Source organism: Camelus ferus, chromosome 19 (genome assembly GCF_009834535.1).
Source record: "Camelus ferus isolate YT-003-E chromosome 19, BCGSAC_Cfer_1.0, whole genome shotgun sequence".
NCBI classification, from domain to species: domain Eukaryota; kingdom Metazoa; phylum Chordata; class Mammalia; order Artiodactyla; family Camelidae; genus Camelus; species Camelus ferus.
In genome coordinates, this window is record NC_045714.1 from 35,101,990 (window position 1) to 35,174,078 (window position 72,089).

At 37.2% G+C, this 72,089-nt stretch overlaps 5 protein-coding genes and 1 pseudogene across 5 annotated transcripts; 2 read left to right on the plus strand and 4 right to left on the minus strand.

The window, feature by feature from the left end:
* Positions 1-2,639: 2,639 nt before the first annotated feature.
* Positions 2,640-4,810, minus strand: DEFB129 (defensin beta 129). The gene is made up of 2 exons (XM_006195693.3): positions 4,753-4,810; positions 2,640-3,095 (listed from the first exon to the last, which is right to left on the minus strand). The coding sequence occupies exons 1-2, from the start codon at positions 4,808-4,810 to the stop codon at positions 2,650-2,652; spliced, it is 504 nt and encodes a 167-aa protein (XP_006195755.2). The 3' UTR covers positions 2,640-2,649.
* A 7,473-nt stretch (positions 4,811-12,283) lies between these two features.
* Positions 12,284-13,609, plus strand: LOC102514609 (annotated as a pseudogene).
* Positions 13,610-15,933: 2,324 nt separating this feature from the next.
* Positions 15,934-17,593, plus strand: DEFB128 (defensin beta 128). The gene is made up of 2 exons (XM_032462048.1): positions 15,934-15,982; positions 17,341-17,593. The coding sequence occupies exons 1-2, from the start codon at positions 15,934-15,936 to the stop codon at positions 17,574-17,576; spliced, it is 285 nt and encodes a 94-aa protein (XP_032317939.1). The 3' UTR covers positions 17,577-17,593.
* Positions 17,594-19,992: 2,399 nt separating this feature from the next.
* On the minus strand, positions 19,993-21,846 carry DEFB127 (defensin beta 127). Its single transcript, XM_006192545.1, has 2 exons — positions 21,798-21,846; positions 19,993-20,246 (listed from the first exon to the last, which is right to left on the minus strand). The coding sequence occupies exons 1-2, from the start codon at positions 21,844-21,846 to the stop codon at positions 19,993-19,995; spliced, it is 303 nt and encodes a 100-aa protein (XP_006192607.1).
* Positions 21,847-35,646: 13,800 nt separating this feature from the next.
* On the minus strand, positions 35,647-39,352 carry DEFB126 (defensin beta 126). Its single transcript, XM_032461188.1, has 2 exons — positions 39,295-39,352; positions 35,647-35,939 (listed from the first exon to the last, which is right to left on the minus strand). Exons 1-2 carry the CDS (start codon positions 39,350-39,352, stop codon positions 35,647-35,649), a joined length of 351 nt encoding a protein of 116 aa, XP_032317079.1.
* Positions 39,353-63,036: 23,684 nt separating this feature from the next.
* DEFB115 (defensin beta 115) lies at positions 63,037-65,072 on the minus strand. Its single transcript, XM_032461189.1, has 2 exons — positions 64,979-65,072; positions 63,037-63,278 (listed from the first exon to the last, which is right to left on the minus strand). The coding sequence occupies exons 1-2, from the start codon at positions 65,070-65,072 to the stop codon at positions 63,037-63,039; spliced, it is 336 nt and encodes a 111-aa protein (XP_032317080.1).
* Positions 65,073-72,089: the final 7,017 nt, after the last annotated feature.

Below are 72,089 nucleotides of genomic sequence, written 5' to 3' on the forward strand. Positions count from 1 at the left end.
CAATAGCAATAATGCTGTAGCTAACAACTTAGTACATGTCCTCTTAGGACCTGGGTAAGACTATCTTTGGGGTATCTTGAGGACTAGAATTCTTAGGTCATAAGATAAATGTGTAATGAATTTGAATAAGTAGTAGCAGATTGTGCTCTAAAAAGAGGGCCTGGCCATACTTCTAAAGGCAGTAGTATTTGAGGATTCCCCTATTCCTACATCTTCTCTGACTATGCCTTTATCCAGTTTTCTAATTTTACCAATACTGTTATCACAATTTTGAGAATAATTTATCATTTTGTGTAGAATTAACCTGCTACTGGCAAAAGTAGGAAAGATTCAGCTTCATACATAGTTTGGGGGTAGGGTAGCAGTATATTGATGGATTGATTGCTTGACTGATGGCTCACTGTGCAGTGCTAGTATAGAAGCAGTGCTAGTTAGTGGAGTGTTCATGGGCTTCTAATCTAATCAGTCTGGGTTTGAATAGTGTCTCTAAGAAGTTAAAAAATGCAGAGTCACACAGCCCTTGAATGGTAGGGTTTGGGGGCAGCATTAGATGAGGCAGGGTGACTCCTAATCTCATGGAGTGGCAGAGTCTGGGGAGTGTACTAGGATGTGCTGTGAATCCCAAGGGAGAACTTGCGGTCACCATGGGGCTCCCAAAGCTTAAAAAAGGCCCTTCTTTGCCTTTAAAATAGAAAACAAGATGTTTTCACCAAGAATATTAACAAATTGCAAGGGTGACTAGTTCTGGCTTCTCTGCATTAAAGAATGGCCAATTTGTCTGGGAACTGTAGCCTGTACTATGGCTGGCCTTGGGTCAAGCTGATTAGGAAGGTTCTATTACTATAATCAAAGGGAAGAACAGATATTAGAAATACCATATTCATTACAGTGCATGTGGGATTTCTCTAAGGAAAAGGATTTTCCCCAGTATCATTCATCCTGAGAAGAGATGGGTGAGTTCTATGATAGGAAGTGAGAACTCAAAAGAAAGTCTTAAACTTAGGCAAGAAGTTTTCTCTTCTTTCTGTGGGTGGAGAATGAAGAGGGGACACCAAATGTGGGAAGATAAGCTGGACTTTCAGAATTTGGCAAATAGCTGTAGCAGGGAGGGAATCTAACACTATAAGATATACTTGGGATTCTTCCAGGAACACATATTTAGCAGGAGTTCAAATTATTCTTTCTGAGGCAGCTCTTCTCTGTTGTATAAACACTTTGGCCATATCTTAAAAAGTTGCACTCTAGTATTACGGTGGGGCATTGTGGGAAAATCCTTGTCTTCCTTAGAGTGACACTGTAGTAAAGAACCAGTAGGTTAAAAAAAGGTGGTCTATATATTGAAGGAGATGATATGTAGTAGAGAGGGACATATTAAAAAATTGGACTCTGGGTCTATGTTATTGTAATTTGAGCAATATAAGTGAAGTGTGACCTGGGATATACGAAAGTGCATTCTGGAATATAATATAATGTTTACATCTCCATTTTATGCATGAATAAATGAGTGCTCATATGTGAATAAGTGATTTGTTTAAGGCCATAGAGCTAAAAAGTGCCGGAACAAGAATGCTACCCCAGGAGCAATGGACCTGAATCTCTATACTCTTAATTTCTGTACCACAGCCCTCAGAAATATGGCTGTCTTCTTCAGATTAGCACACCCCCATTGCCTAATAGTCCTACAGCTACTTGTGCCCTCAGAACTCTAACCAGGTGCCATTCAATATGGTAGCCACTAGCCACATAGGACTATTGGGCACTTGTAATATGGCTAGTATAAATTAAAATGTGCTGTCACAGTAATGTACATGAGATTGCAAAGACTTAGTACCAAAAAGAAATGCAAAATATCTCAAATAATTTTAACATTGATTGCATATTGAAATGATGTTTTGTATTTACTGCATTACATAAAATGTATTGTTAATATCCACTTCACTTACTTACTTTTACCTTTTTTAATGAGGCCACCAGAAAATTAAAAATTACCTATATGGTTTGCATTTGTGGCCTGTATCCTGATTCTATTGGAAGCACTGCTCTACCTATTACCTGTTTTCCTGTTGGGAGTCTTGTTGAAGATGCCTTGACTCAGAGATAGAAGTCATATATCTTTACCCACTTCTTCCTCCCCTCATCCCCCCATATTTTTATCTTAAGTAGCTCCATGAATTTAGGTTATGTTTTTCTGTGGAGAAGGCAGACTTGCTCCTCCCCACATTCTGTTTTTCCTATGGGAAAAATCTATGAAAAAAGAAAATATTCCTACTGTTTTGATTCCTATTGCCCCAAGAAAAGCAACAATATGAGAACCATAAGTCCTTATTACAGAGGCTTACTTTGGGTCATCCATTGGCCAAATTCAATGTTGTAGTCAGCATTCCTATTCCTTGCTTTCTCCTGGGCAGGTAAACTAAAATTCTATCACTTTGTAGCCCTGTCTCCTTTGTGAGACTCCTGTGAGAATGATAACATCATGTAAACTGTGGGTGCTTAAATAGTGTTTATTGAATGACTGATGACAGAGAAAATAGTTCGACGTCTCATTTTATAGATAGCAAAGATAAAGAGGAACTTGGTGTTTTAAGGGAAAGACCCACATCCCTGCTCATCTGCTTCCTCCAGCTCCAGTCATGCTGTTGGCAGTGTCTATGGTGGTGGTGCTAGTGGCAGGGAGTCAGTGGCTGAATCTCTTCTTTCCTTGGTGTCACTCTTAGTAGAAGTAGAAGTGTGTGTAGTCTTTCTTGAGATCATGGGGTTGGCGGTGGCAGAGTCCCCAGCGGTGCCATTTGGGATGATGATGGTGTTGATGTTGGCAAAAGGGTTGGAACTTTTGATTTTGGGGAGAAGAGAGAAAATATGATACTTTGTTTGCATCATTAAGCTAGAATTCTTGGTAGTTTTTAGCAGTTTCTGGGAGTCTTCTTCAAGTCCGTGGAGCATTTCATTCTGCAGGTAGCTTTTTATTAATTGAACCACTTTTGGTCCAATACAACATTTTTTCTTTCTGCATTTCTCTACCTCTTTTTCATCCATGGCACAGTGGTCTTTGCATCTCCCAAAACCCATCACACATCTTCCCAAGCCAAAGTATTCTGCACAAAGGAAAGAGAAAACCAATAAGCTGCAGTTAATAACTAGATCTGATGTTAAAATTGCTTGAGCAGGAAGAATAAAGTTAGAGGGAGTTTGTTAATGCTAAATTTTAAGTACAGTGGTTAGACTGTTGATGGAGGCAACTGGCAGGCCAAGAAAGTCTTTGTACACCTCTGAAATCTCAAATAAATCTTTAGTCTCCCCTCAATGAGTAATTTAAAAAATCTAGGGCACATAGAGGAAAGAAAAAAAGGGAACTCAATTATTTGCTTCAGGATAAGATTTTAGACCTCCAGTATAACCACTTAGACGCTTGTAGGATATCACTCTCTCCCCGTGATCCTAGAAAATACTGACAAGAGTAAAATCTGTCATAAAACTAATCCAAGAAAGAATGTCCAAAGAGAATCAATAGGACTTTCAACAGTTCTGGCTTCTTGCCAAATCCAGTGGTCCATTACCTCATCTTGTTTGTGGTTCCAGGGGTCGCGTTCTATCATTTTGGGCCTCCCTGGACACTATGTCCTTCAGATGTTTTATCATAGCCTTAACCTCATCTCTGTGACGATAACTCCCACATTGTTATCTGCATCTCTAAATTCCCTTCTTAGTTTAGTACCTCATCTTCATCTGCAGGATGATTTTTCCATCCCAATGTTTCATCATTTTTTTTTTCCAAATCAAGAAACTTCTCTCTCACTCATCTTAGTTCAACTGATTTTCCAAAAATCACAAGAAATTTATGTAGTGCCTGATGTTGACGTACCTTTCACTATTGTTTCTCACCAAAGACAACACAGTAAAATTCTTGTATTCCAAGCAGCTACATTGATTAACCCTACTTTCTCATGTGGAATTTGTGGTTCAAGGTAGCTGACTGACTTTACCCAAGATGACACAGCCATACTTGCTTATATTATAGCCCTTCTCTTAGGGCCCCAAGATTAAAAAAATTACACTTTGACTCTTTTGTTCTCTCTTCCTTGACCCATTTCCCAGTTATTCCAAATATTCGGGTGATTCTTATATTCTGAAACAAGTCTCAATGCTTCTGTCTTTTTTTCAAAAAACAGTGACCAGTCCTCTAATTCAGCCTTTTGCCACGATGTGTTTCTAGATGCAGATATGGGTACTTTGGGGATTTCCGAGAAGACAAAGGCTGAGGGAAGGAATGAATCTCTGTAAAATTCTGTAAAATTTGAGATGGAGACCTGTTTACTGGATCCTAAGAGGAAACTGTTTATGAGCATAAGGGTAAGAACTTCCTCCTTATTACACCAGGGTACAAACGGATAGGAACCTTTACTTCAAGAGATGGTTTAAATTAGAAATAGAGCAAAATGTCATCTTGGGCTGAGTCCCAGATGATAGCTATGTAAAGGGCAGGAAGGCAGTTTTCTATGTTTGATCGTTTCTGAGTACACAAATAATACCCTGCTTTCTCCATAGCTCCCTGTGTGTGCCCATCAGACAGTCTGGGACAGAAGCCTATGGGGATACCTGGGGGATGGTGCATAACTGATGCAGTAGGTTAACTTTTCAGCTGTATCTTTGGGCACCTCATCTTTCAGTATCTCTCTGGGCTCTCATTGTCATGGACAGCCAAATCCCTGCTTTCTCACACCAGCCCCTCTTAAACCCAGGATTCCACATTACCTGTGTTCACCTGGTACTGTAGCATGAGACTGGCAAAGATAGGAAAAAGGAGCTTCATGCCTGTGTGCCAGAAAGGAAGCCTTGTATCTGGCTGGTTCTTGAGCTCCAGCCTTTATTGGCTTCTTCCTGGCCTTAGGCCATGAGCAGTGAAGTACAGCGAAAGCTCACAGCAATTGTGTTTTCTGTGATTCAGTTTGAGAACAGCTCTTCCTGCACATTTCATGTAACAGATTTCCTGTTCTTGGTCCTGGCAGGAAATATAAGACACATGAAATGCGAAGGAAAATACAAGCCCTTTGCATCTCTCCTTCTTAAGGCTTTTTCAGGACAAGAATAATGTATTTGCTTCCCTATTTGAGCCTAATTATGTGTAAGGCACTTAGTGTGTGAGATTCAGAAGAGCAGAACTTGCTATAACCATGGATCCTGGAGGATAGAGACTCTGTCTTTTTTGTACTCTTGTCTCCAATGGCCAGCATGGGTACTGAATCAACATAAGAACTCAGTACATGTTTGTTGAATGAGTTTGTGGGAGGCAGCTCTTGGCATAACTTTAACTTCATTAAAAAAAATTGATATATAATTGACATATAACATCATATTAGTTTCAGGTGTACCTCATAATGATTCAATATTTGTATATGTCCTCAGAAGTAGAATTGCTGGATTATATGGTAGTTCTATTTTTAATTTTTTGAGAAGCTTCCATATTATTTCCATAGTGACTGAACGAATTTACATTCCTACCAACGGTGTACATAGGTTCCCTTTTCTCCTCATCATTTGCATTCTTGCCAGCACCTATCTCGTCTTCTTAATGATAGACATTCTAACAGGTGTGAAGTGATGTCTCATCATGGTTTTGATTTGCGTTTTCCTGATGGTTAGTGATATTGAATATCTTTTTATATATCTTTTTGGCCATCTGTATGTCTTCTTTGGAACAATATCTATTCAGATTCTCTGCCCATTTTTAAAATCAATTTCTTTTGCTACTGAATTGAGTTCTTTATATAATTTGGATATTAACCCCTTATCAGATATATGATTTACAAATATTTTCTCCCATTTGGTAGATTGCCCTTTCATTTTGTTGATGATATTCTCTGCTATACAGAAGCTTTTTAATTTGTTGTACTCCCCTCTTGTTTATTTTTGATTTTGTTAACCTTTGCTTTTGGTGTCAGATCCAAAAAATCACCACCAAGACTGATATCACGGAGCTTATGTTTTCTTACAAGAGTTTTATGATTTTAGTCTTTTCAAGTCTTTGAAAACATTTTGAGTTAATGTTTGTGTATGATGTAAGATAGTGGTCCAGTTTCATTCTTTTGCATGTGGCTGTCCAGTTTTCTCAACACCGTCAGTTGAAGAGACTGTCTTTTCTCTGTTGTATATTCTTGGCTCATTTGTTGTAAGTTAATTGACCCCATATGTGTGGTTTTATTTAAGGTCTCTCTTCTTTCTGTTCCACTGTTTATATGTCTGTTTTTATGCCAGTACCATACTTCTTTGATTACTATAGCTTTGTAATATAGTTTGAAATCAGGGAGTGTGATACATCCAGCTTTGTTCTTTGTCACTATTGCTTTTCTGTTTGGGGGTCTTCTGTGGTTCCATAAAGGTTTTAGGATTGTTTGGTTTAGTTATATGGAAAAAAAAAACCATTGGAATTTTGATATAGATTGCATTAAATCTATAGATTGCTATGGGTAGTATGGACATTTTAATAATATTAATTCCTCCTATTCATGAGCATGGCATATCTTTCTATTTATTTATGTCTTTTTCAGTTTCTTTCATCAATGTCTTCATGTTTCAGTGTTTTCAGTGTACAGATTATTTTACCTCCTTGGTTAAATTTATTCCTAAGTATTTTACTTTTTGATGCAATTGTAAATGGGGTTGTTTTCTTAATTTCTGTTTCTAATAGTTCATTATTAGCGTATAGAAATAACAGATTTTTGTTTATTGATTTTGTATTCTGAAATTTTACTGAATTTGTTTGTCAGTTCTACTAGTATTTTTGGTGGAGCCTTTAGAGTTTATAAAAATATATAATATTAGTTCATATGCAAATAGTGACAGTTTTACTTCTTCCTTTCTGATATGGATGTTTTTTATCTCTTTTTCTTGTCTAATTTCATGGCTTTAACTTCCAATATTATGTTGAATAAAAGTGACAAGAGTGGGAATTCTTGTCTTGTTCCTGATCTTACAGAAAGAAATTTCAACTTTTCATCATTGAGTATAATGTTAGGTGTGGGCTTGTCATATATGGCCTTTATTACATTGAGACATGTTACATACTTTGTTAAGAGTTTATATCTTAGGTGAATGTTGAATTTTGTCAAATGCTTTTTCTACAGCTATTGAGGTGATCATATGATTTTTATCCTTCATTTTGTTGATGTGATGTATCATGTTGATTGATTTGTGGGTGTTGAACCATCCTTGCATCTCTGGAATAAATCTCACTTGATCATAGTTTGTGATTCTTTAAATGTATTGTTGAATTTGGTTTGATAATATTTTATTGGGGATTTTTGCCTCTATGTTCATCAGTTATATTGGTCTGTAATTTTCTTTTCTCATGGTTTCCTTGTCTAGTTTTGGTATTTGGGTAATGTTGGTCTCATAAAACGAGTTTGGAGGTGATTCCTCTCTTCTATTGTTTTGGAAGAGTTTGAGAAGGATTGATACTAATTTTTCTTTCAATGTTCGATAGAATTTACTGGTGAAGCCACCTGGTCTTGGATTTTTGTTTGTTGTGAAGTTTTTGATTACTGACTCAATCTGCTTACTAATTCATCTGCTCAGATTTTTAATTTCAACATGATTCAGAATTGGTAGGTTGTATGTTTCTATGAGTATATACTTTTTTTGCATTGTCCAATTTATTGGTGTATAACTGTTCACAGCAGTCTCTTATGATCCTTTGTATGTCTGTGGTATCAGTTATAATGTCTCCTTTTCTTTTTCTGACTTTATTTACTGTATTTGACTCTACACTCGTAATTTCCTGGTGAGTCTAGCTAAAGTTTTGCCTATTTTATCTTTTTTTTTTTAAATTGAAGTACAGTCAATTACAATGTGTCAGTTTCTGGTGTACAGCACAGTGTCCCAGTCTTGCATATACATATATATATATTCATTTCATATTTTTTCCATTAAAGGTTATTACAAGATATTGAGCATAGTTCCCTGTGCTATACAAAAGAAACTTTTTAAAAAATCTATTTTTATTGCCTATTTTATCTTAAAAAGTCCAGCTCTTAGTTTCATTGATCTTTTCTATTGTCTTTTTAGTCTTTAATTTTAAACAGTTAGAGTGCCAGATGTGGAATTCAAACACTTCACTCTTTAGGGAGAAGCTTAGGGTTGTGAGTTCCTGCCCAAATGTAGGTTGCTGCACTGAGGGTGAGGTTTACGGCAAGATCGTGTCTTAGCTTCCCCCACCTGCTTTGATGCTTTCTTGTTTGCCCCATGTATAGGAGTTGCTCAGCTAGTTTTTTCTGAGAGGAAACTGTTCTGTACGTAGCTATAGATTTGATGTGTCCATGGGAGTGGGTGAGTTCCGGATCCTCCGGTGTCACCATCATGAACCAGACCTTCTTGTTTTTCTTTTGATTGATTGAATATTTTCCTTAAGTTTTTTCCCATCCATTGGTCAGAAAGTACACACTCTATTTTCATTCATTTAATCGTTAACTTAGAAATTTTATTATACATACTCAACTATCAAAATCTTAAGTTAATTAGTATCTTTCTCCTCCCTGCAAAGACTAAAAACATAGTAACTCCACCTCTCCTGATTTATTCATAATGGATTTTGTGTATTTTAGTTGCATCATTTTAAACCCAAAGCACTAATATTATTGTTATTTTATAAATCAATTTTTTCTCCTGGTAATATTCCATGATCTGAAATGAAGTCAACTTTGATATTAATTATAGCCACTCCAGCTTTCTTCTGATTGGTGTTTGTATGGTATATTTTTTCCACCCTTTTATTTAGAGTCTACTTATATTACCATGTAAAATGCATATATATATTTGTAAATAGCACATAGTTAAAAAAATCCATTCATGCTTAACGTCATTTATTGTTAGGGAAATGCAAATCAAAACCCCAGTGAGATACCACTTCACAGCCACTGAGATAGCTACTATTAAAAAAAAAAAAAAGGCAGGGGGAAGGGTGTAGCTCAGTGGTAGAGCACATGCTTAGCATGCACGAGGTCCTGGGTTCAATCCCCAGTACCTCCATTAAAATAAATAAATAAATAAACCTAATTACTCCCCCAAATAAAAATAAAAAATAAAGTAAACAACAACAACAACAACAACAAAGGAAATAGCAAGAGTTGCTGAGGATGTGGAAAACTGGAACCCTCGTGCTCTGTTGGTAGGAATGTCAAACAGTACAGCCACTATGGAAAATAGTATGGCAGTTGCTCTAAAAATAGAACTACTGTATGATCCAGCAATTCTACTGGGTATATACCCAACCAAAATAATTGAAAGCAGGATCTAGAAGAGATATTTACACACTTATATTCACAGCAGCATTATTCGTAGTAGTCAAAAAGTAAAAGCAATATGATATATACATATGATGGAATGTCATGCATATTTTAAAATGAAGGACATTCTGACATGTGCTGTATGATATATGCATATGATGGAATGTCATGATATACACATATGATGGAATGTCATGCATATTTTAAAATGAAGGGCATTCTGACATGTGCTGTACCATGGATAAACCTTGAGGACATTATACTACATGAAATAAGCTGAATTTCACAATTAAGACAAATACTGTGTGATTCTACTTATATGAGGAACCTTACAACCATCAAGTTCATACAGACAGAAAGTTGATGAGAGGAGGGGAAAATGAGGAGTTGTTTAATGGATAAAGAGTTTCAAATACGCAAGATAAGAAGTACTCTGGGAATTGGTTGCACAATAGTGCGAACTTAACATTAGTACTTAGTGTTTGCCATCTTAACTATTTTTAAATATATAACTCGGTAGTGTTAACACTAGTTAAGATGGCAAATTTAATGTTGTTAATAAAAAGAAATGAATTATCAATAAATATATGCCACAACATGGATGAATCTAAAAATAATTATGAGTTAGAGAAATCATACTGAAAAAGAATTACACCATACAATTCTATTTATATAAACTTCTAGAAAATGCAAACAATCTATAATGACAGAGCAGATCAGTGGTTGACTGGATGGGAGATAAGAAAGGTCAGGAGAGAGGAATTACAAAAGGGCAGAGAGAAACTTTTTAGGGTGATGGGTATGTTCATTACTTTGATGGTGGTGATGGTTTCACAGATGTATACATATGTCTTACATATAAATTTGTGCATTTTAAGTAAGTGCAGTTTATTGTATGTCAGTTAAACAAGGCTCCCTTTTCTTCTTTTTTTTTTTTTACAAAAAGACAGACCACCACCGTTACCAGCAGAAAAAAACAGAACTTAGTGCATGAAGATTTTCCTGAGAGGCATCTTCAATATCTGTTTTCTCAAAGACTTTACCTTATTGTGCAGTCATTTCAGCTTTCTCCTGAACTTTGTTTCTTTTTATTATCTTTCCCTTAATCAGTTCTTTTAGAGTATATTCTTTTTGTTGTTGTTAATTTTGAGCTTCTTTGTTTATTTGATCTCAGATATGTTTTTCTTATCTTCAATAAAATGTCTCTGAAATATTGCTTGTGGTATATACATGGTGCCCAGTAAATATTTCATTATTTATAACACTTCTAGGACTATAATATGTAAGATTTCAGTAAAAGAATAACGTTCTTAATAAGGGATGGCCCAGTATTTCAAAAAATGTTCAGCTGTTTGAAATAGTTTCTTTTCTTTTTCCCTTCATTTTGGAACTTGCCCCATTATTTTTTGCTGAAATATTTCAAGGTAAATTACAAACATCATGATATTCCATGTCTGTATATCCTAGTAAACATTTTTGAAAAGTAAGAGTTATTTTCCAACATAACCAACATAATAGTATCATCATACTTAGCAAAATTAATAAAATTTCCTTAGTAGTAAACACTACTTAGTCCATTTTCAAATACCTCCAACTGGTATGTTCAAGCTAAAATTCACTCCAGGACCAGTCAATTTAGAGCTTTCTCTTAACATAGCATTTGCTTGACACAGGTGTTCTAGGAGTGTGGTTGGGACAATTTGCCTGTCCATTGAAGTGATTTTTTTCTTAATTTTAGAAGATACCGTGTACCTAAATATTTTGAGAGTTGTCTACACAGGTTATTTTTACTATTAAGTTTTTTAATATATTAAAATTTTTACTATTAAGTTTTTACTATAGACTATTACTATAATAGCCTCTAATTTCTTCTGAAGTTTTAAAAGTGTCCCTTGATATTAGAGAATTCTTTTGTTAACATTTTGAAGTCTCTAGATGTGCATGGACCATGCAGAACAATTATCGAAGTGGGATGCTCATCGTTTCCTGAGAGCTGTCCTGACGTTTTGGAATTTTGAATGTTTGGACAGCTAGTAAAAAGATTTGCTTTGTCCACTAGGTGGTACTTGAAACCCAGAATACCTAAATTTGACACTTGAATGGAAGACAGTGAAAACCAAGACTAGCTATTTACAGGGTTTATGACAGAAGAAAAGGGGAAAGATGCATGGCTGTAATGGGTTTTTCAAGGGCTGCAGGAATCTTGAATGGAGTATATCAACTGGGAAAAATAGGCCTAATATCTTCTGTTGCCTCTTGGTCTGATATGATCAAAGTAGGTCATGTACACAACTGTGACTAACCTGCAAGTTTACCCATAATTTTTGAGGCAAATCTATTTTATTGCTCCAAACATTTTATAATTATCTGTAACTATTGTTTAACACCTAAAATAATCAAGAGTAACTCTCCATAAGGTAAGTATTTTATTGAGCCTTTACCTAAATACATAGTTCTCTCAATAGATGCATTTTCAGAATAACATTTTACACTAAAATTATTTTGGTAGAATAATTTTTCTTCACTTTTCTGGACATCTGAAGTCATATGTGGTCCTTCTGGTTTCCTCACAAGGTTTCCTCACTTGATTACTGGCTGTAATTTAGCCTAGAGATAATGCTGATCTCTCTGGAGTTTTATCAAAAAAGGAAATGTATCTCTGGTTTAGATTTTAAAACTTTGGGAAACTCCCAGGGAAAAATCCCTGAAACTGAGTTATCAAAGGGTTTATTTTCTGGGCTAGAAGATACAAATTATCCTATGTGAATAGTCTCATTTCAGGTTTGGAAGCTGGTTGACAAAGTGTGTCCTTTCTGACAGTACATTTTTTTTTTAACAGTCACTTGGCCAAGTCATGAAATTATTCTAGATCATTGTAAGGCGTGCTGACATCTTGATGTGAGATTAACTATTGTTACTAGTTTTCTATTGGTGCTGTTACAAATTACAAAAAGTTGAGTGGCTTAAAGCAACACAAAGTTACCATCTTACAGTTCTGAAGGTTATAAATCCAAAATAGGTCTCACTGGATTTAAAGGCAAGATGGGCACGCTGCTGACATTGTCTTCTTCGGGCCACCCTTAAAGCCATGTCGAGAACTTTCTCTCCCCTGTGCACAATGGCAACTCTTAAGGAAAAACTGATTGCACCAGTTGCAGAAGAAGAAGCAATGGTCCCCAACAATAAGATCACTGTAGAGGGTGTTGGACAAGTTGGTATGGCATGTTCCATCAGCATTCTGGGAAAGTCTCTGGCTGACAAGCTTGCTCTTGTGGATGTTTTGAAAGATAAACTCAAAGGCGAAATGGTGGATCTGCAGCATGGAAGTTTGTTTCTTCAGACACCCAAAATTGTGGCAGATAAAATTACTCTGTGACCACCAATTCCAAGATTGTGGTGGTGACTGCAGGAGTTCGCCAGTAAGAGGAGAAGAATCACCTCAGTCTGGTGCAGAGGAACCTTAATGTCTTTAAGTTCATCATTCCTCAGATAGTCAAGTATAGTCCTGATTGTATCATAATTGTGGTTTCTAACCCAGTGGATATTTTCACATGTTACCTGGAAACTAAGTGGATTACCCAAGCACCATGTGATTGGAAGTGGGTGTAATCTGGATTCTGCTAGATTCCACTATCTAATGGTGGAAAAACTTGGTATTCATCCCAGCAGCTGCCACAGATGGATTTTGGGAGAACATGGTGATTCAAGCGTGGCTTTGTGGAGTGGGGTGAATGTGGCAGGTCTTTCTCTCCAGGAACTGAATCCAGAAGTGGGAATAGACAATGACAGTGAAAATTGTAAGGAAGTGCATACGTTGGTGGTAGAGAGTGCCTATGAAATCATCAAGCTGAAGGGACACACCAACTGGGCTGTTGGACTAAGTGTGGCTGATCTCATTGAATCCGTGTTGAAAAATCTCTCCAGGATTTACCCAGTATCAACGATGGTGAAGGGGATGTATGGCATTGAGAATGAGGTCTTCCTGAGCCTTCCGTGTATCCTGAATGCTCGGGGATTAACCAGTGTTATCAACCAGAAGTTGAAAGATGAGGAGGTCACCCAACTCAAGAAAAGTGCAGACACCCTGTGGGACATCCAGAAGGATCTAAAGGACCTGTGACTACTGGCTTCTAGTTCTAGGCTGTAGAATCTTTAAAACTACAGTGTGATTAACCATGAGCCTTTAGTTTTCATCCATGTACATGGGGCACAGTTTGCTTTTATCTCCCTAAATCTGTGAATCTGGGTTCACAGAATCAAAGCCTGTGCTTGATTTAATGCTTGCAATATGAGTCCTTAAACAAATACAATTAACGATCGTAGTGTGAAAAGAATAAAATAAAATAAAGGCAAGATGTCAGCTTTCTCCAAAGAAGTTATACAGATGGTCAACAGGCACATGAAAAGATGTTCATCACTAGTTATTCGAGAAATGCAAATCAAAACTACAATGAGGTATCATCTCACAGTGGTCAGAATGGCCATCATCAAAACAATAAATGCTGGAGAGGTGTGGAGAAAAAGGAACCCTCCTACAGAGTTGGGAATGTAAACTGGTGCAGCCACTATGGAGAATAGTATGGAGATGCCTTAAAAAATGAAAAATATAGTTACATATGATCCAACAATCCCACTCCTGGGCATGAATCCAGAGAAAACCCTATTCTGAAAAGACACATGTACCCCAATGTTTATAGCAGCACTATTTACAGTAGCCAAGACCAAACACCAGAGTGTTCACAGAGAGGTGAGATTATGAGTTATTTCTGTTTTCTCCCTTTTGTTTACCTGTGTGTCTAATTTTTCTAGCATGAAATGTTAATTAAACCTCCTCTCATCCCTAAATAAAGAACAATGGAAGAATCTTGCCTGACTCCCTCAGTCTTTGTAAGGGGGAATTAGTAATCCTGTTTCTTGCCTGGATTCAGCCTGTCCAACAGTTTGGAAAGACATCTTAAGTAGAATTCAGAGAATATGTCTAAGAAATGAGACACTTTTAAAGTTAATTTATAAGTAAGATATTAAAAGCAGTCTGTACTGCTATGGGTCACAGTGGGAAGTGCAGTAACAAATGTTGATAGGTGATTTTTAAACACTGATCATGACTAAAAAGCAACATTTCATTACCCATTCCATCCTACTCAAAGGGAAAATCTATTATGTGGCCACAAAGGGCTTTGAAAGTGAGAAGTCTGTGGGCTTCTTGTGCCTAGCCAAGATTGCATAAAGGCTCCCTGATATTAAAGAGTTGATACAGATGAACAGACAAACAGACTGTCTGTTGAAGTAGGCAAGCAGTGTTACTTCAGGAAATAGTAATGTCATCTGTGGAAATCATAAATGTGAATTCTCTCAATACAGGCTTTTCTCCAGGTGCTGTCACAGAAAGATATTTGGATGGGCCCTAATTACTATAAATTCAAGGTTCTAGTGCCCACAAATTATAAAACAAGGTAAACAGAATTCTTTAGGAAATGTCTTAATTAACTTCACTACTGTCTTGAATGTATTTTATTTAGCAATAATTTATTCAGTACTTTGAAATCATTCCATAATTATATATTGAGAATATAACACGAGTTTTCTGGTGTGCATTAAGAACTCCAAATTGAGTTGGACCAGTGGCCTGCCTTTGAGGGACTCACAGATTATTGCAAATGATTGGAACATGACATGGTGTGACCACCAACAAAAGATACAACAAAGATACCAACAAAAGATACATACAAGGTACAATGGTGACACAAAGAAGGGAGTCTACAGCTCTGTTAAGTTGAGTTAGGGAAGCTTTCACAGATGTGGAGATGATTGAACTTGGATTGAAGGAAAATTAGGAGCTCAACAGGGCTGATTAGGTAGTTGGGATAGGGGAGTATAATATAATTGGTAAAGAGGGATTTAAATGTGCAAAAAGACCATTATGGAAATAATAATTTGGGTAGGGGTGCTCACACTAATTTGGCAGAAATATAAGTGGCTCCATAAAATAACCCAGTGGAGGTGAGTGGGGACCAGTTCATAACAAATTGAACACTGTTCTAAAGATATTTGATCCTTTGAAAGATTTTTAGTTGTGAAATTGAGCTTTACTGGGTGGGTAAAACTTTATGGGAAACTCTGAAATAATATCAATGTATCTAGTCAAACCTAAAAGCAATCTTATTCTTAGAGAATTTTTTGGGAAGTTTCACACATTAAAAAAATTATTATTGGATATTCTTATGTGTCTACCTTGATTAGCTAATGATTCAGTTAATCTTCCAAATGGATTACCTTTGTGAGTGAAAGGTGGCAATAGCTGAGTGGGACATTGGACTAGGACTGTCCCATACAAACCAGAACATGTGACCAAGCCTGACCCAAGTGGGCTGATGGCCCAGGTGGAGGAATGATTGTTCCTGCTCTCTGAGAGCTCATATCTTGAGGAAAGAGGAGTAAGTAGGAGGTGGTGGAACATTCTGTGACCATGAAGTCCATATTTGGGAATGAAAGTGGGGTGGACTTGGATATCCTGTCTTTCCACATGGGTTAAAATGAGAGCTCAGAGCTCTGATAGCTCTCAAAACTCTGTCTCATCTTCAAAGACCGTGTGACTTTGACACAGATCACTGGACAAAGAATCCTGCTGCCTGTTTGTCTTGGGAAGTCAGTAAACATGAAGCTGTTTCTGGTTCTCATTATTCTGCTATTTGAGGTATCCAAAGGTAACTTGTCCAAATGTACCATGAAATTCTAGAAAATATTACTCTTCATAGGGGTGGGGTCAGGGCTTTCAAAATTGTTAATATCTTGCCAGCATCATCAAAATTCCCTACTGTTTGGGTGCCTGACTTGAGTCTCTGTCTTAGAAGACAGCATGGAGGGAGGTGAGAAATCAGGGCTTTGTACTCAGAGTCCTCTCCCAAGGTAGGAGTGAACCCATCATCTAGTTTTATATTTATAATGTTGAATATAGTTTTCACCCAGGAACCTGGCCATCTCTTTTTCCATTTAAATTCATTTTTCAGCCTATATTACAACAGTAATGAGAACAGTACAAGCTTTGGAGGCATGTAGATGTTAGGTTAAAATATGACTTCATCACTGGCTAGTCATATGGAATGAGTTAAGTATGCCCTTTGAAAATCAGTTTTCTCATCTGTCAAGTGAATATAATAACTCAATTTCTTAATGATTGTATTTCATGTGAGGATGACATGAGTTTACAAAAGTGAAGCACCAAGTTCATAGTAGTAGCTCTGTCAGTGAGAGTTCCCTTCTTCCTTGCTACTATAGAAGGCATGTTGTCTTTTTGTGGCCCTAAAAATATCTTTTAACCTTCAGAGATGCTCCTTGGTTCTGGAATTTACAATAGGGAGAACCGTGTCTTTGTTCTTCATCTTTATTCTGTAGGTTTGTCCACATTTGTGTACAAGGGCAACTAAAGAATTGGAAACAGGAGATTGAGGACCTTAATGCAGTACTCTGAAAAGGCAACAGTTTGGATCTCTGGAAGACAGATATGCATGGAATTGAGTTTGTTCCCAGATAGCACATTTATCCGAGATCAAAAGGAGGAGAGAGGGAGGGAGGGAGAGGGAGAGAGAGTCGGGGGAGGAATAGGCGGAGCTAGGTTATGAAGAAGTCACAGAGGCTGAATGAGCAAAGGAGTTTTCAACAGCAATAAATGATGAGACCCATGAGGTATTGGCAAAGGGAGAGCTCTGCTGACCTTGTCAGTGAGTGTGAAACGCAATTACACTGTTCACTTAAAAAGTTTTATCTGTGATGTTCTTTAAAAAGTTAATTTGGCTCTGAATTGTGCCATGATGACAAGTTGGTACTCTCTGAGGACACTGGACTGGGGTAGGCTGATGGAATGCTGACTTTGATATTGACTGGGAACCTGGGGTTTTGGAAGTCCTGCATTTGGGATGATTTTCAGGGAGGAGGCTTTGAATTTTCTCCTATCAGCATAAGATTCACTTTGGGACAATAGGAGGCCATAGCTTGTGGGGAACCATGTGACCCTTCTGCTCTGCCTCAGGAACTAATCTGGTGCATTGCTGTTTCCTGCGCACAGATGCAGCACGACCCAGAAAATGCTTTAATAATGTAGCAGGCTACTGCAAGAAGAAATGCGATCTGGGGGAAGTATTTGAAGTAGCATGTTCACATAGAAAATTATGTTGTGTTTACGAAGCGGACAACAGAAAAGCCCAAGAAGCCGCAAAGTTACCTGAACCTCCTTTGAAGCCTGATTTGAAGTTGGACTATATCATTTTACCCACTGTCACACTTGATACAGTTACACCGTAAACCAAGTGCTTGGTCTACCGGTCTCCGCTCTTCCTAAATCAAAAGTGCCACCTAATCCAACAGGCAGGGGCAAGAGATTTATCTACTACTTTTGTGAACTAGATTCCCCATATAATAAAGTCTTATGCTTTCCCCTGGATTTACTTATTAATGTATTCACTTATTATTTTGAACACTTCAAACATAAATGAATAGTTACCATGTTCCAGGCATTATCCTAGCAACATGGATGATGCAAAGATGAAGTGAACATTTGGTAGAGGTAGACGTTAGCCCCTCCATTTTCTATGTGAGGTAGTATTTCATAGCATTTCAGGTATTACTCCTCTTTTTAATGAAGTTTCTTAGGTTTAAGCAGATCTGAATGTTCCAACTTTGTGGGTGTGGGAATGGATACAGATGATTTTGCTAAACAACTGAGAATTGATTAGAAGAAGACAAGACATTTGAATATTTTCATACATTTATTGGGGCAAATCTAATGGGCGGTCATGACAGCTAGTGATAATTCCAATACATCCTTTAAAGCTCATTTAATGTGCATGCTCCATTTCCTTTTTTTAGTAGCAATTTGAGCATCCACTTGACACTATTAGACAAGCATTACTTTTAGAATTCTTAAACGCATTGCATAGTCTGTTTGTTTTAATAGTGTGAAATTTACAAACTTTTAGCTATTCAGATAAATAAGGTCTAGGGATCTAATGTTAAAAATACGGTGACTATAGTTGACAACACTGGATTGTATAACCGAAGTTTGCTGAGAGTAGAACTTAAGTGTTCTCACAAAACAGACAGACAAACAAACTTGTGGTAATGGATGTGTTAATTAACAAATGGAGAGGCTTCTTTTCATAATGTATACATCTATTAAATTACCACGATGCACACTTTATTTTTTTCCACATATAAGTGAGATCATATGGTATTTTTCTTTCTCTTTCTGGCTTACTTCACTTATAATGACAATCTCCAGGCCCATCCATGCTGCTGAAAATGGCATTATTTTATTCTTTTTTTATGTCTGTGTAGTATTCTGCTGTATATATATACCACAACTTCTTTATCCAGTTTTCTGTTGATGGACATTTAGGTTGCCTCCATGTTTTGGCTGTTGTAAATAGTGCTGCTGTGAACATTGAGATGTATGTGTTTTTTCAAATTGTATTTTTCTCTGTATATATGCCCAGGAGTAGGATTGCTGGGTCATATGTTAAGCTTATTTTTAGTTTTTTAGAGAAACTCCATACTGTCCTCCATAGTGGCTGCACTAATTTATATTCCCATTAACAATGTGGGAGAGTTCCTTTTTCTCCACACCCTCTCCAGCATTTATCATTTGTGGACTTTTAAATCATGGCCATTCTGACTGGTGTGAGGTGATATCTCATTGTAATTTTTTTTTCGATTTGGAAGTTAATCTTTTTCATTGTAATTTTGATTTGCATTTCTCTAACAATTAGTGATGTTGAGCATCTTTTCATATGCTTGTTGGCCATCTGGATGTCTTCTTTGGAGAGATGTCTATTTAGGTTTTCTGCCCATTTTTTTATTGGGTTGCTTGTTGTTTGACATTAAGCTGTACGAGCTGTTTGTATATTTTGGAAATTAGTCCCTTGTCAGTTGCATCATTTGCAAATATTTTCTCCCATTCTATAGGTTTTCTGTTCATTTTGTTGCTGGTATCCTTAGCTGTGCAAAAGCTTTTAATAGGTCCATTTGTTTATTTTTGCTTTTATTTCCATTACTCTAGGAGCTGGTTCAAAAAATATTGCTGTGATTTATGTCAAAGAGTGTTCTGCCTGAGTTTTCCTCTAGGAGTTTTATAGTATCTGGTCTTACATTTAGAACTAAAGAAATTAGACTTCCCCATAGTTCAACTTTGGGTACTCTATTCTTACACCAAACAAAGTACATCTATAGTCTCCTAAAATGTCCTATCTTTTCTAATTTCCTTCCATTTGTTGATTTTATTCTGTTCACTCAAATTGCCTTCTCTGCTAACACCTGTTGAAATCCTACACATTTCACAAGGCACCACTTTAATCCTAGATTCACTCACAAATTTTTCTGAATACACAGCTTCATCTTTCCCTCTCCTGAATTACATGTCTACTTTCCTGAGTTTCTTCATCCAGTCTTCCATGTTGTAATTTTTTTTTTCAGGGTACTAGTTATATCTTCTTTTCAAGGGGGAGGTTCTGAATTGTCCTTATCAATTCATCATTTGATATATTGAGTGTTCAATCTCTGATTAAAGAACAAATGAATCAGAAAACTGTCAATGAGCTTTATTGGAATCCCCTTTAAGGTCATTCTGGGGATCTAGGAACCAGAAGGGAGAAGATGTGGACTTCTTCACTTTAGTTTATCAGAATAGGTTGAGAAATAGACTAACAGAAAGTTGTGCTTGATTTTATGTAGACTTTTTCTTGGGGTTTGCATAATTGTGTTCATCTCCATAATAATCTTGAGGTAAAGTGACTGCATATGTCATTGGCTTTGGACGAGTTGGTTTCATAACTTTTTTACGTTCTTCTAGTTTCATGATATCGAGGCAACAATATCTCCCATTTTCACATAGCACTTCACGTATTTCTGTTGTTTTGCATATTTTCCTGCAGTATCCTTGTATATATTGACCCCAGCATTTCTTAAGTTGGTCAGTTACTGTGCACATAAAGAACAATAGGTCAAGGTCAGTGTTTGAGACTGAAAGGCAACTTTGGTCATGGGGAAGGCAGAGGACGTTTGTAGGGAGATTCGCAAAGCATATATCAGTAATATCGCACAGAAAATTCTCCAGGAGGGTAAACCTCAGTGTTTATGTTTAACTGATCACTCATATTTTGTTCCTCTAAGTATTCGGGCTTCCATCCAACATCTGGTGGACTTCACCAAGAGCACAGATCTTATTTGGGAAAATAAAGGCGCTGAATCCTGGATTTCAGGCTATGGAACTACGTTCCATCTGAGAACCTCAATAAATCTGCATCTGTTTAAATGCTTCCAGGGTACTACTTTCTTAACTACTGCCCAGAAAGCAATAATTTGTTACTATGTGTTTATGTCTGAATGGAACTCTGCTCTTGGGTTCATACTTGCTACCATGGTCAAGGATGACTTTTTTTTTGATCCAGTTGATATTTTTCCCCCCCTCAACATTCTTCCTCTCATATTACTTCTCACTATTGTACATTTTTGCCAATGAATATCTTCCTTTAGCTGCTATGTCATCATAATAATCTTGGACTTGTTTTGTCCTCTATGACTCCTCATTCTCTTTCTACCTCCAGAGGCAAGAATTCCTCCAGACCTCTTTTCACCTTGATATATATTCTTTCCTTCAGTGATCCTAAATATTTTCAACGATCTAAGAGCTAGGATGTTCAAATTTTGGCTTCAGGGCTTGTACCATCCTCTGGAGTAAACCCCAGAGGATGAAGACTGGGAACAAAGATGCTGCCTCCAACACCAGGTTCTAGACACTTTTTTGATTCTTAGGACTTTAAGGAGTTAGGGAAAAACTGTCATTATTCCTATAACAAGGGATAAATATAAGAGATCTGGTTTTGAAAGAGAAAAGAAAGCTAATTTTTCAGTTCCTTTGTATGTTGCAAAGCCCTATGTTAGATGTTTCACAAGTGTTCTATCATTTAATAACCCCCTGCCCCCATGAGCTAGGTGTCATTATCTCCACAAACGAGGAAACTGAGGCTCAAGGAGTCTTCACCTTTTATCCAAAGTTGACAAACTAATACACACTGAAGGCATGCTTCTCAAACCTGGATCCAAAGTTTGTTCTTCTTCCACTATTCACACAGTGTAGTATAATAGATTAAAAAATATATATATACATATATATAATATATGTATTACATATATATAATATCGGAGTGGAAGAAAATATGGCTTGATGCCAGAGTAAAAACTATATCCAAAGAAATAAGGGCATTCCCAGATATCTGGCTCATGTCTTTCTGTCATGCGTCCTTCCCAGAGGAAATTATGACCTCTTTTCAGCTTTATGAGCACTCCTTTTTAAGAATAGTACCATGGTAGAAGGCTTCAGGAAGAGAGAATTTCTGATGATATTGGATAGACTTCAGCTATTCCTAGGATCCTATCTCTTCCTACTGTGAATTATAAAATTCCCTTGGGTTCTTGAAAATATCCATCCCCTTGTTGATTTGAGTGAGCCCCAGGAAATCTCTGTATTACCTGTGAACTTCTGGAACAGCAGAATTGCAATGATCAGGAGAAGCCTCATGGCCAGGCTTTCCAGAGGATGTGGCAGGCAAACCTTTTGTCAAGTGAATTGCACACTATGTCACCTTCTTCAGAGACTTGGATTCTTATGCACTGAACCAGAACAGATGGTATGATACAAAGTGTGCCCCCCAAATTCTGAACTGTGGACTTTGTATCATGTGGGCAGGCACAGGAAATTTGGTTACCCACTTTACCCCCACATGGAATTCAGAGATGTTGATTTGATGCCATCCTGTAGGTTGGCATGCCATCACAGCTGCTGCCATTCTGTAGGTTGTAGACTGCTGGTGGGTAGAATCTGTTCTTTCTCTACTTTGGCTGTCTGCCCGGTGAGGCCAAGGTAAACATGTACTCACTTGCAAGAATGAATAAGGTAATAAAATAAATGAAGCTTATTCCATTTATTGCATTCAGCTGAGTCTAGGTCTCTGGGTGTTGTGTCTATCACTTCAGGCAGTATAGATGGTAGCTGAGTTTTATCCCCTTATCCTAGATAAATTTAATTTACTCACAGACAGGCAATACACAATGATGGAGGAATATAGGATGACTACAATAAAATTTTCATTTAGAAACAGCAAAAAAGGAGAGAAAAGACAGATAACATTGCATAAAGCAATGTTGGACCATAATAGCGAAGGTTTCTTTCCTACCAGTGTACAGAATTCTTTAGTCCATTTATATTCTTTCTGTTCTGCTCTCTGGGAAGACTTCCCTGTCCATTGATCTTCATGGACATATCTTGGAGGAGATTGGGAGAGAATTCTGGAGATTCTTCTACTTTAACAACACGTTTCCTATTAGTGCAGGTTTAGGAAACTGTGTGAATGATTTTGATACCCAGGCTTTGATTTCTATGGTATTATAACTCTTTTGAAAGATTACTGAATGATTAACAGACTTTCTTTTGAATTGCTTTCAGTCATTTTCATGTCAAGACCAATCCAGAAATCCTTTTGAATCATGGCAGTTCTTTTTAGACCCCAACTAGGACACTAGTTCCATCTATGGCATAAGCTTTTGGGGCCTATACTATCTACCACCATTAGCTTAACAATAATCTAACTCAGCCTCTGGCTGTAAACAGTTCAACACAATAGCCTCTAGGCAGTGTAAACGAACTAGTTGAGATTGATCACCGTAAATTTATAATAGTAATAATATGTTCTTTTGTATAAAGCCACCAGCAACACTTGTCTATATAAATACAGAAATATACAAACAGATAGTTGGGTTAATCCAGGTTTGTGGTGTGCCCAAGGACTTAAATGACTAAAAGAAGAGGAACAAAAGAGTCCTAGTTATTGGCTAGAGAGTTACTGAAGCAAATTATGGATTCTGTTGTAGATAGGGAGAGAAATATAGAGGCGGTAGGGCTGAAAAATAGATCTTTGAGTTTTGAAGATGAAAGAGTTTATATTAATAAGAAGTATTGCCTGTGCAATGGAGAGAACACTCTATATCTAATCTGCACTGTCTTCGTCACTAACTACTTGATTAGAAGACTCACATTCCTTTATCCCACAGATAACATTAAGAGTGCATCTTGGGGAAAAAATGGTGTGTCTCTGCTCCCGCTTCAGCAACGTGTGAGTGTTTGCATGTGTGTGTGCACATGTGTGTGTGTATGTCTATTATGTCCCCTGCTGCCAGAAGTCTATAAGCCTGGGAAACCTGCTAGATTGATCCCACAAAGCAGAGTCTTCTTTTCCACATCCTCTTAGGGTTAAATGGTAGGTGTTCCCATGAGCAAGATGGGATGAATAAAGAACATGATGTTTCTTAGTGAGGAAGAAATCACTAATCAGTACTTATTGTTAAATCTAAGGACCTCAAAGTCCAGTGAGATTTTCAAAAGTACAGATTGTTTTAATGTATTACTTATAAAAGAACTTAAGTATAATAAATTTCTGGATAACTACTCACCAAGCTCTATTGAGTTGAGAAGTTAGTAGAGCAAATTATTTGATTATTTAAATGGGTCAGCCAGGAAGTATGTTTGAAAGATTTTTACTTTATTTTCCCTTTTATGTCCATTAAAAACAGTATTTAAAAATAGTTATATTGTGTAGCATGTGCCTTATTATCAAGAATCTGGAAATACAGAAACAAAGAGAAGAAAGGAAATAACCAGCAGCATTACTACTAACTAAAGAAAACATCTGGAAACATGTTATATACCATTCTAAATGTTTTCTTCAGTAGAATTAAAATAGCTTTATTGTTTAACTCAAATATCAGCTTACGGGATTTTCCTGATTTAATAGGAAAGATATAAAACTGTCTCAAACTTTCACCAGTTGCATTACTTTGGAAAGCCTAGGGTCTTTCAAACTACTAATTCCAGAGATGTTTACATTGCCAGGGATACACTGGCCTTCAGGATTCTCTACCTTCATATGCTAACTCTGATTTGCACCATATTCACTCTGCCTGATGCAAAATTCTTCTTTAATGTCCAAAAAGAAAATAAAATCACACGTACTCAGCATTTTGGAATTTAGCAGAATTTATACAAGACTTTGGGAAGGAGGGCTATTGAGAAGATAATTAATTTGCAGTAACACGGTAACTTTCAAAAGGACAGGAAGATATCACTGAACTATTTTTTTGAACTATTTTTTTGATCTGACAGCTTTATTGTTATTTTTTAATTAAAAAATTTATGAAGCTATTCAGTCATTTGCTTATTTGTTATTGAAGTATAACTGACTTACAATATTATATTAGTTTCAGGTGTACAACATAGTGATTTCAATATTTTTATACATTACAAAATGATCACAGTGATAAGTTTTGTTACCATCTGTCATTATACATTATATATGCCTTTACTATATATTTGCCTTTGCCAGTGAGATTGTTTCTTCTGTATATTTTATTATTTCTAGTTGTGGCCCTTTCTTTTCCACTACAGGTATCTTTACATTTCTTGCTACAGATATTTTATAATTTTCTGCCAGTTATAAAACAAAGAGAAGGCTTCATACTATGTGGAAATTAAAACACAGTCTTAACCAATGGATCAAAGGAGAAATCACAAGGGAAATTGGAAAATGCTTAGAAATGAATTAAAATGAAGCACAACATACCAAAAGTCATGGGAGGTAGTGAAGCAGTGTTCAGAGGAAAGTTGATAGCAGTAAATGCCTCCATTAAAAAAGTGAAGGATCTCAAATCAGTAATCTATCTCTACACCTCAAGGAAGTAGGAAAAGAAGCCCAATCTAACACCAGCTAGCAGAAGGAAGAATTTAGTAAGAATGAGAGCAGACAAAAGTGAAACAGAGTGGAAGAACAAGAGAGGGAGTCAGCAAAACCAAGTTTTTTTCTTTGAAAAAAATCAACACAATTAACAAACCTTTAGCTAGACTGACTAAGAAAAAAAATAGAGAAATCTCAAAATTACTAAAGTCAGAAATAAAAGAGAGGACATTATTATAATTTTATAAAAATAAAAAGGATTATAAAACAATACTGGAATAACTGTATGCCAACAAATTAGATAATCTAGTTGAAATAAACAAACCCCTACTAATACACAAAACTGACTCGAGAAGAAAGAGAAAATCTGAATAGACCTATAGCAAATAAGATCAAATCTGCAATTAAAAAAAAAAGCCCCCTAACAAAGAACAGTCTGGACAAGGCAGTTAAACTGCTGAATTCCACCAAACATTTAAAGAATTAACATCAGTTCTCAAACAGTTCCAAAAAGATGAACAGGAGGGAACACTTTCTAACTCATTTGGTGAAGTCAGCATGGCTCTGATACTGAAACCAAAGACACTGAAGAAAAGAAAATTGTAGACTAATATACCACATGAATATAGATGAAGAAATATTTAATAAAATACTGGCAAAATGAATCGACAGCATATTGAAATGATTATACACCATGACCAAGTGAGATTTACCTCAGGAATGCAACAAGGTTTGTCATATAAAATACAATCAGTGTAAAACATCACATTAATGGAATGAAGATGAGTAACTCCACATGACTATCACAATTGATGTAGAAAAAGTATTTGACCCAGTCTAGCACTTTTTCATGTTTTAAAAAAACACTTAATAAACTAAGAATAGAAGGAACTTCCACAACATGGTTAAGGCCATATATGAAAAACCCGTATCTAACAATACTAATAGGTGAAAGAGTGAAAGCTTTTTTACTAAAGTCAGAAATAAGACATGAATGCCTGCTTGGTATTCAAGTTCTAGCCAGAGCATTTAGGGAAGAAAAAGAAACACAAGGCATCCAAATTGGAAAGGAAGAAGCAAGACTGTCTCTATTCACATATAACAATCGTGTATAGAAAACCCTAAATAATTCACAAAAAAAACTGTTAGAGCGAATAAAGAAATTCAGTGAAGTTGCAGGATACAGAATTTACACATAAAGATCAGTTGCGTTTCTGCACATTAGCAATGAAAAATATGCAAAGGAAATTAAGAAAATAATTCCATTTACAATAACATCAAAAGAATAAAATACTTAAATAAATTTAACCAAGTAGGTGTAAGACTTTATTCTGAAAATTCCAAAACATTGCTGAAGAATAACTAAATAGGTAGAAAGACATTTGTTTTCATGAATTAGAAGACAATATTGTTAAAATGTCAAATGTCAGTACTACCTAAAGCAATCTATGGATTCAGTTTGCCAAATTCCCAATGATGTGTTTTTTTCCCTCAGAAGTTTAAAAATTTATCCTAAAATTTGCGTGGAATTTCAAGGAACCTCAAAAAGGGAAAACGACCTTGAAGAACAAAGTTAGATGACTCATAATTCTCAGTTTCAAAACTGTTTGCAAAGCTACTGTAATCAAAACCATGTGGTCCTGGCATAAGGATAGACATATAGACCAATAGAATAGAATCAAGAGCCTAGAAATAAACTCTCACATTTATGGTCTACTGATTTTTGACAAGGGTGCCAAGGCTATTCGAAGGGGAAAGAATAGTTTCCTCAAGAAATGGTGCTGGGAGAATGGAATACCCACTTGCAAAAAAATGAAGTTGGACTCTTACTTGTACCATTTACAAATATTAATTCAAATTTCTCCAAAAACCCAACCTAAGAGGTGAATCTAAGAGGTAACCCTCTTACAAGAAAAAAACAGGAGAAATCTCTATAACCTTGGATTTGGCAATGGTTTTTTTAAAATATGACATCAAAATAGAGGCAACAAAAGAAAAATAGATAAATTTGACTTCTGCAGAATTAAAAACTTGTGCATCGAAGAGCACTATCAGGAAAATGAAAAGACACCAATAGGAATGGGAGAAAATATTTGCCAATCATTTGTGTATTATGAGTTTAATATCAAAAATATATATATGTTCATGTATAACTGAAAAATTGTGCCCTACACTGAAATTTGACACAACACTGAAAAATGATTATAAATCAATAAAAAAAATGTTAAAAAAATGAAAAGAACTAAACTCAACAACAATTAAAAAAAAACAATTTAAAAATGGGCAAATGACTTGAAAATAAATTTCTCCAAAGAAGTTCTGCAAATGGGCAATACCGCATCAAAAAATGCTTAACATCTTTAGTTATTAAGGAAATGAAAAGCGAAAACCAAAGTGGGAAAACACTTCACTCTAATTAGTATAGTTAAAAATTTAAAAATGAAAATAACAAGTGTTGATGAGGATGTGGCGAAATTAGAGCCTTCACTACATTGTTGACTGGAATATAAAAATTAGCAGTCGCTATGGAAAACAGTTTGGTGCTTTCTCAAAAAGTCGAACATAGAATTACTCTATGACTTAGCAATTCTACTCCTGAGCATGTAGCTAAAAAAATTGAAAACGGGTGCAAGAAGATACTTGTACATGGATGTGCATAACTAAAAGATGTAAATAACCCAAAAATCCACCAACAAATGAATAGATAAACAAAATGTGATATATATGTACAATGGAATATTATTCAGATATAAAAAATAAAATTCTCATTACATGTTCTAACATGGATGAATCTTGAAAATACTCTGCTAAGCAAAATAAGCCAGACACAAGAGGACAAATATTGTATGATTCAACTGATATGAAACATCTAGTTTAGGCAAATCCAGAGAGACACAAAGTATATTAGAGGTTACCAAGGCCTGAGGGAAGCAGAAAATGGGGAATTATTGCTTAATGGCTACAGAGGTTCTTTTTGGGGTAATGAAAAAGGTTTGGAACAAATAGTAGTGATGGTTATACATTGTGAATGTGTTTAATGCCACTGAATTGTACACTTAAAAATGGTTGAAGTGACAATTTTCTGTTACATGTATTTTAACACAATTTTAAAAATGTAAGAGTATGTGTTTTTAAAACCAGATATACCTTGTTTGTTGAGAAAATTATTTTGATCTTTTAATTTTCTTTTAACATATTTAATATTCCTTTATCTTTGTTATTTTGTTTATTCTATTAAGTGTGTATGTACACATGTGTGCACGTGTGCATGTGTGAGTCCTGTAATTGAGAAACTGAGGTAGTATCTGATTTTCACTAAGTCAAAAGTCTCCACCAGGGGGATATGTTTATCTAGACTATCCTTAGACCATTTACTTCATTTTTCAAAAAATTTCAACCCTGTGAACCATTGATATGTGTTCAGAAGTGGGGAAAAAAGCCGGTTGGCTTGGATGAGGACTATCTCCCTCATTCAGGTTGCACAGTAGTTTTTCATAGAAATATATTTTACATTAAAAAAATCGACATGGAAGAAATCCTTATTGGAGGCAAATGTAAATTTAAGAGACGTTACCTCTGAGGTTCCAAGGACCTGTCTTCACCATTGCTACAAACCCTTACATGGTGTAAGCCATAGTCAAGAAATTATAGTCTTTCTGAGAATATGAATTTCCACTATAAATGACTTGTGGCATTACCTATAAGCATCAAATAAGGACGATTAGTTAAGTCTGAGGAGTCAGGAGTATATAGAGCTTTGTATTGTTTAAGTTTTACTTCTGAATTTTGGTGGTAAGTTAATAATGGTAACCATAAGAATGGGTCTTAATAGTAATGACAGATCAATAATAAATAAAATAAATATATAAATACTTAAATAAAAACAAAATGTATAATATTCATATCAGCAGCAGAAAATATTATCTATCCAATGAAACTAAGATATGAGAAACAGATGAGATACAATCAGAGGGCAAGAAAAGGCCCTAATATGCCAGTAATTATGTTAATTTTACATGGCTTAAACTCACTGATCAAATAACAGAGATTCATCATTGGATTGAAAAAAGATTCAAGCAGTATTGGACAATAAGACATATGTATAGTGGACTTTTATTAGTGGAAATGTAGTAGAATAGATATACTGAATAATATATTTGGTGAAAATAGCCAAAAAAGTTGAATACATTTAAAAAGTAAATTATTACCACATTGCCCAGTTGTCAAACACAAAGAATCTGCAAAGGCCAAAAATGAAGGAAGAATAGAAACCCTCGAAGGAAAATGAATGCCATTTTGATCAGATGTATGAAGTCAAAATCCAGTCCTAAATGAAACATAAAATTGACATTGTATAAACCTGGTATCAAGTCTTGTGTTTAAGTCTTTGATCCATTTTGAGTTAATTTTTATGAGTAGTATCTAAGATAGGATCCAATTTCATTTTTCTGCATGTTTATACCCAGTTTTTCCAACATGTTGAAGAGACTGTTCTTTCCCACATGGGTGCTCTTGGCCCTCTTGTTGAATATTAGTTGACCATATATGCAGAGACTTAAATCTGAGCTCTTTATTCTATTCCATTCTTCCAATCCATGACTGTGGGATATCTTTCCATTTGTTTATGTCTTCTTTGATTTCTTTCAACAAAGTCTTACAGTTTTGTTGCATACATCTTTCACTTCGTTGGTTAAATTTACTCCTAGATATGTTATTATTTTTGATCCTATTGTGAATGGAATAGTTTATTTTTTTTTCAGATGATTTGTTGTTAATGTAGAGAAGTGCAGCAGATCTACATGTGTTGATTTTGTATCCTGAAAATTTACTGAATTTGTTGACTAGTTCTGACAGGTTTTTAGGGAATCTTTGGGGTTTTAAAATATACTTGATCATATCATCTGCAAATAATAACAGTTTTACTTCTTTCCTTTTCAATTTGGGTGCTTTTTATTTCTTTTTCTTGCCTAATCCCTATAGCTAGGACATCCAGTACTATGTTGAGTAAGGGTGGTGAGAGTGGGTGTGCTTGTCTTGTTCCTGATTGTAGAGGAAAAGCTTTCAGTTTTTTAACCATTTAGTGTGATATTAGCTGTGAGTGTGTTGTATGTGGCCTTTATTATGTTAAGCCATTGTTCATTCTATACTCAGTTTGTTGAGGGTTTTATTCATAAAAAGATACTGTATTTTGTCAATGCTTTTTCTGTACCTGTTGAGATGACTGTAGGATTTTTATCTTTCATTCTATTAATGCACTGTATCATATTTATTTATTTGCATGTGTTGAACTATCTTTGCATCTGAGAGATAAATCCCTCTTGGTAATGGTGTATAATCCTTTTAATGTGTTGTTGAATTCAATTTGCTAATATTTTATTGAGAACTCATGCATCTATATCAGGTCTCTTGGTCTATAGCTTCCTTTTCTTGTAGTATCCTTAATATAGCTTTGGTATCAGGGTAATGACATTCTCATAGAATGAGTTGAGAAGTGTTCTACTCAGTTTTTTAGAAGAGTTTGAGAAGGTTGGCATTAATTCTTCTTTAAACATTTGGTAGAATTTGCCATTTTAGCTGTCTGGTTCTGGGATTTTTCTCTTTGGGGAAGTTTTAAATTACTGATTCAATCTCCTTACTCATTATTGGTCTGTTCATATTTTTTAAAAAATTTCTTCATGATTCAAAAAAGATACTTGATACGATTTTAAGTCTTATGTTTGCTAAGATTTGTTTTGTGTTCTATCATGTAATCCATCATGAAGAATGTTCCATGTGCACTAGAGAAGAATGTGTATTCTGCTTCTGTTGGATACAATGTTCTACAAATGTCTATTAGGCCCAGTTTGTCTAGTACATGGTTCAAGTTCAACATTTTCATGTTGATTTTCTGTCTAGATGATCTATTGCTGAAAGTGGGTATTGAAATTCCCTGCTATTATTGTAGTCTTAGTGGATATTGAAATTCCCTGCTATTATTGTAGTCTTTAGCTATTACATATAAAACTGTTGTGAGTAATCACAGGCAGGTTTTTGTGTGGACATGTTTTCATTTCTCTGGGATATATGTCCAGGAAGTTGATTTCTAGATTGTGTAGGAAGTGTATATTTAGTTATTTTGAGAAACTGCCCAACTATTTGTCCGAGTGGCTGTACCATTTTACAATGCCACCAGCAATGGATGAAAGATTCTGTTTTTCCTCATCCTTGCTGGTATTGCAGGTTGTCACTATATTTCATTTTTACTGTTTTGATAGGCGTGTAAAGACATATTGTGATCTTAATTTGCATTTCCCTATTTGCTAATGAATTTGAAAATATTTTAATGTGCTTATTTGCTATCTGTATATCCTCTGGTATAATATCTCTTCGTGTCTTTTGCCTATTTTCTCATTGAATTTTTTTACTATTTTAATTTTTTAATTGAAATAATTTGACATACATTGTGTGAGTTTAAGGCATACAACATGTTGATTACTACATTTGTACACTGTAATATGATTGCCATTGTAGCATTATCTAGCATCTCTATCACATCACATAGTTATTATTCCTTTTTTGTGGTGGGAATAATTAAGATGTAGTCTCTTAGCGAGTTTGATATCTATAATATAATAATGTTGTCTATAATCACAATACTGTTTATTAGATATCCAGGATTTATTTGTTTATTAGTTGCACTAGTGAGTTTGTATTCTTATTTGGTCCCAATTCTATTATCTCTGACAATTCCTTTTTTTCCCCATCCATCCATTCTGTACTTTTGATTGCTGAATTCAATCTACTTATACTTACAGTAAATGTTGATATTGTAAGGACTTACTATGGCTGTCTTATTGAATGCTTTCTGGTTGTTTTGTATCTCCATTGTTTATTTTTCTGTCGTTTCTGCCTAACTTTGTGATGATCCTTCTGTGGTGGCGTGCTTTGTTTCCCTTAAGAAAAACTTTGATGAATCTACATTAGATTTTTGCTTTGTCATTATCACGAGGCTTACATAAAACATCTCACAGATAAAAACGTCCATTGTATGCTGATAGCAACTTATCTGCACTCACCTAGAAGTCTTCACGTTTTTCTCCTCCCCTTTTATGTTTTTGATGTCAACACTTACCTCTTTTTATGCTGTGTATATATATTAACAAATTATAGTAGCTATAGTTATTTTTAATACTATTATCCTTTAACCTGTGTACTACAGTTAAGTGGTTAATTCACCATCTTATTATAGAATTAGAGTTTCCTAAATCTGCCTACAGGCATACCTTAGAGATATTGGGGGTTTGGCTCCAGACGACCACAATAAAGCAAATGTCAATAAGGCAAGTCATATTAATTTTTTAGTTTCTCAGTGCATATAAAAGTTATCCTTTAAGATATACTGTGGCCTATTAAGTATGCAACAGCATTATGTCTAAAAAGACAAGGTACATACCTTAATTAAAAATACTTTATTGCTAAGAAATGCTAACCATCATTTGAAAATGCAGGGTTGCTACAAACCTTCAATTGGTTAAAAAAAAAAAAAGAAAATCCTTGAAGTGCAATAAAATGAAATGTGATAAAAAGAGATACGCGTGTATATATATTTCACCTTTACCAGTGTTGCACACTTTCATATGTTTTTATGTTATTGATTAGTGTCTTTTCATTTCAGCTTGAAGAACTCCCATCAGCATTTCTCGCAAGGCAGATCTAGTGGTAATGAACTCCCTCAGCTTTTGTTTGCCTGAGAAAGTCCTTATTTCTCCTTTATATCTGAAAGATAGCTTTGGTGGATAGAGTATTATTGGCTGGAAAATTTTATCTTTCAACACTTAATTCATTTCACTGACTCCTGGCCTGTAGGGTTTCTGCTGAGAAATTTGCTAATAGCTTAATGGGGATTCCTTTGTAGGTTATACTCTTTTATCCTTGGCTGCCATTAATTTTCTTTATTTATCTTTGATTTTTGGTTGTTTCATTATAATATATTATGGATAAGATCTTTTTCCATTGAGATAATAGGGCTACTTGTTAACTTCATGAACTTTGGATGTCCATGTCTCTCTCCAGGTTTGGGAATTCTCAGACATTTCTTTAAATAAACTTTCTGTTCCCTTTCTCTCTTTTCTCCTTCTGGAATCCATATTATTGTGCATGGTTTGCAGAGATCATTCTCGAGACTTAAATGGCTGTGGAAAATTTCAAGGTAAAGAAGTAGAAGTCAGCTTTGAGGACATCTTCAAGATTAGCATGAGATGGGTTAGAGACGTTCTGACCTTGAAAGCAGGCCAGAATGCCTTCAATTTGTGATTGTGTTGAATCTCAGATGTCTCATATTTTAAGTGGAGTAACATACCTCACTAAGCCTGTAAGTCTGAGAGCTTCACAGGAACCAGATACTGTGGAGTTCTACATATTTTAACCTATTTTAATTTTTAGAGTGATTTTTGGAGGTGGGTATATTATTATGCCTGTCTTACCAATTAAAAGAAATTAGGTAGAGATCACATGATGAGTTAAAGCAGTGATGAGCAAACCTAGATGTGACCCTAAATATGTTTCACTCCAGTTTCCCCAGCTTTAATCACGTTATCATAGTTAATTCTTTTGTTTAGGGTGATTGTACATCAATTTGCTTGGCACATTGTGGGTTCTCATACAATGAAGATGCTTTTTCTCCTCCAGACCCTAAGCAGGGAAAGGTTATTTCCCACCTTAGTCTTAGCTTAAACTTAAGCGTGAGATGAAAAAGGAATGGATATAATGCAAGAAGACAGGAGGGTAAAGTTTCACGTCGCAGCTCTAAGATTATATTCCTCATCCATAATCACAGTGATCACAGCTCTACTATGTTGTCAAGGTAGTGATCCAGGTGACGACTGAGGAGGAAGCACAGTGAGTTCCACCAGAAGCCTTTAAAACCCCATTTGGCTCTTCAAAGAGATCCTATGATCCTAACCTCTGTCACACTCCTCTCTGCATAGTAGTGAGCTTTCCCCCAGGTGAAACATGGCTTGTCATCACCCACACTCATGCAGAGCAGCCATGGCCCAGTGGGCTTGGCCCTCAGGAAACTTGCCTTTCTGTTCTTCATCCAGGAATCAACAACCTGCTACAGCCACTCCCTATGACATGAGTAATATGTCAGAAATGGTGTCACCCTTGAAAACAATTCCCAGCCCAGAGGCCCACAAATCTGCCCTAGCAGAGATGATCAAACTATAAACTGCATCAGAAACATCTGCAGTTCTGCTTAAAAAAAGCAGAATATACGACACTGGCCACTCGCAAAGTACCCTGAGTGGGAGTAAATGTTTTCTGTCTTCTTCAGGTTCATAAATGTAGGCTCAAAGATGGGAAATCAGTTGTCCATAGTGCAAGACTGAATACATGGTAGGACAATGAACGATCTCATATATGTCTGTATGACATATGTCTCTATGACTGTAAAGCTCATTTTTAAAGCTGATTTTTTTCTCCTATCCTCCTTTGCTGAAATGACCTGCCTCTGTCCTCCCACCTTCCTGTGTGAATTCATGAGTCCTACCCACAATGATAGGCAAGAGTATAAAAGGCAATGATGTCCTAGTAGTGGGGGCAATCCATCCCTCAAAGCTCTTCTACTAGATGTCATATCATAGCTGTGTCTCTTGAAGGAGGCAGAGGCCTGTCTCCTGGTGAAAATGAAATAAATGAAGGTGATACTTCATTCTGATTGCTTTCTCTGACTTGTGTGGGCAGAGTTTACAGGAGAAGTCCTGTGGCTAAACATGAGTGCCCATCCCAGTATTTAGATCACAGTACAGAGCTCTTGATCTTCCTTCTTTTCTTTCTAAGTTGGCAGTGTATATGAACGTAGACTTCCAGGGAGAGAAGAGAATTGGATAATACCAAAGTATAGTAGCAGAGTGCTCTTAGTAGTCAGCTAAGGCTGTCTCAGTTCTAATACTACAAATCAGTATTTCTTGTCTCTGAAGTTAAGGTCTGCATCCTAAGTTTGTTGTAGGAAATCCAGTAAGAAAATAAATATGAAAGCACTCTGTAGAAATGCGTTTGTATTACTGCTTCAAAAGTACACAGCAAATGCCTTCACTCTGTAGGGAGAGGCTTCAGTCATTCCATATGACAGACCAGTGGTTCTCAAAATGCGGTTCTTTGATCAGCAACATCAGCATCTCCTGGGAACTTAGGAATAATGCTTATTTTCAGGCTCTACTACAAAATCAGAAACTAGAAGTAAGGACCAGAAATCTTTTTTTTTTTTTATTAAAAAAGCAGACCTGCAGATGTTTCTGATGCACTTTATAGTTTGATCATCTCTGCCAGGGCAGATTTGTGGGCCTCTGGGCTGGGAATTGTTTTCAAGGGTGACATCATTTCTGTCCATCAGTCCTTAATGGGTGTTTTGGATTAACCCTCACTTGTGCCTCTATCTTATCTGCATCCTTACTCTGGAATTTCTGGTGCTATGGAGATGTGATGCCCTTCCACACATGGTTTAGTGGAGGGACAGTGAAAAGGAAGGGGAGTATAGTGACAAGACTGACCCCAGAATAAGCTCCTTTGCTTTAATGAACCAAGCATCCTAGATCAGGAGACAGAGGCTGGAATGTTTAGGCAGCCATGGATTTTGCTGAAGTTCCTGCTGTAGTTCTTGTTGTAGTTCTTGTTATAGTTCTTGCTGCAGTTCCTCCTGTAGTTCCTCCTGCAGTTTCTTCTGTAGTTGTCCCGGTGGTTGTCTCGGTAGTTGCCATGGTTGAGTATTCAGTACAGAGATTAGACAGAATACAGCACATTTTTTCTTTGCTACACATCCCAGTAGCTGGCTGTACTGATATCTCTCCATTTCTGCACATGCTCCTGCATTTTCCCATTTTGTTTGCACACCTTCTCACATACCAATTACCTGCACAAAGAAATTATATAGATCATTTAAGACAGAGATCACAAAATGATAAAAATAACAATAGTTTTTTGAAGACTGATTATTCAAGTCCCTCACCAGTTGTTTCGCTGTACTTTTCCTAACCATAAAGACCTGATCTGAACATTAAATGAGATTTTATAAATGTGTATACACACAGAAGTTTAAATATATATGTATGAGCCTTTCATAAATCAGAATTCTGCATATAAACACTCTCCAGATGTCTATTTCCCATTATTTTAAATTGGAAAATGTATAACACATTATTACTCATGAATACAAAACCCCTAACCAGTTTCATAAGTTGTAGCCAAAAAACACATAAACATCTAAATAGAAATTTTAAAACTATAATTTTAAACTATGAAATGCTCAAATCATTGCTGTAAAGCTTCTTATCACTACCCAAACATACATGACTTTTGTTGATGCTTGGTGAGATTATTCAAAATATCTTTACATGTTTCTGAGGTTCTACAAACTATATTTGAAATATAACTCTAGATTTGTCTTATGTATTGTCTTCTTAAATATAAATACAAAATTTTCACATGTATCTATATGTGAAATGTATCTACAAAATTTTGTGAATAAAAAACCAAAACACATTCTACTAGGAATATATTCATTAGGGAGACATTATGTAAGGAGTGCCTATATATTTGCACATATTATATACATATATGAAAAATTCTCTCATCACATGGTATAACACATAGAAGACCCTGAAGAGGTGTTTAAACTCTTTCTTTCCTTCCTCTGTTAGTTAACTCATTCCTCTATTCAAACAACAAATGTATAATAAATGCCTACCATGTCAAGAATTCTGCAAGATGATGAGAATAAAACAACGAACAGGAAGACAAAGTCTGAGAAGCTTTTACATTGGAGAGGGGAGAAAGAAAATAAACAAGTAAATGAATAAATAAAATAACTACAGTGAAAAATGCAACAAATGAAAAAAATAATGTGACGTAATAGAGAGTAAGTGACAAGAGCAATCGTTTTTAAGCGCTGTTGACGCTACTGCAATCTCTTAACTGCTGCTTAATCTTCCTCTGAGGATTAAATGAGATTTTACATACATAATAGTTGTTTATACACATTTGTATACCTAGATTTATAGATACATGTACAAGCCCCCCATTCCTAAAATCATAATTCTGCGTGGAGTTGTTGAGGAAACTATCCCTCAAGAAATGACATTCAAGCCCAGACAGAAGGATCCAGCTCTGTGAGGATCTAGAGGGCAAGTGTTCAAAGAAGAAGAAATAGCAAATGTGAAGGTCGTGAGCAGGGGAAGAACTTGATACTTCTGAGGAGCAGAAAGATTGCTTGACTGCTTTTGTTTTTGTGATTTTTTCTTACTTTGTCACTGCTTTTTCTTTTGTATCTGCAGTGGCTCTCCATAATGGTCCTTGGCCTTAAATTTCCTCTCCAGCCATTCCCTCCACGATCCCGTTTTTCCTCACTATTCTAGACATCTCCATGGAAATAATACTCAGGTGTCTTCCTTTAGCTCTCTTCAGCTGGGATATGTGGATGGAAACCTCTGATCAAGTTTCCTTCCTTTCCATACCAATCTTCTTTGGGCCCTGGTGTTGTGTTGATTCTTCCTTCCAAATGTGCTTTCTAACAGTTGCATTTCTGATGCCTCCAGATCTTGGATTAGACTTGGATACTCTTACAGAATAAATCCTAAATTGCTTGTGTTTGTTTAGAAAGGGAACTGAGGAATTTTCTCAGAGCGGTTTGGTTTAGGAATAGGATATCACGTGAGTATGTGATGTATGTCATCAATGTCCCAGAGACGGAAGGAGAAATCATGCAATCTAAACTCATAGAATTTCAAGGATTCCATAATCTGAAACATCTTCTGAGAAACCCTCATCCTGTTATTAATTTCCTCTTATCCATCATCAGTTTGAACAGTTCTGCAAATTTTAAAGAACATAAAATACTATCTTTAGAAGCAGGCTGTAGAGTTATATCACTTTCTACATGTTAGGAAATTCTATCTCAAAAAATGAGTTTCTCTCTTTGTGTCATGTAAAAAAAATGGGATTGAGTCCAACGTAAAAAACAGAATTTTAAAAACCTAACGGTAAGCATGGGTGAATAAACTCTTCTCAACACGAAGAAACAATATTCTAAGCTAATGGGAGAACGTGAAAGAAGTACTAATAGATTTGACAACATGAAAATGAAAAATTTGTTCCTCAAATCAGTAAAAATTTTTAGAAGTAATCAATGTGTTGTAAAATATTTGCAGGAATTGCAAAATAGAAAGGCTGAAAATACTAATATACTAATAGTAATACTTGTCAACATATGCTGGTTTCCTTGAATGATACCTTTTGACCAAGCAACGGAACTTCTAAAATTTACCTATATAATTAGAGAATCTCACAATGGTACATTAACAAGGTTGTACATTATTTATAGTAGTGACCCATTGGAAAAATAATCCAAATGACACACAATAAAGGACTCTCCAAGTTAATATTGGTACCAAAATATGACAGAATAATAAGCTTCCACTACAAACTGTATTTTCAAGGAATATTTAAAGATCTGTGAAAATTTCCCTGACAAAATATTAAGTTAGAAAGGGCAGGTTATAAACTCATACATCAGTTGGTTACAATTTAAAAAATATAAGCAGTGAAGAAATGGTGGCTAATTTATTTCTCAAATGCTTTCAGTGTTCTTGTCTTAATTTTGTAAATATAAACTATAGAATTAATTAAAAAGGCATGCTTACACAAACAAAGCTGAAATCTGACATAGAACTTCCAGTAGTCTTGAATCTTTTCACCATGTTCACTCAGAATATTTTTCTTCCCTTTCCACCTTACAGTTCTATAGATATTTAGAAATAGCCTTCCCTGCCCTGTTAATCCCATTCAAGAACAACAAAAATTGGGTAATCTTCTTTATAAGACCAAGAAAATTAAGAGACGTATTACAGAGTTGTAGCTTCAGGAGGTAATAGCTGGTCCCATGCACGTGGAGTGAAGCAGGGCTGGACCGAACTGCTCTTACATGGTAGAGGGAAGTCTGGAATGTTCGGACCATCTCTGCCTTTGGAGGCAACTTCACAGTTTTCTCACTACCCACCTTCAGCTCCCATCACAGACACTGTTCTCTTGTGAGAGTCTTAATGTCTCTTTTGTTAGAGGTGTTCTGAAGAAGTAGGGCAAACCTCAGGCCCCCTCCCAGTGAGGGCCCTGCCCCAGTCCCATGGACGTTTGGTAATAGGGGCTCCATATGCAGGACCCTGTTTTAGGCCAAAATTTCTTCTTCCCCAAGATTCAAATGGAATCTATTTTACCTGAGACCAACTGGGCCAGGAGGATAAAGAATGTAAGAGTGAACAGTAGAGACTTCATGGCTCCTGAAAGACAGTAGGCAGTGGGTCCTGTGGAGTCCAGAACTCTCTATTCAGCGTGACTCTGAACACAGGTCTTTATTGTCCTCCCTCGGTGCAGTCGGCTCAGCCAGTGCACTGTGCCAAACATAACTGCAGCCCATTGGCCAGCAGCTGTAACTGAGGCATCACTATTCAAGAGCCCTGTTCTAGGCATGCCTTGGGGGAAAGAGAAAGGCTTAGAAGAGGAGGTGCAAGAGCTGCTGAAGTGTATGGCAATTAGGAGACAAAGGCACAGGAAGAATTTATGCTGATCCCCTAAGGATACCCCTGGGTACCCCTGTGTATTTTTTCAGTCTCCTGTGTTGGTTCTATCAGAGTATTTATCTTACTGCATTATGGCAATCTCTTCATCTGTCTCTCCCCCTAAAAATACCATGTGTTTTTGAACATTGACTACATGCCATTTTCTGTTCAGGACATAGAGCAGTACCTAAGCAGTTGTTTGGTGATGGAAAAGTTAACATTTTGTTGATAATCTGGCAATTTAGAAACTATTTTTTAAAGAAATGAATCAGTGCTCAAAGATGTATGTACAAAGATTTCTTTGAATACTGACTTGAGTCCAGCAGTAGAGCATCATAAAATGAAGTGCATCCCTATGATTTAAGGTTGTGCATCTGTTAACAAGAGTGAGATTTTATCTTTCTAAACATTTCTGGGTGAAAAAGCAACATTGTAGAACAAATGAATAGTAATGATCCTAATTTATGTGAAAAAGTTATATGTGTTGCATGTTAGTAAATGCATTAACTAAAAGAGTGCAGGGCAGTCTGATGCAGACGTTCAAAGAGGAGTTTATTTTGTATTAAAAAAAATTTTTTTTAGTTGCCCAGTGGATTGTGACTGGAAGCTGTAAGGTTCTAGAGATTTTATTCTTTGTTTTGTAGTTTTAGTTTTCCTTTTTTAAAAATTATTGAGATATAATCATTGTACATTGAACTGCATTATTTTAAGTGTACAATTTAATAAGTGTGACAAATTATCCACTCATGAAACCATCATCAGAATCATCATAATGCACACGATCGTCACCCTCCAAAAGTTCATTATGTCCCTTTGTCTCACTCTGTATCTCCACCCTTTTCTCTTTTCCATGATACCCAGGTAACCCAGATCTGCTGTTTGTCCCTATAGCTTTGTTTACATTTTCTAGAATATTATACATGAAGTCATCTTTTTCTACCTGGATTCTTTCATCCAGGGTAATTATTTTGAGTTTCATCCCTGTCGTTGTGTGTATCAATATTTCTTTCCTTTTTATTGTTAATATTCCTCTTTATAGATATATAACTGTTTATCACCTCTTATTGTACATTTGACTGTTTCTAGATACTAGCTATTGCAGATAAAGCTGCTGTTTATCATTTTTTTGTGGACAAATGCTTTCATTTCTTTCTGGTAAACCTCTAGGTGTAGAATGACTGAGTCACAGGGTAGGTGTATATTTTACTTGTTAAAAAACTACCACATTGTTTTCCAAATAGCTGTACTGTTTTATGTTCCAACCAGCAATGTATGAGAGTCTCTTTTCCTCCATATCTTCACAACACTTAGCATGTTTAGTTTCTTTTCTTTCTCTCTCTCTCTCTTTTTTAGTTTTAGCCATTTAGTGAGGGTGTAGTGGTATTTCATTGTGATTTTTATGTGCATTTTCCTAGTGATGAAAAATATTGACCAGCTTTTCATGTAATGTTTGCCATCCACACTTCTTCCTTGTCAAATTCTGTTTATATCTTTCCCCCATATTTTGCTTAGGTTTTTTTCTCATTGTTATTAAATTCTAAGTTTCCTTTCTATTTTAATTTTTTTGAGGGGGAAGGTAATTAGGTTTATTTATTAATTTTTTTTAATGGAGGTACTGGAAATAGAACCCAGGACCTTGTGTGTGCTAAGCACACACTCTACCACTGCACTGTTTCGTCCCCTCCTTTCTATTTTAGATAGAAGAACTTTGTTGGATATATAATTTACAAGCATTTTTTCCCAGACTTGTCTTATCATTTTCACAAGACTATATTTTAATGATTATTCTTTATTTTGATGAAATTTAATTTATTAATTTAAAATTTTATAGTTTGAGCCCTTTTTGTATCATAGTTATGAAATTGTTGCTAAACCCAAGGACACATACATTTATATTTTCAGAAAAAAACTCTTAGAAAGAAGTTTTATCTCTTTCATTTAAATCAGTGTTCAGTTTTTGAGTTAATTTTTAAATGGTGTGAAGTAGGAGCCAAGAATCATTTTCCTTCATGTATGGCTATCCAGTTGTCCCAGCACAATTGCTGATAATATTACCCTTTCTCTATTGAATGTGTGGGTCTGTTTCTGCACTCTCTATTCTGAGGTATAAATGTATCATAAACCAGCATCATAAGTTCTTTACTATTACAGCTTTTTTGAACCTAGCACTTCTATGATTTTATTTTTCACATTTAAATATTTAATCCAGTTGGACTTATTTGTATGTATGATGTGAGGTATGAGTCAAAATTTATTGATTTTCGATTAAGTGGTTAGTTTCCCAAACAAATAATCCGTTCACTTAATATATTTTCTTAACCATTTATTAGATTCCAATGTATACTTGGTTCTGTTTCTTGACTCTCTCCTCTTATCTCATGGTTCTGTTTTTCTGTTTCTAAACCAATCTCAGCCTATTATTTATGATTTTTTTACATGTACAGCTTTTGAATTTTTAATTTAAACTTGTATTATTTGATTTCCTTATAAATATTTAACACCTTTTTATTTTTTACAAAAATTATTTTATTGTGGTAAGAAAGTATTCTTATATATTAACATAGATCTACTCTCTTAGCAACTCTTTATGTGTGTTTATTGTATTGTTTCAAAAGTGTACAGTATAACGTAAGGGGCAATGTTGTACGGCAGATCTTTACAACTTATTCAGCTCGCTTAACTGAAACTTTCTGCCTGTTGATTAGCAACTCCCCATTTACCCTCTCCTCAGCTCTTGGCAATGACCATTTCACTCTTTGATTCTATGAATTTGACTCTTTTGGATACCTCATATAAGTGGAATCATGCAGTGTTTGTCTTTTTGTGACTGGCTTATTTCACGTAGCTTAAAATCTTCAAGGTTCATCCATGTTGTCACATATTGTAGGATTTCCTCCTTTTATAAGTATAAATAGGGTTCCATTGTATGTGTATACCACATACATTTGTCCACTGATCTGTTGAAGGACACTTAGGTTGTTTTCAAATTTTGTTGTTGAGCATAGTGTTGAAACAAACATGGGAACACTAACATCTCTCTAAGATCCTGATTTCAGTTCTTTTGGATAAGTAGCTGGATGTGGGGTTTCTGGATCATATGGTAGTTTGGTTTCTGTTTTTTTTGAGGAACAGGCATGCTGTTTTCCACAGTGTCTGCACCACTTGGCATTCCCATCATTTTTGTGCAGGAGTTCTAATTCTGTTGTGCACATCCTTGCCAACACTTGTCTTTGATGATTTTCCGTAGTGGTATTCTCTGATTCCTTGCTCTTCGTATTTTGTATGTTTTTCTACTATAGGTTTTTACTTTGTGGTTATCGTGAGGCTTGGAGTCAAATTTTTGAATATCATACTAGGAGCAAATACCAATAAATATTGAAATCGAATTCTCATTTAATTTATTTAAGGCAAAGACTTATTCAAAGACACTACACCTGAATGCACACAGATATGAATGCGCCTTGCAGAGCTCATTCTTGAGGACTGTATGGCTATGCAAGATGAAAAGCTAACAAGTGTGAAGTCAGCTTTGACGGTATCTTCAGGATTTAGCAGGGGGTGGATCAGACGTATGTGGCCTTGGAGCAGGCAGAACTGCTTCCCAAATGTGGTTGTTCTTGTTCAAGATCCTTTCCTCCATGAACACAGATCTTAAATATTTCAAATATAGGTAACATGCCAAATATAAGCGATAACCTATACCTCACATGTTTTTAAAACCTAGATTTCTAAGTGTTTCACAGGTGCTAAAGATTGTGCTCAGTGTTCGGTGTGCCTTATTTTACTTAATTTTTTGAATTATTCTAGGAGGTAGGTATGTGATTATATCTCTCTTACTGTTGAAGAAATTGAAGTAGAGACCACATGATAAATAAAAGTAGTAGAGGGAGAACCTAGATATGTTTTGCCCAGTTTCCTCAGCATTCATCATTTTATCATAATTGTTCTATAATGCTTTTGTTTAGGGAGATTGTACATTAATTTGCTTGGCACATTGTGGGCTCTCATACAATGAAGATGCTTTTTCTTCTCCAGACCCTAAGCAGGGAAAGGTTATTTCCCACCTTAGTCTTAGCTTAAACTTAAGCGTGAGATGAAAAAGGAATGGATATAATGCAAGAAGACAGGAGGGTAAAGTTTCATGTCGCAGCTCTAAGATTATATTCCTCATCCATAATCACAGTGATCACAGCTCTACTATGTTGTCAAGGTAGTGATCCAGGTGACTACTGAGGAGGAAGCACAGTGAGTTCCACCAGAAGCCTTTAAAACCCCATTTGGCTCTTCAAAGAGATCCTATGATCCTAACCTCTGTCACACTCCTCTCTGCATAGTAATGAGCTTTCCCCCAGGTGAAACATGGCTTGTCATCACCCACACTCACGCAGAGCAGCCATGGCCCAGTGGGCTTGGCCCTCAGGAAACTTGCCTTTCTGTTCTTCATCCAGGAATCAGCAACCTGCCATAGCCAAGTCCCTATGACATGACTAAATGTGAATATACTACACTGGCCACTCGCAAAGTACCTTGAGTGGGAGTAAATATTTTCTGTCTTCTTCAAGTTCATAAACGTAGGCTCAAAGATGCAAAATCAGTTGTACCATAGTGCAAGACTGAATACATGGTAGGACAATGAACGATCTCATATATGTCTGTATGACATATGTCTCTATGACTGTAAAGCTCATTTTTAAAGCTGATTTTTTTCTCCTGTCCTCCTTTGCTGAAATGACCCGCCTCTGTCCTCCCACCTTCCTGTATGAGTTCATGAGTCCGACCCACAATGATAGGCAAGAGTATAAAAGGCAATGATGTCCTAGTAGTGGGGGCAATCCATCCCTCAAAGCTCTTCTACTAGATGTCATATCACAGCTGTGTCTGTTGAAGGAGGCAGAGGCCTGTCTCCTGGTGAAAATGGAATAAATGAAGGTGATACTTCATTCTGATTACTTTCTCTGACTTGTGTGGGCAGAGTTTACAGGAGAAGTCCTGTGGCTAAGTATGAGTGCCCATCCCAGTATTTAGGTCACAGTACAGAGCTCTTGATCTGCCTTCTTTCCTCTCTAAGTTGGCAGTTTATATGAATGTACATACACACACACACACACACACACACACACACACACACACACACACACACACACACACAGGAATACTACTCAGTCATAAAAAAGATTTGCCATTTGCCACAATGTGGATGGACTTGGAGGGCATTTTGCTTAGTGAAATAAATCAGACAGAGAAAGACAAATACTGTATGGTATCATTTATGTGTGGAATCTAAAAATCAAAACAAACTAGTGAATATGAATAAAAGAAACTGACTCCCAGATATAGAGAACAAACTAGTGGTTACCAGTGGACAGAGGAAATGGGGAGGGGTAATACAGGGGTAGAGGAGTAAGAGATATAGAGTACTATGTATAAAATAACTAAGCTACAAGAACATATTGTATAGCACAGAGAGTACAGCCAATGTTTTATAGTAAGAGTATAATCTAAAAAAATTTAATTACATTTTATACTGAAACTAATGTAATACTGTAAGTCAACTCTACTTCAATAAAAAAATCAGATTCGAAACATGCAGATGACTGGGTCAAAACTTAGAAAATACAAGAGATAATGAAATTGTAGCCAATTTTTCTATTTCCCAAATACTTGTAGTGTTCCCATCTTAACTTTGTAAGTATAAACTATAGAATTAATTAAAAAGAAGGAATGTGTCCACAGCTAGAGTTGAAATTTGACCTAGGATTTCCAGCAGTTCTGAATCTTTTCCCCATGTCTACTCAGAAGAATTTCCTTCCCTTTTTCACCTTGTGGTCCTACAGGTATTTAGAAATAGCCTTCCCTGTCCTGTTCATCATATCCATAAAACAAATAAACAAAAACCAGAAAAACAAACAAGAACAAAAAAAATGGGGAGGCCACCTTCTCTGTAGGATAAAGAAAGTTGGGGGAAGTAAAATTGAATTGTTGCTTCAGGAAGTTATATTTCCTGCCATACAAAGTAAAGTGCGGCAGGGCTGGACTGGTCTGGCCCCAAGTGAAAGGACAGGAGGAAGTTAGGGATGTCAGGATCTCTGTGTTCAGATTCTCATTATTCCCTTCAGCTCCACTCATAGACACTGCTCTTTTGTGAGAGCCTTGAGATCTCTTTGAAGAGAAGATTTCTGAAGAAGTAGGGCAAACCTCAACCTCCCCTCCTTTGAGAACACTTCCCCCACTCCCATGGACTGTTTGGTTATAGGGACTCCATGTGCAGGACCCTGTTCTAGGCTGATGTTTCTTCTTCCCCAAGATTCTGTTTACCTGTGACCAACTGGACCAGGAGCAAAATAATGGCAAGAGTGAATAATAGGGATTTCATTGGCGCCTGAAATACAGTAAGTAGTGGGTCCCATGGAGTCCCGAACTTTCTGTTTAGTGTGACTCTAAACACAGGTCTTTATTATCCTCCCTAGCTGAGGTTGGGCTTGAGGACTGTATGGCCATAAGTAAAAGGATACTGTGTCAGACAACTTCAGTCCATTGGCCAGCAGCTCTAATTGAAGTACCACTGTTCAGAGGCCTGTAATAAGCCTGCCTTGAAGGAATCTAAAAGATAGTAGAAAGGATGCAAGAATGGTATGGTAATTTGGAGAGGAAGGATGCTTTCACGAGTAGTTTATTCTGAAGCCCCAAGGCTGGGTCCTCCTACCTTTTTGTGTGTGTGTGTCTGTCTCTTCCCCTAACATGAGTTGTCTTTCAGGACACTAACTGCATGATTCTTTTCTTTTTATCAGTTCTGGACACAGAGAAGTATCTCCATAATTCTCTGTTGAATGAACAAATTAATACTTTTTGATAATAGGTATTTTAAGATTTTTTAAAAAAGGAACTAGTGCTCAGAGATACGTTGTACAAAGATGTCTTCATATCCCCATTTGAGTCCATCAATGGAATATCAAATGAAGTGCATCCAAATGATTTAATATTCTGCATCTGTTTAAAAGAATGCAACAGATTTTGTCTTTCTAAACTTATTTTGGGGTGAAAAGCAATGTTGTGGAACAATATGTATAGTAGTGATCCTAAGTTGTGTAAAAAGTTTTATGTCTATGTATGTCAGTAAAGGCTAACTAACTAAGAAGAGTAGAAGGATACCCCATCATTTTAACAATAGTTGCTCCCTCTGAATGGGACTGGTTTCGAGGCCCCCGTATAGGTGGGTCCCTGTCTGTGATTGTCAGAAAAAGAACAGGTGAAGGTAGATTTTCTTTCAAGAGTGAGAAAAGAGAAATTTAGAAATTGGAGGTAGAAAAGAAAAGCCTGTCAAGAATGCTCTGAGTATCCCGAGACATTCAGAAATTGAGGGTCAAAAAATTGTTTCCCTGAATTTATCAACATGCATGTCTTAAAAAAATGTTGTAACCAGTATCCCAGTTTGAAGACTACTACTTTATATTATCAGACCTTCTTCTTTTATTGAGATGATTTCATGGCAACAAGTTCTCCAATTTTTATTGAGCATTGACCATGTGCAAGGCACTGATCTAGCATCTTGGGACACAGCCATGAAGAAGATCACAGTGTAAGGACTCTATGTACATTATATGTACATTATGGTAGTGAGGACAGGCCATAGTAAGTAAATAATTAACATAATTCTGAAGGAGACCAGAGAAATCTACAAAACAATTTCAAAGAGTTTAAGTGATAGGAAGAGAATAATACAAAATATCGTGAGGAGTGGTTTCATGGCCAAGGATTGTTTCCCAGGAGATGACATTTGAGGCAAAGATACAGATGAAGAGTACTCTAGGCTGAGGCAGACCAGTGGCCTAGGGATGTCTTTTGGGGAAAAAAAAACCTCTGTGAAGAGTTGACTTGTGACCTGTGTGACGAGGTGTCAGCCATGCAAAGAAATGGAGAAGAGCAATTTAGGCCGAGTACACTAGAAAGAAGGCAATCAACTTGTCTAGGTTGGCTAAAGACCTTCTTGGTATTAGCACTCCAATTCCCATGTTCTGAGAAGAGCCTCAGTCCCAGACAAAGTAGGATGGTTTGTCAGCTTAACAGGAGGCCCAAGATCTAGTGGAATAAGAGGTCTACTTAAAGGTCAGTGACTTGATGACCAATATCCAAACTATAGTCAGGGTCACTGGCAGCTCAACCTACACAAAATACAAAGAATTAGAGAAATAAACCTTCTTGATTCTGAGACATTTAGGTGTCTTAGACTGTGGCTCTCAGTAGCACCCCAGCCTTAGTGCAGCATATTAATAATTAATAAACCACATAGTGAATATCTACTTCTCTGAGTTATCAGCGAATAAAGTCACTGACCTATCAGTTGCCATACAAACCACACTGACATTCACAGAGGCACACAAACCATGGATACCTCTACACAGCTAGTATTCATGGACAAAATGAAGATCTGGAGAGGCATGCAATGAGACCACCATAGTTGGAAGTTGTGAGTAGACTTTTAAGTGGAAAGCATTGGAAAGATAAGTAGACTTTGTGATGTAACTCTTAATTTAATACAGTTAAATTAATTAATTAACTTAATTAATACTCTCAAGACAAGTCCCATTTGCACCTTTGAATAGTTAATTCAGTGTTTGTGGTGAATGAGGTAGTTTCTAACCATAACTGGCTTTGTTTTGGGTTGTGTATTTTGGGTTAAGAGGTATTAAATATAATTTGACCTCATAATACAAACAGGGATTTAAAGCCAGAGCTTACAATAAGAATTGGTGGGGACAGAGGGAGAGGAAAGGGACGACTTGTTTGGAATTTTTTATGTGCCTTCATAGGTTCTTCCATATATGATAATAGTGCTTCAAGTATTACTAAAATTAAAATCTTTGTCTTAAATATAGAGGCAAGTCCAAACTGAGGTATTTATTTATTTATTTAGGAAAAATACACAGACACACAAATATCACCTGAGACAAAATATTAGTAAATATATATTTGTATATTGAGGATGACAGAAAAAAAGTTTAAGCCCAATATGAAGAATCCCTGTATCTTCTGTACACGTCTCTCTACCCATTTCTAATTGTAAAGTAACTCTCTTGGTTCTTGCTTTGGTAGTAGCTTTATGCCCATCTCCATGCCCCCAAACTCCCAATAGAATTGTCCCCAGTGAAATAACATGAGTAGAATTGGCTCCCTGGATTTTATTCCCAGTGCTTATGTGGATCTCGTGTCTCATGCTCCTCAGAAAATATACGCTGGGGGAGCTGAATAGGAGTTGTCACGTGTTCAGTGGTCTCAGTTACTGGATTCTCAGTTGTTTGAACTGTTACTGCATCATCCATCCCAGAAATGGGAGAAAAAGGAACAACATCCTGAGTACTAAATCTAACAGTTATGCCTTCAGGGAATAAGACATGTAGTGGCCACTGAGTGACTGGATCGTCACTGCTTAGGGGAATGCAGCATGATTGCTTGTTCGTACAAAGAAGTTTGTACCTTTCAAGATGAAAACATTTCTTTCTGCAGTGTCCTATGTTATTCTTCCAGCACCTTTGAACTGTCCAGCCAGCTGCAGGGAATAAGCAAGCAGTCAATTTTTAAACTCTACCAACAGCATGATAAACATTAATTCAAAAATTTGACAATTACTACTACTGCCATCTAAAGTAACATGGTAACAAATACTGCAAGCCATTTGGAGAGACTAAGAAGAAAACTAAAAGTGTATATTAAAAACTATGACATCTGCCATCAAAGAAATTGCCTAGGGTAGAAGAGGGAGAGACAGAGATCGAGAGGAGAAGGAAAGAGGAGGAGGAGAAAGAAAAAGAAACAGAGAGGTTAGACATACTTAAAGTTGATATTTAAGCCAAGGCAAGGCAAGAAGGATTAAAGGAGCCAACTGGGTACACAGGAGGCAAAGATTAATTCAGGAAAGGACCAGCAGATGCTCAGTCCTCGTATTGAGAAACAGCATAGTGTCTTTAAGATACTTGGAGAAGGGTGAAGAGTCTGCAATATAATGTACAAAGAGCCAAGGAGCTTGAGATAAAATGAGCTGGAAGTACCAATGCCATCACCTAGTCGCTTTAGGCCATTATTAAGCGTTTTTATGTATTTCAAAACGTCACTGATTTCCTATGTTTTAGACAGTTAACTGGCATTTCACATGGAGATTAGATAAGGGGAAAGGAAGAACGGGATCCCGGGAAGCACGTGGGAGGCTGTGAGGCTTTGGCCAGGAGAAACATAATGGTGGCTGGAACTGGGGCTGCGAGAGTTGTGGAAAGAAGAGGACAGACTTAAGACATCGATTGTTTGAGTCTAAGATCAGAGGAAGATGGAGAAATCCAAGTGCATTACTACATTTCTGTGTTGGGACGGGAGATTAGTGATACTTGCCATTCATAGAACAGTAAATCTGAGGAAAGAGCAATACTTGGAGGAAGGAGGAAGAGTGGCTTGCAAGTATTTGTTTTGGGGTGTGTAACTTACAGGACACCTCAGATGTCAAGAGGCGAGGTGGTATACCTGTAGGAACTCAGTACACAAGTTTGGACTCTAGATGTAAATTGAGGAATCATTGTTTATAGATAGTATTTACAACTACAGTTGTAAAGTACAGTGAGAGTTGGAATAATATGAGATAAAAGGGGGCCATAATTAAATTCGGGTGAGTGTCAATATAGAAGGAAAAGGCTCAGAAGGAACAAGCAGATATGTTGGAGCAAAACAGGAGAATGAGACACTAGAGAGTTAGTTTAATTTTCCCAAAAGCAGACCTTAGGAAAAATTTTCAGTACTGCATAAAAAATGAGTTGAGAGGCATTCCTTATCCCCACCCCCAAAGTCAGTTTGGAAACTCGGAAGATAGGGAAGTGAGACAGCCCAAGAGAGGTGAATTGTGCAGTTATTTACCACTGTGGTTGACTAGAACACGGTTCCATGGGGAAATTCTGGCAGTCAGTGTGTGACTTGGACAAGTGTCTGAGTTATCCTTATTGGGGGTCAGAGGAGCTGGAATATTTATCCACTTTCCTGCCAGCCAGTATGTGATAGATGATCCTAGAGTGAGCTGATAATTCCCTGTTGCTTCTGGATTGCCCTGTACAGGGTTGATTTGCAAGCAGTCAGCCATGCTTGGGGTATACTACCAGGTGCATGTCAGGCTCATGTGCATGCAAATGGCAAATGCCAAAGGGATACAAGGAAGGTTGTATCAGGTACGACTCGATTATGCAAGAGAGGAAAACGTTTCTTAAAGGAACACGTGGATATTTGTAGTCAAATACTGCCAAGAGGCTGAGCAAGATAAGGGCAGAAGCATCCATTGTTTTTAACGTGATGAGTGTCATGGTAATCTTGAGACAGCTTCAGAGTGCTAGAAAGAAAAGTGAAGTCGTTAAAATGTGTATGAGCGAGGAAGTGGAAGTAGCACCTGGAGACAAAAGTCTTAGGAGGTTTAGCTGTGAGGAAGAGCAGAGACACAGAGAAGTTCTTGGAGGACAGGATGGTGTCAAGGGAGGGTTTTCCAGGTTTGTTTGGAAGAATGGGAAAAAAGAGTGGGTTTACAAACAATTAAGAAGAAATAACGTAGAAGAGGGAAATAAGACAAAAGAAGGGCACAGTCCTTGAGAAGGTGACGAGGATCAAGATCACCAGTGACATTTGACTGAGATGGAGAAGGCAGGCTTCCTCAGCTCGGTCAAGAGGGAAAGACAAGATGGGTGCAAAGCCATATTGGGATGAGTGTTGGCTGTGGTAAAAAGAAAAAGTTCTGTTTCAGTTTTTAAAATCTTGCAGACTGGGGTAAAGTCATAGACTGGGGTAAAGTCATAGGCTGGGAAGGAGAGTCACACGGAGGAGTGGAGCAGGAGGACTGAAGAGAAAAGAAAGGTCAGTGCTAAATAGTGGTCTAGGGAAGAGGGAAGAGGCGCTCACACGAGAAGTACAGTAGCATCTCTGAGCAGAGTGATGATTCATTGGTGGGGTGAGGATATGAATCGACAGTGAAACTAGTCTCTTCCCCTGTATGGTCATTTATCAAGCAACCACATGAGCACCTTTCTCAGCAAACTGCCCGCGCCAAGGTGGGTCTGTTCTAGGCAGCTAGTCAAAGGCTCTATGTTGGAGGAGGCCCAGTATATATGAGGAAGGGCAAGTAATTCTCAAAACAACCTTTTAAGGTTTAATTTGATAAAGTATGAAAAGCACCTTGTGTGGGTTCACACACACATATACACACACACACGCACGCACCTACAAAGAACAATGAGAAATTGGCTCCTATTTCCTCCCGACATGTTGGCTTTATCCCACTTCTCCAGTGATTCAGTCTCTTTTTCTTTTACTGGCTCTAATTTCTTTTGCCCATGATAGAATTTTCCATAGGTTTCAAGTGTAGACATTCCACTTCTTTCATCCTGGACAAACCCAAACATTGCTTCTTCATTCCTCACTTGTACAAAGATTGCCTTTCCCTCCAGGGAGTCCATACTAGAAATCCGAGTACCCTCAGCTTTTCTCTTTCATTTCTAAACTCTTTAGGTCATCTTGTTCTGTCAGTTCTTCTTTAAAATTGTCTTTCACTTGCATTGCTCACTACTCCTTTTCAACTATTCCCTCCAGAGTTAAAATTTCGGGTACAGCCCCTCATTCAACAGAGTTTTGAGCCCCTACCTATGATACATGCTCTGTTCTAGGCTGTTAGGGTACATTTGTGAACTAAGCAGGCAAAGTCGCGTGGAGCTTACTTCCTAGCAGGAAAAGACAGACAATAAAAACCAAGTAAAGCATCCTGTGTGTGAGAGGATGATAAGGGGTTTGCAGAAATAGGAGAGAATAGATTTAAGTGAAATCTATTTGGAGTATCATGGGAGCAGATGACAGTTTCCCAGCCAGCAATTCACATTGGTCCTGAGAGAAGATGACAATTAAACAATGACTTGAAGGTGCTAAAATAATTAGCCATGCTGGTATGTGGGGAAAGTGCATTCTGAGCAGAGAAAACAAACAGAACGCTGTGGGTTGAGCAACCTGGCATGCTTGAGTAAGGGCACTGAGGCCAGTGTGACGCTGGGGAAGTGAACAAGGACTAGAGCAGTGGGAGATGAGGTGGGAGAGGCCATAAGGGCCAGGTCATGGAGGGCCCACCTGGTGGGCCACTGTAAAGACCCTGCTTATTGTTCCGAGCGAAGAGGGGGCCATTGCAGAGATCTGAGCAGAAGAGGTACATGGTCTGACTTCCAGTGTGAGAGGATCACACTCTGTGCTGTCGTGATCGTAGACTGCAGGAGGCCAGGGTAGAAGGACAGAGACCTGTGAGGAGGCTATGGCAGTAAGAGGTGAGAGATGATAGTGACTTGAGTCAGAGTGGCAGCAGTGGAGGGGGTGAGGTTGGTTGCTTCTGAATATAATTTGCAGGTAGATGTAATAGACTTCCTGATAGATGGGATGTCACAGCTTAGACTATTAAGGATAATTCCAAGAATATGGCTTAAGCAATGCAATGATGACAACAGGGAATGATCTATAATTAATGCTTTTTTTTAAGAGTGAGAGCAGTCATTTATTTCAAAGTTCCTCAATCTAGAACTTTTATGTTGTTAGGACATGTGACCTCCAACACCAATATCTCAAAACCAGAAATCTAAAAACTATGAATAATAGTAGTATTATTTCAGGCACATAAGCCATCTAGCCAAAAAATTATCCCTTGTGTGAATTCTCTCTGAAACAAACCAGGTATGGAATCAGATTGCATCAACTTCAATACAGCTATTGACAGCAATTCACTGATGGGCAGCTTTGCTTGGTAAAAAGTTTCTTTACCAAACCATCAGATGCTGCCTCACTTGAAAACACAAAAATACCCTCAAAACATTAAAGAGTTAAATTTCAAAATGGAACCTGTAAGTGAAGATCTATAAATCAGCAGGAAAAAACTGACTGCTGTCAAAATAAAAGGGAAAAATAGGCAGAACCACATACTTTGTAGAAAAATTAAAATACACAATACATATATATATTTGAAGTTTGACTTCCCCATAGTCAAAGAAATAGAAGCTATTATATATTTAGGTATTTTCCCTCATTTTAAAATTTGCAATGTTCAGAAATTGATGGTACACTGAGTAGACAGGAATAAGGTGCATTTCTAGAATTGTTATGTTGAATGGTTTATGTCTATGAGTGGTTACATAGAATATACTTGTACCTGAAACATACTTATTAGCAAAAAGAATAAGGACATAAAATGCCCAGTTATGAAATTGGATAAAAAATGTACAGGGCACCAATTCCATGAAATTTTATGCAAGTATTAAAAATTTGGTTTTTGGAGAATATTTAACATATGGGAAAATACTCATGATGTAATAGAAACTTTTGAAGGAGGATACACATTTTTTTTCACATGGTGTTCAGGAATCTGAGGGAGAGCAACAGAACAAAACCACATTGTCACTTCTTTATTATTTAAGAACTTCCCACGATTTCAGCAAATAGTTCATGAGCAGGATTGAGTGTAAATAATAATTCTTTACCTCACTTACTAAATCAACATGTCTCCATATGAATCAGGATATAGACTCATAGGCATATTTACATCCATTTCATGGAAGTGAATACCTTTCTAAGAAAGATAAATGTCTCCAAATTTTGAATCCATTTTCTTAGTGCATAAGGAACTCTTAAAAAATCAGTAAGAAAGTTCAGGAATCCAATGGAATAGATGTTCAAATGCATTCGTAATTAAAATGTGATGAATGCAAACAAAAATGTGACAACATTGTCACACATTGGAATGTAATACTGGAAAGAATGTGATTTAAAAATGTAGTGATCAGTGTGTGGGAAGCTGACATTCTCGCACACTAGTGATAAGAATGAAGAGTAGTGTAGCCCATTTGGTGGATTTTTTGACAATTGTGTTTGTGTGTGTGTGTGTGTGTGTGAGTGTGTGCGCGTCTGTGTGTAATCATAAGTAGAAAGACATACTCTTTTTAAAACTAAATTTCCTTGCTGAATTATTTCTGATAAAGACTGGTTTTCCAGGGTAGGACCAATTAAATTACAGAAGGAAATTCACCACTCCCCCCATACATTCTATGTATACATTAAAAATAATGAAGTATTTTCAGGTATTCATAAAAAGTCTTTGAGACATATTGCTAGTATATTGTAGAAGAATCCCTATGATTAATTTACATTGGATTTTTAAAAATCTAAGATATACAAATATTTGGATCTGCTAGGTTATACTACCAATTGGTAAGATTACTTGATTGAATGATTCAGAGATTCTGAAGGGAAGACTGAAGAACTGTTATTCCAGGGTGGGAGAGTACTTTTCCTTAAACTAGTATAAACCTATCAATTGTTTGATACTTTGTAATCAACTGCAAGTATTATTTTTCAATAGAAGTAGATAAGTTTCAAAAGTAACATTATTAAAAAGAGGGAGTAAGCTCATTCGTTATTGATCTGTTATCAAAACCTCCCTATTGGTCACTTGTCTTTTTACTCTGTCTTAATTTATCCCCACTTCTAACTCAGACTCGTGTTGTCTCTTTCTAATGACAACTCTGCAGAACCTACAAATAGTATGATGAATTTATTCACCATACCTCAGAACGTAAAAACGAGGGTCTCCCTTGAAAGTACTTTAATGACAAAGGAGAATTCAAGATGGTAGTAAGAGCTGGACTAATAAGATACAACGATAAAATAGGTGCAACAATGAAATCATTAAAATAGAAGCAAAGTGAGGCTGAGTTAACACTGGTTGGTTATAGAAGAGACAGAAAGGGCCACTCAGAAGACTGAAGAAATTATTGCCTTTGGAGAAATGTTGCATAAGACACCCCAGTTTGATAGGTGCCTCTAACAGATTCTTAGAGAGTAGGGACAAGGAGCTGCCATTGTAAGCACACCTCTGCTGCTCTTTATTGGCCCAAGGCTTTTCCTGTGGCTTCTTTTTCCCCCCTCAAGACACCTGGGAGCCCCAGGTCAACAACTCATCTTAGTTCCATCATCCCTTCATTGTAGGGTTCCATTACCTTTGGTCACCAGAGTTAGTAACCCGCATATTGTGAAAGTCAGCATCAGGAGATTCATGGCTTCTGGGAGAGAGGAAGCTCCGTGTCCTGAGAGATGCAGAACTCTTGGCACAGCTAGGACTCGAAGTGGTCACCTTTACAGGCCTATCATGGGTGATGAACCAGAGAGGGGGAGAATGCTATGCCACCCAGAACACAGGACCATTAACTTGCACCATCGAGTGTGCATGACAAAATATTGCTCTGTTCTAGAAACTTTTAAAGAAAACTGAGGCCTTACGAAATGAGTTATAATCCTGAGAATGTGTAGGGTCTGATGGAAAGAAACAACATCCCCCAAAAGTCATCCTTCATCCTGGATGGGGCCAGTTACTTCTCTCTCTTATGCCAGCGTATATACCTTATATACCTTATACATATCAATGATAGCAGAATGCTGTATCAAGAGCCCATTTTTTTTCAGACCAGTAGTTTACAACACCCAGTAGAGTATCCTTCTTTCCATCCGAGTGATTGCCCCAATCCATTTTGTATTAATATTTCTATAAGGTGTGATGTTTATAGTTTGAATAGATTTTTTTTTAACTGTGGATATCTCATTTTTGCAGTAACCATTTGTTTGAAGTACTGCCTTCTTCCATTGAATTGCTTTGGCAGGTTTGCCAAAATGAGTTGGCTGGGGGGAGGGTATAGCTCAAGTGGTAGAGCGCATGCTTAACATGCAAGGTCCTGGATTCAATTCCCAGTACCTCCTCTGAAAATAAATAAACCTAATTACCCCCTGCCAAAATGAAATCATTAAATAATACAATAATAAATAAATAAAGTATTTTTAAAAATTAGTTGGCTGTACTTGGTTCTCTATTATGTTCCGTTGATTATGTACCTGTTCCTCTGCCGGTGCCGCACACTCTTGGTTACCGTAGCTGTATAACGTGTCTTGAGATAGTATAGTGGTTCCTTTATTCTTCTTTCTAGAAATTATTGTAGCTATACCTGTTCCTTTGCCTTCCAGTAAAAATGTTGGAGTAGTCTTGTGTGTATCTACAAAAGATCTTGCTGGGATTATGATAGCAGCTGAGTTAAACCTGTGTTTCAGTTTGGGGAGAAATGACTTCTTTACTATGTTGAGTCTTCCAATCCAGGGACGTGGTGCCTATGCCACTTCATTTAAGTCTTTTTTATATTTCTTTCATCGGCATTTTCTAGTTTTAAGAATACAAGCACTAAAATGTTTTTCCAATTTACACCTAAGTATTTTAATTTATGAGTGATTTTAATGATTTTATACTTTTAATTTCAGTATCCACCTACCCTTACTAGTTAGTATACAGCAGTACAATTCATTTTTATGTGTTGGTCTTGTATCCTGGAACTTGTTAAATGACTTAGTAGTTTTAGGGAATTTTTATAGATTCCTTGGTCTTTTTTATGTAGACTATTGTGTCAACTGCAAATTTTCTTTCTTCTTTTCCAATCTGTATGCCTTTTCATTCCTCCTCTTATCTTACTGTGCTGGGCAGAATTTTCAGAGTATTTTAATTGAGAATGGTGAGAGTGAATATCCTTGCATTTTTGTGATCTTTGAGGTAAAGCACTCATTCTTTTACCAGTAAGTATGAAATTATCTATAGGTATTTTGTAGATGCTTTTTTATGATTTTGAGAAAGTTTTCTCCCATTCTTAGTGTTCTGAGAGTTTTTGTCATGAATTATACAGAGCTTATTCAGATGCTATTTATGCATCAATTGTTATGATCATGTGATTTTTCTCCTTTACCCTGTTAATTTGATGGGTGATGTTGATGATTTTCAAATATTTAACTACCTTTCATCCTGCAGCAAATCCCACCTGGTCTTGGTTTTAATTCTTTTCACATATTGCCAAATTCCACCTGCTAATAGCTTTTCTAATGGAATTTTTAATTGAAATAATTGTAGATTCACATGTAGTTGTAAGAAATAACTTAGAGTGGTCCTGTGGTACCCTTTGTCTGGTGTCCCCCAATGGGAGCATCTTGCAAACTTACGGCACAATATCAACAACCAGGATGTTGACGTTGATACATTTCACCAATCTTATTCTAGTTCCCCAGTTTTACTTGTAATCATTTGTATGTGCATGTGTGTGTTGTGACTGTGTGTGTGTGTAGTGCTATACAATTTTATCACATGTGTAGGCTCACATATTCACAACCACAGTCAAGATACAGAACAGTTCCATCACTACAAGGATCCCTCCTTTAATTTAATTTGGATCTTGTCAAAATTCAATTAGGCATACCTGTATGGTCCATTTATAGGTTCTCTAATTTGTACCACTGATATGTCTTTTTCCCTCCACTAATATCACACTGCCTTCACTACTCTACCTAAGCCTTGATATTGGATAGAACAATACCTCCTACTTTCTTCTCTGTCAGGATGGTTTTCTTTCTTCCTTTTCAATCTGTATGTTTTTAATTTCTTGCTTTATTGCAACAACAATGACTTCTAGAGGTGTTAAAGTGAAAGCATTTCATCTTTGACCATTAAATATAACGGATTTGTTTCATAGATGCTCTTTATCAAGTTGATGCAATTCCCTTTTCTTCCAACTTTCTGAGAATTTTTATCATGAATTGGTGTTGGATTTTAAATAAATTGCCTTTTATGCAACAGTTGGTATTCTCATATTATTTTTATTATTTCCCTATTGATATGATGGGGTTATAGTGACTGATTTTGGAATATTAAACCAGTTTTGCATACCTGAAATGAATTCCTCCTGGTCCTGGTGTATAATTATTTTCATACATTGTTGGATTCTACTTGCAAATATTTTGCTTAGATATTTACAAATAAATTCATGAGAGCTATTGGTCTGTAGTTTTTTCCTTTCCCGTAATGTCTGTCTCTGGTTTTAGTATTGGGTAATGCTGACATCATAAAATGAGTTAGAAAATGTTCCCTCCTCTTCTACTTTCTGTAATAAATCATGTAATATTGGCATTAAATCTTCTAAATTATTTGGTAGAATTCTCCTGTGAAACCATTCTGAGTCTGGAGATTTCTTCTTGAAAACTTTTAAATTACCAATTCAGTTTCTTTAATGGTTATAAAACTCTTCAGTTTGTCTGTTTCATCAAGGGTGAGTTGAAGTAGCTTTTGGTCTTCAAAAAACTGTTCTACTTCTTCTAAGTTGTAAATTATGAGTGAAAAGTTTCTTGTAGTGTTCCCTTATTATCTTTTTTAATGGCTATAGGATCATAATGTTATCCATTGCTTCATTACTGATACTGGTGATTTGGAAGTCCCTTCTTTTTATTTTTATCAATTTTGAAATTAGATATAACAATTTTATAGTTTTTTTTTTAAGAACCAGCTTTTGGGTTTTTTTCCCCCTGATCTTTTTTCCTGATTTTTTCCTTTCTTCTCCTTGCTTTGGGTTTAGTTTGCTCTTCTTTTTCTAGCTTGAGGTAGTCTTAGATTATTGAGATGTTTCCTCTTTTGTCACTTTAGATGCAGCCCACATGTTTTGGGCTGTCACACTCTTAGTGGACACCTTCAATTACAGAACCCAGTTTTCTGTATATATCTTCAGATCTCTCCCTCTTTCTCTCTCTCTTTAGTATATTCTTCTTTCATATTTCTTCCACTGACTTAGATCAGCAGTAGTGACACTGGTCACCTGTCAACCGAGCTCGTCTGACCTCCACATCTCTACCCTGCTCTTTTCATGGATGAAGGTCTGAACGCGCAGTTCCTCCCCCAACCCTCTGTGGTGTTCCGCAAAACTCAGGGTATGCCTGCAGGCTGTCAGCACAATTAGATCTTGATGTTCAAAGAAAGGGATCATTAGTTTGGCCCTGCAGAGGGGGCCACCTTTCTTGGAGAACTCAGTGTGCTACTTGAGATCTGCTGAGGACTGAGTGTGCTCTGGGCATTTCCATTATTTGCTCCTTATTACATCATATTGTGTCTGAATGATAGTTTGGGTGCAGCAGTGTGCCCATGTAAACAACTTTTCATAAATTTGCAAACATACAGTGGTGGAATGTGATGCAATTATGACCAATGATATTAAGCAGAATATTTTTGGTAGGATATCTCATAAGATACTTAAAAAAAAAGAAGGGGCAAAGATTCAAGTGGCATGCCCTCATTAGCTTTTGCCCTGCCACTTCCTTCTTCATGAAACACAGTCATAATGCTGGAGGCAATGCAGCCATCTTATAACTGTGAGGCAAGAGCACATAATAGGAATGTGTGAAAACAGAGGAAGACATTGCCTGGTGCCTGATGTCATTCTGAAGCTCTTATAGCATCCCTTGACTTTATGTCATATGAGAAGAATAAGACCCTAATTTGTATAAGACACATTTTTGCATGATTTTGTGTTTCACATTATAACCTATTGTACCTCCTAACTAATAGGTCCTGTATTAGAAATTGAATGTGATTGAAGAATATAGTCCTTTCCTACAGTTACAGAGATGCAATTTTCTTCCTTATTTTTCATTCTCTTTACTCTCTCTAGTTAGATATGAGGGGCAATTAATTAGATTAGGGCACTTTTATTTTGTAGTTACACCATATTGACTGGAGAAAAAGTAGCTTACTAACTCAAGAAGGGTACCATTCCTACTTGGAAAACAAACCAACCAACCAACAAAACCCTATAAAACACAAATTAGATCTCTAGAGTCTATACTGAGTTTATTTCTTGAGGTCATGCATTTGGATTTGAATACACTTATATTTAAAGTTCATGAGACGTGGACTATTTCTACTTTTCTCACTGATCTGTATCTAGCTCCTTCACCAGTACAGGCAGAGAGTAGGTGATCAATGAATATTTGTTGCAAGAAGAAATACATGGATGTATCCATTATTATCTACACAAACACCCACGCGTACACATACACACATCCAAAAAGCTCTACATTAAAGTGAAAACAATGCCTTGGAGGAAGTTAATAATTTCTTTTACCTTGCCTACCTTTTCTGATTTTTCTTCATGGAAAAGAAAAAGGATCTCATTGGAGATGTATTTTTGAGAATAAAATGTTGATGAGATTAGATTGAAAAAAAATTCTGAAGCCCAGGAAGTGTATGTGCTACTGTAGACATTAGGAAGAGAGTTCTATCCACAGAGATGATTCGTACCTAAAGGAGAAGATGCCCTGGGACAGCCAATGAAAAAAATTGACCAGAGTATTTCAGTCGGAGCATTTTGTGATTTAGTTTAGCATGTGACACCTTCTTTATTAGATCCTACAATTGATAGTGAGAAGGATCTGTCTCTAAGAAGCAGTTAGTGTTGGACTTTGGATGGTTGATATGCCCTGAAAAATAGGATCCAAGGAACTTCACCAGACAGGTTTTATCTCTGAGTCCCTCTTACTGAAAACATTGCAGGATACAAGACTCAAAAATAGCTCCCACTCTGTCCCTCAAGGACATAATAAATATAATCAGAAGGGTAAGAGGATATAGCATGTCCATGAAATTAAATGGGTGTTTAAAAAAGGAACAGTTGCAGAAATGAATGATGAAAAACATAACTGTTGATATGAAGCTTTAATATTTATATTAATATAGTATGAATGTTGAGTTAGTGAGGTAAAGAATTATTATCTACATTCAATACTGCTCATGAACTATTCGCTGAAATTGTGGAAAGTTCTTAAATAATAAGGAAGTAACGATACTGTTTTGCTCTGTTGCTCTCCCTCAGATTCCTGGACACCATGTGAAAAAAAATGTGTATCCTCCTTTAAAATTTTCTATTACATCATGACTATTTTCCCGTATATTAAATATTCTCCAAAAACTGAATTTTTAATAATTGCATAAAATTTCATGGATTGGGTGCCCTGTACATTTTTTTTATCCAGTTTCGTAATTGGGCATTTTATGTCCTTTTTCTTTTTGCTAATAAGTATATGTATGTTTCATGTACAAGTATATTCTATGTAACTATTCACAGACATAAACCATTCAACATAATAATTCTATAAATGCACCTTATTCCTGTCTGCTTAGTGTATCATCAATTTCTGAACACTGCAAATTTTAAAATGAGGGAAAATACCTAAATATATAATAGCTTCTATTTCTTTGACTATGGGGAAGTTAAACTTCAGATATATATGTATTGTGTATTTTAGTTTTTCTACAAAGTATGTGGTTCTGCCTATTTTTCCCTTTTATTTTGACAGCAGTCGGTTTTTTCCTGCTGATTTATAGATTTTCGCTTATAGGCTCCATTTTGAAATTTAACTCTTTAATGTTTTGAGGTTATTTTTGTTTTCCAGATAATTAGGTCAACAAAGGCTAGGGATAATTTTCAACTTTAGGACCTTATTGGCATTGGCTTCTGAACTAAGACTGTCGGCTAAATGGGAACAACTTCCTCCTTAACTGCAACAAGACAAATTTCTATTGGTGCCTAGATATACCATTCAGGGCTGGGTTTATTACACATCTTAACCACAAGGAGGCTCACAAAGCTTTCCCTTTCACCACACCTTCCACATTGAGGAAGTTGGTTCTGGTGGGGACGAGTAAAGGGAAGCTTTTTTGCTGCAACAATCATTTTCCACTATGAGGAAACGTAATGTCTGAGCTCAGGCATCGTGGGTTCAAAGTCCTACTACTGAGCTAGATCTTTGTGCCGGCTGGGGCAAGTCACTTAATCTCTCTGTAACTTAGTTTCCCCTTCGGGCCAAAGGACATAATACTATTTTCTACTGCGTGGAGCTATTGTTAGGGCAAAATGAGGTATATATGTAAGTGCTTAGGACAAGGCTTTGCACACAGTAAGTTCTCAGTAAATTTTCAAGGTCTTTGTTTGTTTAGTTAGTTAGTTAGTTTTACTATTCCTCCCTCCTCCGCCATTTGATTGGGGCAGGAAGGGTTGCCTCTTGGTCAGAGGGCATGCCAATACTTGAAAAGCCAGGTGTGATTAGGGGTTTGGGTAAGGGATCAATTCCCAGAGTGATACAATGAGACAGAGCCTTGGGCTATACCCTAAACTAAACAGGCAAGAAGACTTCTGGACCACAGTGGCCTATCTCAGCAGAGATAAGAACATGTGACCAAGGTGGAATTTGTATTAACCTGGAAAACTTTTACATTCAGAGACCTAGAAGCACCTAGTCAGAGGCTTGAGAATTCAGGATCCAGAATCTATAAAACTGTCTTACTGTAAGAACTGATATCCCAGTCATATCCTGGGACAGCCTAGACATGTTAGGCTACAGAGGCCTAGAGAGACAAGAAAGAACAGTAGCTGGAAAGAGCACATATTTTTTAATGGATCATGTGAGGACCCGGCAGGTATCTAAGGATCTAAAAACCATGTAGGCGACCTGAGAGCAATCTCACTGACGCACTACAGTGGCTGCCAAAATTGTCTCATCACAAGTCTTAGATGGATACTTGGTCATACTTGTCGTAGTCCAAAATGTCATCTCTTCTTTCTTGGCAGATTCTATTGGTTTATGCTTTACTACAGGGATGCAGCAAACCTTTCTTGCCCCACATTTTTCTTTCTTCTTCTCATTTGCTTTGCAAGATTTTCTGCATCTGCCAGTTCCATAACCACACTTTCTGGCCCATCCATCTATCAAAATAAAGAGATGATGAAACAAATGTGACAGTGAATGTATGTATTTCATGTATAACTGAAAAATTGTGCTCTACCCTGGAATATGACACAACATTGTAAAATGACTATAACTCAATAAAAAGTGTTTAAAAAAAGATGATGAAACAAATACATGAACGAGTAAAGGCTATTACACTAAAGATGTTGGTAACTGTAGTCATAATGCTTAGAATGAACTGTTGAAATGTAATGGCATTCTTGGGAATATTAAATAAAGTTGTGCATGTAGAATGCTTGCTGCTGGTCTTGACACATATTAGATATGAGCAGTTATCTTCCTGCCTCCAACCAGCTCTAATTTGACTTTATCTTTATGCTTAGCATCTTTCCATCTTCATCATTTTTCACAGTCTCACCAACACCAGTTCCTCCTTGCCCCCAAATCTAGGTGCTTGTCAAGGAATGGGACAGTGCCTTCAATTATCTGGTATTTTTCCCCCTCTTCATTCCTGCACTTGTGATTTGTTGAGCACCTACCATGTGCCAGCCACTGGTCTAGGCTGATGCCCAGAGGATGTCTAGAGCAGTACTTTGAACACTGAAAGATCAGTTTATATTGCTGATCAGCAGGCAGATGTTCTCAGCCCTACATAGGTCAACAGAACACAGAGCGTTCATTGACCCAGCTTCCCAAGCACAGTGGGTTCAGTTGAGAGATCATAGTATGTTGGTTTAAATTACAAACTTGCTCTATTCCCCACCACCACCAACTCCCTTCTTGGGAAATAATTCCCAATTCTCTTTCTCCCTAGGACATTTGGACTGGAAAAAAATCAGAGTCAAGATGATGGCACTCCCTCCTCTATTCCAACTGCCCTCACCAGAGTTTACAGTAGGCTGAAACCAACTCAGGGTTAGCCCATAATTACCTTCTTTTGCTTTTCAAACAACTGAGTGATGGACAAATGCTTTCAGCTTGAAAAGCTGATCCAAGGGAGGATGCAACTTTCAACAGCACAAACCCGAAGGGAAATCATGAAATTAAAAGTCAAACTTTAGAATTCCTGGGAATCCCAAGTGGAAAACATTTCTGTTAGAAAGTTATTCCATCACTCGGCCAAGAAGTCCGTTATATTTTTAGAGTGCTTTGGCCATGTTCAGTCTGGAATCCAGAATCTTCTGTCCTAGCCTCAGCTCTACACTTTGAGGCTATTTAAAAACCTGTGGCTATCCAACATCAACCTACATTTTCACTATAAATACTAAGACAAGAGCAAGATGCTTTTCTGATTGATTTTAAGGAGCATTCAAAACCAAACGGGAAAGGCAGAGTAATGGGACTGGTTACCGCAGGAGGCGGTATAGAAGTGGTATCAGTTGGAAGTGAGAGGTGTCTGGGATGAGACCCTGTTGACATTCAGGACAAGGATATTAAGGACACTAGGGGTTTGGGGTTGTTTCTGCATATGGAAGGGGCTTCATACAAGAAACCCTGGCCTCTGCTGATATTTTTCGGGTTCCCTAATGAAAAGCACCACCACGGTTGGGGTGACAGACCACCCTTATCATGGGGCATGTTCATGATAAGGCTTTTCACCAGATCTGAGCCATCCCTGTGAGCAGTCCTCACTCCCACACATGGTGGGTCTTCCAATGATTCTACGATTTGGACCCCATTCCTACTCCCTTTTCCCTCCTCTCCATGGTCTGGTTACCTGGGGAAGCCTCAGCCAGGACCACAAGGACAGCTAAGGCCAGGAACAAGAGTTGAATATATCCTGAGAGGGGTGAGGAGTGATCCAGCAGCATACTGAATGTGCTAGGGAGGGTAGGTTTTCACTCTGTGTTTTATTGACCTGGGTAGGGCTGAGTCATGGACAATAAGTCAGAGAAGGGCGGAATGTTCCACCACCCAGGACATCAGGCTACAAGTCAGCAATGTGAATAGACCATCCAGTGTTCAGAACCCTTTTCTAGATTAGACTTCAGCTGGGAAAGTGGAAGGCATTAGGAGAGGACATACGAGTCCTACAAAAGTCTGTGGCATTGCGGAGAGAATGGGCCCACATTCCAAGAAGCCTTTCCCGCTCCTGTCCTTGGGAAGTTTAGCCCCCTTCTCTTAGGTTCTCACAGCCTCTCTGCTTCCTTCTTTCTATCATAATGTCTATCGCGAGAAGCTGGAACTAAGTCTTTTTCTAGTTATCTCCTCTATCAGACTGACACTGTCAAGAGCAATGTGTAACAGACAGTGAGACCCCTGAAATCAGGGACTGGCTTTGATTTCTGTGTGTCCGGACTGTGCAGTGAACATCTGTTGAAAACAATGAATGAATGAATGAATGGATGCATGGATGGTATTCACTTATATCCTCAGAATTGGCATTTGTCAGCTGAGAAAATGCAGGCCCACCGGGTGGAAGAGAAGGGTCTTGCCTAGGGTCACACTGTGGGCAAGAAAGAAAAGACTGAGAGCACTTATAACCCAACTCTTAGTCCAGCTCTTTTTAACTCTGCATTTTTCTCCTTAATTCCTACTCCAAATCTTTTTTTTTTTAACATTTTTATTGATTTATAATCATTTTACAATGTTCTGTCAAATTCCAGTGTAGAGCACAATTTTTCAGTTATACATGAACATATATATGTTCATTGCCTACTCCAAATCTTTGATATTAGCTGCTTCTGGGCCTTTCTTGGACTCTAGTCCTGAAGAACAGAGCAGCAAAGAGGGTGCAGAAGGGGCGCTGCCTTGACTCCATCAGGAAGTCTGTCTGTGAGTCCACTGGATTTTCTTTTTGGGGGTCGTTGGTCTGTTTTATGGTTATTTTTCACCTTTTGATGGATCCAGTGTTCTTCTATTACACTGTCTTCTTTGTGCAGTTGGCAGATACTAGAGACAGCCTGATGGGGTTCAGGAGGTCTGTTTTGCCTTTAATATCCAGGTAATGTGTTCTCCAGGAAAGCAGTGAGCTTGAAGCCATCCACTGAACTCTCACTGTCTCTCAGTAACTATGACATAAACTTTACACACATGGTCCCTTCGAATCTTCATAGATCCTTGATCTGTCCCAGGTAGATGTGAATTGCTCAGGGTTACACAGTGTGTAGGGTGAGGGGTGGACTCAGATCTGGTTTACCTGTCCCCAGAGCCCATGTTCTTTCTGTCATCCCAGAGGATCAAGGCCTGAGTAATGAAGGAAGAAGAAGCCTGCTTCACCTGAAAAACAGTCATGGCCTGAAGAGAGTTACGGTTGTTATCTTCTGAAGGACATGTTCTGTGCAGGCCTAGAGGGCAGAACTAAAAGTCTTGGGTGGAAATTGCAGGGCAGCAGGTTTAAACTAATTGGAAAGACCTCCGATGATTGAAAACATCTGGAAATAGCTAGACAGTCTGGGAGAAGTGGTGGCGCCCAGTGTCCAAATGCTGCCAACCGAGTCTGCGTGATCCGGCTCTCAGATTCTGCAGGGACGACTGCTGAGTTGCTGGATGTGGATCTGTTGACAAGGCACAGTGCTGGGCGCTGGGTCTAGGAGGGGAAGAAAGCAGCATCCTGGCACTCCGACTGGGGACAGAGACAACAGACATATAAGGCCAGATGGGGACAAGTACTATAAAGAAAAATAAAGCAGGATAAGGGATAGAGAATAATATGGTGTATGGTGTGTGTGTATGTGTGTCTGTTTTGAACAGATTATTCAGGAAGGACTCTCTGAGGAAGTGACGTTGAGTAGAAAACTACAGGGACTGAGGAAGTGGGCCACGTGGCTATCTAGAATCTTCCAGGCAGAGAAGAGCAAGGGTGAAGACTCTGAGGAAGAAGAGTGCTCGGTGTCTTAGGAAGAGCAAAAAGTCAAGTGTGTCTGGAGTAGAGTGAGGGAGGGAGTGAATAAAGGAAACTAAAATCATAGAGGCAGGCAGAGCAATAGTATGGAGCATTGCCAGGGGATTGTTCCTAAAACCCAAATCTGAGCTTTTTGTTTTTCCTTCCAAACCTTTCAAAAGCTGTACGGCGAGTACAGGAATCAGTTCTAAACTCCCTTTACGATAATTCCCTGCTCACCTCCATCGTCTCCCTGTCAGTCACCACCAGTGGACCTCACAAGCAACTTGTGTTCTTGACAATTAATCTGTTTCTTGACCTTTTTTATAGGCTTCGCATTTTGCTGAGAAGCTTCTTGCAAACCAGACTTATGTTTCTCTCTAAGCGACACCTAAGCAGTACTTGTGCCCTGTCTCAGCCTGTGTATTCATTTCTTCCCCGCCCGCAGGGGAATCTTATTTACTTTTAATTTTTTACAAATAAAAATTGTATATATTTGAGATAACAGTGTGATGATTTGATATATGTGTACATAATCAAGTTAATTAACACACCCACTGCCTCATATAGTTGTCTTTTTCTTTTTTAAAAAGGTGAGAACACTTAAGATCTACCTTCTTAGCAAATTTCAGATATACAGTTAAGTGTTAGTGATTATAGTTACCATGTTGCACACCAGGTTCCCAGTGCTTATTCATCTCCTAACTGAAATTTTGTGCCCTTTGACCTGCATGTCTCCATTTCATCTGCCCTCTCCCAAGCCCTAGCAACCACCTTTCTGCTCTCTTCTTCCATGAGTTCAACTAATTTAGATTCACCATGTAAGTGAAATTATACCTTATTTGTTTTCTGTATCTGACTTATTTCACTTAGCATAATGTTCTCCGTGTCCATCTATCAACATATTGTCCAAGCTGGCAGGATTTCCTCCTTTTTAATACTGAACAATACTCCAATGTGTATATGTGTACTTGTAGTATATGTGTACATATGTATATATCACATTTTCTTTATCCATTCATCCATCAACAGACACGTAGATTGTTTCCATATCTTGGCTTATTGTGAATAATGCTGCAGTGATCAAGGGAGTGTACATACCTCTTCAAGATAATGTTTTCAAAAACCGTTTTCATTTCCTTCAGGTATTAACCCAGAATTGTGTTTGCCATCTTAACAGGTTGGGTATCTCACTGTGGTTTTGACTTAGATTTCCCTGACGATTAGTGATGTTGAGTGCTTCTTCACATGCTTGTGGACCCTTTAGCTGTCTTCTTTGGGAAAATGTCAGTTCAGCCCCCTTGCCCTTTTTTTAATAGGATGACTTGACTTTTTTTTGCTACTGAATTGTATGAGCTTTTTATATGTTTTGGATATTAACTACTTATCAGATGTATGTTTTCAAGTATTTTCTCCCATTCTGGAGATTGCATTTTCAGTTGGTTGATTATTTCCTTTGCTATGCAGAGAGCTTTTTTGGTTTGATGTAGTCACACTTGCTTGTTTTTGCATCAGTTGCCTATGTTTTTAGAGTCAAATCCACAAAATTTATTGCAAGACTAATTTCACGTAACTTTCCATTGTGTTTTCTCCTAATAGTTTTATGGTTTCAGATGTTACATTTAAATCATTAATCAATTTTCAGTTGAGTTTTGTGTATGGTGTAATATATCTTCTCTCTTTTTACTTGGTTAAGCCTAACTAAAGCTTTGTTATTTTGTTTATGTCTTGAAAAAACCAATTCTTAGTTTCATTAATCTTTTCAATTGTCTTGCTAGTCTCTTTATTTCTGCTGTAATCTTTACTATAAATCTTGGGGAACCTCTTGGAGAGGCAGGAGGCAACTTGGACTCCCCCTGGGGACATAGATGGTGGTGGCAGCAGCCATTTTGGGGGAGTCATTTTACCACAAGAGGTAGAAATAAGCTTGTGAATGTTCTGCTCTCTCCAGACACCAAAATAACTCATCTCATAACTAGGTTGTGTTCCTTGGATACGAATTGTCAATAGATAAGGTAGTTCTTGGTCTTAGAATAAGCTTAAGTTCAGAAATGTCTGGCCACGTTTGATGACTCAGATGTTGATATGCACAAACTTATTTTACTGTTTTGGTTGAAGAAGAAAGAATAGGTTTAATACCTAGTCAAGGGATTATAAGCACAACAGTGATCTTAATGTTGGTCTTTTGACCAGCCCATAAGAACCCAATGATAGCCCTCCACAGGCAGAAGCTGAGGGAGCAGCCTCCTCCCAGGGTTAGGGTTAGGGTTAGGGTTAGAAAATGGAGGATATTCCCAGTGTCGGTCAGTCAGTCAGTCAGTCAGTCAGTCATCCTTGAATTAGTTCAGTCTGGCAATCTGAATTGGGAAATGCGGGGAAATGAAAGATCTCCCTCTCTTGCTGTCTCTCTCTCCCTCTTCCTCTTTCTCTGTCTCATTCCCTCCCTCTCTCTTACACACATGCACGTATGCTACACACACACACTCTACTTGCTGAACAGGTAGAGAGGTTTGAAAAGAGAAATAGAAGCAGAGGTGAGAGAGTTTATGGCAGATGCACATGGTAGTGGCAAGTTATTTTATGTTATATACTCTTTAGTAAAGTCTCACTAAACATCCCAGGCAGATTCTGCTGGGCTGTGGAGAACCAAAGAGCAGCTCTGTCCCACACTTAGGATGGGATGGAAAATGGGAATGCCACAGCATTGAGTTGTCAACACCATTCAGCACCAAAGAATCATTTTCTTAAGCATCCACTCTGTGCTAGGATCAGTGACACAGTCTGAGGATAGAGCAACAAATTAGACCAATGTGGTCCCTGCCTGAACAGGGGCTTCTAATCCATTAAAGAACATGAAGGCTGTGCTCCTGAGGACTTAGAAGAGGCACTGAAGATTGGTGATTAGAAATGCAGGCTGAAGAACCAAACAGCCTTGGATGTTGGGCAAGTCATTTAATTTTTATGGCCCCCATTTATAAAGTTATAACAATAATAGTGCTTTTTAAAGTAGAATTAAAGGGTTAAAATAAGTACTGTGAAGAGTGCCCAGCACATATGTCCTCAGTAAGTGCCACATCGCACCATTATCATCTTTACTGTAACTTTGGGAGGGTCAGCTGTAACTATGTAACTTTGCGCATTTTGAGAAAATCTAGTATCTAGCAATAAAGTCTCTGAGATGTATGCTATCATAGCATGAGTTAACTTACATTTAATAGAATGCATGTTGTTATTTGTCCCTAGTTTCCAGTCTTCTCTTCTACAAGGAACTGAGAAAAATTTCTTAACCAGTCTGGCCAAGGGAAAAGATTTTGTCCAGTTTCACCCAAAGTGAGGTTTTGTATCTGACATGTTTACTGCTGCTAAAGGAACATTACTAATGAGTATACAGAGTTCCAAGATAGCCTATGCTTCTTGTATCCACAAACACATAGAAAAGATCTCACTCCTTCTCAATGACTCTCTGGTCACGTTTGTCACTTAATAGATGTAATACAGCTTGAACTGGGGGAGTTCAGGTTATAATCACATTTAGCATCTTCTGTGGTACAGCTTATTGGAGGATGGCAGACGTATAGAGAGAAGTGAATTTTGTCATCAATGGTTTGAAGTGGGAAGAACGTGGGATAGAGTGTCACAGGCATACATTCCCATCTCACCCCCATTTCTTTCTAACATGTGACTTGAGGTGCATCATTTAATGTTTCTGGACCTCAGTTTCCCATTCTGTAAATGAAGATGAAGGAGAAACAGATTATTAACTTCCTTGCAGGAATCTGATTCCAATATGTATCCCCATGTTGCTCAAAATATTAACAATGTGTTTGTTCCTCATCAGAGCTTACATATGAGACAGGTAGTGGTCCTGGATTTCAAAAAGGAGAGGCATCATCTTTTTACTGTATATGTCCTGTTGACGTGAAACAAATAGATTGCCAGATAGTTCTCAGGCAAAAATGGATTTATTTGGGATCAGCAGAGAATTGCAGTTCAGAGCCTGCAACCAAAATGAGTCATGTGCAAGTCCTCCTTACAGGACAAGGGGAGGAGAACTTTTATAAAGAGGAAAAGGAAGTTGAGAGGGTTCTAGTAAACGAAGAGTCTATGGCTTTTCAGAGGCTAAGTCCTTCCCAGGAAAGAAGAGGAGTGTTTCTTCCTCCTTCCTCCCATGCTAGCGGTGTGTGAGAACTCCCTTTTCTGGTCTCCCAACTCCATTTAACTGAAGTTTCTGTTATTAATTTTTTTATAGTCCTATGGTTTTTTTTTTAAAGGTGGTGGAAATACATAAATTTAACAGATGTCAATTTAGAATAACAAATTCTGCTACGGAAAAGATGGCTAATTGTGGGAAAATATTGTAAGGTCCATAGTGCAGCTGGTGGGGGTGGAGAAGGAGTAACAGAAAAAAGCTTCTTTGTATGAGTAGATCTCTTTCCATAACTCAGTACACTTCTGCTAGGGGGATAACTTCTCTTTCAAGGCTTCAGCCTCCGCTGAGAGAATCTGAGCCTGTTGACTCTAAAGAGTGAATATCTAGTGCTGCCGGCAAATGAAGTCCTGTCCCAGGTAACACAATATTCTTTGCCTCTCCACCTCATTACCTATCCCCAGACTCCTAGAGAAGTCAATAAAATCCAGAAGCAGAGATGCACACAGTTCTGTACTTAATTTGTCCTACTGACTCCTCTGCCTTCAGTATCAAGAAACTCCTATTTCAGAACTACTGAAGAGCTGTAGAATCAGGCCATAAGACCATAAATAACCATAAATCTGGGGAAATAGCAAAAAGAAACTAGGAAGAAATGTTACGTGTGGAATGTTTAGGATTTGGCCCTCTGTTGTACGTGTGGAATGTCATGCTGAAGAGGAAACGCACATTCCAGGTAGCCTCAAATATATAACTAAGACCAGTGGACTGGAGGGTTAGAGTTAAATCATGAAATAAGGAAGAAAAATCATTTTTGTTCACTGAAATCATTTAGAAAATACACAAAGGAACAAATAG

Excerpts from the sequence above, each read along its gene's own strand:
- DEFB115 (XM_032461189.1), bottom strand. The coding sequence starts at position 65,072 with ATGCTGCTGGATCACTCCTCACCCCTCTCAGGATATATTCAACTCTTG. Across the intron at positions 63,279-64,978 it reads CCTGGCTGAGGCTTCCCCAG|ATGGATGGGCCAGAAAGTGT; the intron begins GTAACCAGACCA and ends TTATTTTGATAG.
- DEFB128 (XM_032462048.1), top strand. The coding sequence starts at position 15,934 with ATGAAGCTGTTTCTGGTTCTCATTATTCTGCTATTTGAGGTATCCAAA. Across the intron at positions 15,983-17,340 it reads GCTATTTGAGGTATCCAAAG|ATGCAGCACGACCCAGAAAA; the intron begins GTAACTTGTCCA and ends TCCTGCGCACAG.
- DEFB129 (XM_006195693.3), bottom strand. The coding sequence starts at position 4,810 with ATGAAGCTCCTTTTTCCTATCTTTGCCAGTCTCATGCTACAGTACCAG. Across the intron at positions 3,096-4,752 it reads ACAGTACCAGGTGAACACAG|AATACTTTGGCTTGGGAAGA; the intron begins GTAATGTGGAAT and ends TCCTTTGTGCAG.
- DEFB126 (XM_032461188.1), bottom strand. The coding sequence starts at position 39,352 with ATGAAGTCTCTACTGTTCACTCTTACATTCTTTATCCTCCTGGCCCAG. Across the intron at positions 35,940-39,294 it reads CCTGGCCCAGTTGGTCTCAG|GTAATTGGTATGTGAGAAGG; the intron begins GTAAAATAGATT and ends TTCTTTGTGCAG.
- DEFB127 (XM_006192545.1), bottom strand. The coding sequence starts at position 21,846 with ATGAGGCTTCTCCTGATCATTGCAATTCTGCTGTTCCAGAAGTTCACA. Across the intron at positions 20,247-21,797 it reads GCTGTTCCAGAAGTTCACAG|TAACTGACCAACTTAAGAAA; the intron begins GTAATACAGAGA and ends TTATGTGCACAG.